The 72089-nt window shown below is 47.3% G+C and overlaps 1 pseudogene; it reads left to right on the top strand.

Moving 5' to 3' along the window:
- Window positions 1-17153: 17153 nt before the first annotated feature.
- LOC119168693 (uncharacterized) lies at window positions 17154-20223 on the top strand (annotated as a pseudogene).
- The last annotated feature ends 51866 nt before the right edge of the window (window positions 20224-72089 follow it).

Here is a 72089-nt window from a genome sequence, read left to right on the forward strand (position 1 = left end):
ATTTGTGTTGACAAGACGTGGACATCATGGCCGTCAATTACAAAGATAGGTTCAGTTCTTCGCCACTCCTTCTCTTGCCGTTTTCGTTTCCAACGTGACCAGTTTTTTACGTGAATTTTGGTGCTGAAGTGAACATTTTAATTGCCGGGAGTACCTGTGTGTGTTTGAGCTTCGACGGATCTCCAATCCTTTTAATTAGCCTCGCTGAGTGAAGAGCGGGTGCCGGCCTCATTAACCCTAACGATGACAGCGTTGAGGACAAGAACGCGCGTTCCGCCACAGTCTACTGCCACCATGGAGTACACAGTCACAGGCACAGAGCTTCAGCCCTCTGCGTTTATTCCAGATGAGTGGAAAGAAGTACTCAATGCACGACAGAAGCGCCATACCCAGAAATCCAAGACCAACGCGCTTTCCAAATCGGAAAACGCCAGCGTTGCTGCCCAGCCATAACTCGTCCATCAAGACTCCGTCAAGACGCCAGCGGAGAAAACAGGCACCAAAGCGTTCGCGGCACGCCTCAGACATGGCGCGATACCACAGTTACCGACGGATGATTTCAAGGTTGTTTATCGGCCAAACGCTGGCATCAACATGGCAGCGTTCACAGAGCGAGAATTGCGGGCCGCGTTTCGGGACAGTAGCAGCCTTGTGGAGTCCAGCGCCCAGGGTGCCCTCACACGCATCAATATGGTGAAAAATGTTTTCACAATGACAATGGCGCGCCGCAAGAGAGCGGCCAAGTACGCACAGATAAGGCAGAACACTCTCCGTGGCAAACGATTGCAGTCAATGCCTACATCGCACCCCCGGATCGATCCATCCAAGGTATTATCTATCGAGCATATAATGTAGAATCGCCTCAGGAGATCCTGCAGAAACTACGGTGATCTAATCCACTGCTCCCCATTGTGCAGGCTCGGGACATGGGCCGCACATCAAAGTAAGTGCTGATCAACTTCATGTCCTAGACTCTGCCAGAGTCAGTCAAGTTTTTCGGCTAAGCCTTTGGAGTCTACTCCTTCCGGCCCAAAGTGAAGGTTTGTACGAAAGAGACCTCTGCCCAGAATCCACGCGCTCCCATTGCCTGGACTGAGGAAAGCAACACCCGGCCGACCAGCAGTGCTCCGCCGCTTGCATTGCCTGCAGTGTAGCTCACAAGACCGGTGACATACTTTGCCACCATCAATACCAGCGTGGCAAGACCCAATGGGGAAGAAATTCCACATGACAGCAGCCCCAGGAGACGCCGGACATTCACTTCGACCAGACTTCATTTGCTGCTTTGAATTCGGCAACTGATGGACAACCAGGAAGTAGGAGTCTGAAACATAACACCCCGAGCGACGCCAACGGTGAACCAAGACCCGCAAAAGGTGAGCAGTGTAAGGTGGCGTCTCCCATGGCTCCAGTAGTCGCTCAAATTCGATAGATCTCCACTATCAGTCCACTATAGACCATCTCACTAAAGAAAAGCAGGACCTGAATCAACAAATCTCATTAATCCTCGAACGTTTAAATGAACTCACACACGCCAAATTTGCCCAACCTACTCAGTGCCATGAAGCAGTCGAAATTCGGGACTCTCTTCCGGCAGACGTAGGCGATCATTGAGACCAAAATCAATCCTTAGCTGACGACCATCTACCCAAGAAAAAGCGTCTTCTAGAAATCACCCACGATTTGTCTGACGCATCTGCTCGAGCCCTTGAGAAGCATAATAATAAAGTAGAAGAAAGAGTGGATCTCAGCTTCACACAAATGGCGGAACAATTTGCTCTTCTGAAAAAGGTTATTACAGACCTAACGACTAAACTTATCATCCCCCGAGCCCCCTCCATTAGCTTATCTCGCCTACTGATGGCTTCTCGCCCCTCCGATAAGCCCTCGTTCCGCAAACCATTCAGCATGTGGCAATGGAATTTTAGAGGCCTACAGCGCAAAAAAGGTAACTTATTCCTTCACCTGCAGCAGGCGACGCCACCGCCAGGTGTCATCGCCGTACAGGAACCAAACAAACAGTGCAATTTAACAGGCTATTGTGCTATACAGCCGCAAACTTCTCCCCCCCCCCTTTGGGTCACCTCTTATGTTCATCATAACATTACACATGTTACCCATGACCTCTCCAATGTATATTACGACTGCGTCTTCCTTGAGCTCCTGCCACGCAATTCTCGATCTTCCACCTTATTTATATTGAATATCTACAGCCATCCCCGCGGAAAAGCAGCTGACCTGTTGCGCTCGCTCACACGAGTCCTCTCTATCGCAGGCGCCATGCCTATAGTCATAGTAGGGAATTTTAATGCCTCACATGTTGAATGGGGATATAGGGCCTCTTTCTTGAAAGGACGACAACTCTGCAACTTCATAAAACAACAGCGGCTGTCCTTTGTGACGGATACCATGTAAGCTACCTACATAGGAAACAGTGTGAGCAGCGACACGCGCCCAGAATTAACGCTTGTTAAGGACATCACTCAGTTACAATGGGAGAACACTGGCCTCACCTTAGGCAGTGATCACTACATAATTGACGTCATGCTTCAGGCCAGTAACCTTAGACCGCGGTATCAGCTCAAAGCTATTGTAGACTGGGATGAATTTAGAAAACAGCGTGCGCTGAAACAGGCCACCTCTATTTCAGACTATATGATACATGGGTCGCTGAGCTACAAAAAGATCTGGAATTATCGACTAAACAAGCACCAACTGACCATGCAAACGATAGAGTGCATAGCTGTTTGATGCACTTATGGGAGGCTTACCAGAATATGGAAAGACGCTGGCTCAGGCAAAAGTACAACCGCACATTGTGGCATGGCATGAAGACGACTCTCGACCTCATCACAGAGCACGCCAATAATCTTGTCTCTCAACAATGGTCGCAATTATGTAATCGGCTCGATGGAAGCCTTGACTTTAAGAAAACTTGGTCTTTTCTACATAACTTATCAGAACCATCAAAATCGAAGGCTGAAACTGACAAACTTATAACACGACTAATTCACTTAACGAAGGAGCGCGGACAAAACATAGTGCAAACTCTAATTCAAACCTACTTTCTGCAGCATGCGACCGAGTCCATGTCGGAATTTGGGGGCCTTTCCAACCAAGATTGAAACCATCCCATAACGGAGGCAGAAGTTAGCGCTGCATTGCATCAGCTGCGCCCCACCTCAGCTCCAGGACCTAATCACGTCACCAATAAATCGCAACACAACCTGGACGCAGGCTCAGTTAAGGTTCTAACTGAGTATTTTAACCACCACTGGAAACAAGGCACACTGCCTCCCCAGTGGAAACATGCCAGGGTGACATTCATCACAAAGCCTGGCAAACCACTCGACCTAGCTAACATGCACTCTATGCCCCTCACGTCATGTGCAGGCATACTTATGGAGCACGTCATCCTCAATCGCCTTAACAGATTCATGGATACAAATCACCTCTTCCCTCCTTCTATGTTTGCATTCAGGGCAGGATTCTCCACCCAAGATGTGATGCTCCAGCTCAAAAAGGAGGTACTAAATCGCGACTTCCCACATCTTACAAAAGCAGTATGGGCACTTGACTAAAGCATTCGACAATGTCCGGCATGCGGCCATTCCGAAGAACCCCAGTGCACTCAACGTGGGGTTCCACATTTACAAATATGTTGCGGCCTTTTTAACGAACGAACCATCGAGATACACCTAAGATCGGTTAAATATCCGACCTCTACCCTCGGAAGTAGGGGCACTCCGTAAGGAGCCGTCCTCTCTAATTTTTTTTATATAACTGTGATTCCTCTCGCGCCCTACAACACTCACTGTACGCCGATGATATCACACTTTGGACCACCACGGGCAACTGTGACACAATCGAATACAACCTCCAGAGAGCAGCACTAACGGTACGAAAATACACGTGGAGCATTGGCCTCAGCTGCTCAGCTCTTAAATCTGAACTCCTTCTTATTCGTCTCAGGGACCCTTTCCCTCTAGAAATATCCGTATGTTTGGATGATCAACTCATCCCTCAGGGAAACAACATCAAAGTTCTAGGCCTCCACAGTTCCAATTATGGCTCCGATTCCATTGCCATGAGTACTATACGGCGCGCGGTGCAGATAATATCCGCCCTCATAAAGAGAATTTCTAATCGCCACAGAGGCATGCGCGAAGCGGACACCCCCTCCCCCCATGTCCAAGCATTCTGCTTGTGTAAAGTTACGTATTCCCTCCCTTATCTGTCCCTTTCACTTCAAGAGAGGGTTCAGATAGATCGCCCCATTCGCGCAACATATAAGCCTTGCACCTGCCTAAGAGTACCCCAACGAGCAATCTTCTACAGTTGGGGGTGCGTAACACTAATGATGAACTAATCGAAACGCACCTCATCAGCCACTATGCCCGACTTTTGCAATCTGAAACAGGAAGCCTGCTCCTTCAGCGCCTCAAGGTCAACCTCACAAAATGCACCACCTCCACGAAATCCCCCCAGAACACATTAGCGACTGTCTCTTGATACTACCATTGCCTACATATACCAACCCCATCCATTATAACGACCGGTGGATAGCCAGAGCAAAATCGCTTCATAAGCGCCGCGAATCTTCGACTCCGGTCGCTCATGTCGATGCCGCAGAATACTCCTATCGTCCTGCCTTCGCGGTGGCAGTATTAGGTGACGCCAACAAATTACCTTGTAGTGCCACCTTCGACCGAGTAGCTCAACCTATTGAGGCGGACGAAGCAGCGATTACGTAAGCAATTGCTCACACCCGGGCGAAGTATATCTTCTCAGACTCACAAACGACCATTTGTAATTTTGCTGTGCATCGAATTTATGCACCTGTACCCCATATCATACAATTCCTTCCTTCCCTTCAACAAATATTCACCATTTCGTGAGTTCCCGCGCATTGTGGTCATCTCGGGGATACTGCAGCCGTTCATGAGCAAGCACGAGCCCTCGTCAACCAGACAGTGGATGGCCTGCCTTGCTTACGCAGTGCGCGAGAGTGCCTATTCACCTACCCTGACATTACTTTACATTACCGCAATTCTGCGTGATCTATCCACCAGCCCGTAAATCACTGTCTCAGACTGAGCAAGTCGTTTGGCGCCGACTCTAAACGGGCACCTTGATTTCCCCCTTCATACATTCCAGAATTCATCCACATGACACCTTACCTCATTGTCGCCTCTGCTCGAGTTCATGAGCCAACTTTCATCATACATATAGAAGTTGTCCAAACAAGCTGAATCCCCCCCCCTAGGGGGAGCTGAGTGACAGGAGCGATGGGAGGCTGCTCTGCGCAGCTCACGACCGAATGACCGATTCCGGATCGTACGCTGGGCTATAGGAGTCGCCGAAGCGCGTGGACTTTCGGCCACCTAGAGTGGCCTGAGGGCTCATCGAATTCTTCTTCCCTGACCTCATCCCCCTCCTTCACCTGACCTAGTTTCTGCGTCGTTATTAAAGATTTTTACTCCTCCTCGTTGCTAACGTGTATTGGAACCTCATATCGCATGCCGTTGCCACCTCGCCCATTCGAGACACGTCTCCGTACAGACTTGTACACCCTTTCCTACACCGGAGACAGAGTCTTTGTGGTGACCATGTACCTCGCACCCAACCTCACTTGTGACGCCGTTGCTGCGCAAATGGACGCGGCAACACACACACAAAGTGGTTCTAAGAGAGAAAGGAAGAGAAACGTGAGCCCCGTAACTGTCTGCTTCAGGGAGCGACGCCTCAACAGTAGCTCACAAGAGATGGGGGTGAGGAGGGATTAAAAGGATAGGAATAAAGGTGTACAGAGGGAAAGAGAAATGAGGTAAGCCAGAGAGCAACGAGACATCGAGGGTATAGGAGAGATAGGAAAGATGGAAACATGGTCCCAGGAGTCCGAGGACGGGGCACCACTTGCGAGAGCTCTTGTCGGCGTCATGAGATGGCGTAGGGCAAGTCCGGTAGGTCATAGCTGCGCTGTCGTCGAAGGTCGGCGTCAGGAGATGACGTAGGGCCAGCCCAGTCGGCCAGAGCTACGCTGACGTCGGAGATCGCGAGGGCACAACTGGTCGGCACGGAATCCAGTGAGCGAGTCCGACGCGGCAATAGTAAGTGTGTGTGTGTGTGTGTCTGTGTGTGTGTGTGTTTGCGCTTTAAAGTATCTGACCCCGTCATCTTGGTTGGTTACTTTAAAGTGAATGAGAGAAAGAAGAGCAGCGAGTAATTGGTGGAGTACATGGAGATAAAGTACTCTATGCAGTGTCCGGCTACCATTCATGGAAGTTGCATTGATCTCGCCTTTACCCAAGACTGTGACGTGGGCATGCTTCTCAAAGACCCTTTGACTGTACACTCTAGCGACCAGGCTGAGATTATGGCCGTCAGGTACAATGACAACACTAACAGGTGCTGATGAATGTGTAAATTAATTGTAACGGTACAAATTCTCGTCTCGTCATTATTTATGCTATTAAAATTACTACGCCGCGTACTCTCGGTGGCAGAAATGCATTCGCATTTCCTCACGATCTCCTTCGGGGAGATGGGGGCATTTTTTATAATATATAATCTTAACTTCCGTGATCAGACTCGACAATAGGTTCGGACTGCCCAAAGATATATTCTTGAAATCTGGTCCAGCCGCGAACAATGGCGAGCATTTCTTTTTCTATCTGTGCGTGTTGCTGTTGTCTTTTTGTTAGCGAACGTGATCAATGGGCAATCGGTTGCCCATCCTGAAGAAGAACAGCTCCTAGACCACGCTGCCTGGCGTCTACGAACAGCGTCACAGACAACTTCTTAGTTAAAGTCAGCAAGGATAGGGGCCCAGGTGAGTGTTTCTAGGAAGTGGTGAAAACTAACGTCTTTCTGGTCGGTCTAGGCCAATACAACGTCTTCTTTCGAAAAATCGCGAAGCGATGCAAATAAGGTGGACATGTTCCGGACGAAGCGAGCCACGAAGTTTATTATGTCGAGAAAAATTGAAGAGTTCCTTAAGGTTTTGCAGAGGCCCCACTTCCATGATGTCTCCCACTCTGCTGAGGTCCAGGCACACTTCTCCTTTCGTGAGAACTTGACCCATGTATTGGACCAAGGGCTGCAGAAAGTTGCACTTTTTCTTATTCAGTTTCAAATTGTGTATTCTGCATTTCTCTAGCAAGGTGATGAAATTGTTGTCGTGCTGCTCTCGCGATTCTCCCCACACCAGGGTGTCACCAATTGCGACAACTACGCCCCTCAGCTACTCCAAAATTGCTTGCATAACACACTCAGTAATATCTGGGGCGGGAGATATGCAGAAAGGCATGCGCAGAAAGCTATAACGATAGGGCGCGCCGTCTTGACTTTCTTCGGGGACGTTCTTCCGAGATATGTTTACTAGAAAGGAGGTGAGAAGGAGTGTATTCCTTTCAGTGACACTGTTTTATTCTGTTGAGCTTGTGGGGATGTTGGCCACTGCACCAACGTGTACCCGCCGCCAGACTCACCCGTGTGCCGTATACCTGCGGACTCAGAAGTAAACCACAACTGCACTCCGACATGTGCCATTGGCTCGGGTAACCGTGTCACTGGCGACAGCAGTTGCCTGAAACACCTCAAGTGTGTTCGCAACCAAGCAGCAAAACAACCTAAGAAACCACACAAACCAGCCCCTTGCTGTTTAAAGTCAGAGGGCGAGGAATCGCAGTGTGACTGCGGATGAGAAGCGACCCGAAAGAGCCGTTTTAGAACACGCGCGCCGTCGAAAATCCATGCCGTGGAAACACGACAACAAGGACAGTGGCATCTAAGGTCGACATTGATGCTGAAAGCAATTTCCCAGGACAATGCGAACGCACAACCCCTTCCGAGAACCAAGCTCCAAGAAGCCTGCTTTGCGCATTGCAACCCACTGGCGGACACGGAAAGCTTTGCGCAAGCCTTCTCTCCCTCTGCCGAATATAAAGTCGTCACACCTCCTATCACATGTAATGATGAATGTAGTGGGTCATGCATAGCACGGCAAACACTTCGTCAATGCTAAGCATGAGACGCTCGGCCCGGACGTTTTCACCGCTTTCGCTGGCTAGGCCTACGCTCCTACCTGGTCTCGAATAACAGTTCTGACTGTCTCAGTTCTTTATTATATTTGCTGGAGGTGCCCATGAATCTGGATGATAGGCCAAAAACTGCCTTTTTTACACCAGATGGCGTATACGAATTTAACGTGATGACATTCAGCCTATGCAATGCGCCAACCACATTTGAGCGCATGATGGGCACTATCCTACGAGACCTCAAGTGGAACACGCGTTTGTGCTACTTAAATGATGTGGGGGTGTTCTCGTCCAATTTTCCCACGCACCATCGTCGCTTGGAACAAGTTCTACACTGCCTTTTTGCAGCTGGCCTTCAACTAAACTTGAAGAAGTGTCACTTTGGAGCACACAAGCTGACCATTCTCAGACACGTCGTGTCGAAGGATGGCGTTCTCCCTAACCCCGCGAAACTACGTGCTGTTAGCGAGTTCCCGAGGCCCGCGTCTCTGAAGGAGCTGCGTAGTTTCAATGGGCTTTGCTCATACTTCCGCCGCTTCGTCCGGAATTTCGCCTTGATCATGGCCCATCACAGCCCTACTTCAGGGAGACCGCAATCTATCTGCGTGGTCTCCAGTCTGTGACAGTGCTTTTGCGAAGTTCCATGAACTGCTTACAACAACACCCATACTGCGTCATTTCAATTCAAGTGCTCCCACAGAGTTCACATGGATGCTAGCGGTGTCGGTCTTGGCGCTGTATTCGCCCAATGAAAGCGTAGTTACCAAGAGTATGTTGTTGCGTACGCGAGCCGCACTCTTACAAGAACAGAAGTAAATTATTCAGCAACTGAGAAAGAATGTCTAGCGATCATCTGGGCCATTACAAAATTCCGGCCTTATCTCTACGGCCATCCTTTCGATGTTGTTACCGATCACCACGCGCTCTGCTAGTTATCCTCCCTCAAGGATCCCTCCGGACGCTTGGCACGATTGGCTTTACGGCTCCAAGAGTACGACATCCGTGTCATTTATCGCTCAGGCCAAAAGCATGCCGATGCCGATGCTCTTTCACGTTCACCTATTTCTACTGCGATGATGTTTATTCAAACAGAGGAGTCGCAGCGAGGTCGTGACGGAAAATAAGCGTACGGCAAGTCTGGCGAAGGCGGCACAGGTTCTCGCGCAATCAGAGCACGGGGTTTTTCGTTCTTTTTGGAAGGCGCATACGCGTTAGTGCGTATGATCCACTACAATACCCCCGGGGTGAAGAGTAGCCATCCTGGCGACTCAGGCAGTAGGCGGAATGAAAGGGTCGTAGTAGGGCTTCAGACGGTTGACGTGCACGGTCTCGCATCCTCGACGGCGCAAATTTGGCGATTGTGTTAAAGGCTCGATGATTTAATTCACCGGCGAAGTTGCGTCAATGACACGGTATATATATAAACCATGGTACCGGGCCAGAAGCTTCAAAGAAAGGCCAAGAACGTGCGGGGGCACCCAAAGCCACACAAGGGAGCCAGTACGAAACGTAGGCGCTATGTGATGAACGTCGTCATGTCGGGTTTTTTGTAGACCTTGAGCCTCACTCTTCATAGACCAAGCCAACTGACGGCAGTCTTCAGCATATCTGGCGGCTTCCGAAAGCGGGGAGCACTCCGATGCATCAGGGCGGTACGGGAGTAAAGTGTCGAGTAGGTGGGATGGTTCGCGGCCGTACAACAGAAAGAATCGAGAAACCCTGGTAGTCGCTTGCGTCGCGGTGTTGTAAGCGAAGGTAACAAAAGGTAATACAGCATCCCAGTTAGTGTGGTCGGAGGAGGTGTACATCCTGAGCATGTCGCCGAGTGTGCGGTTGAACCGTTCAGTGAGACCGTTCGTCTGTGGATGGTATGCGGTAGATTTCCGGTGGATGATGTTGCATTCAGCGAGAATAGCTTGGATGACCTCCGACAAGAACACTCGACCCCTATGACTGAGTAATTCCCGTGGAGCCCCATGGCGGAGAATGAAGCTGCGCAGAATGAAGAGTGCAACTTCGTGGGCGATCGCTGCTGGTAGAGCTGCAATCTCAGCGTAGCGTGTCAGATGATCGACGCCGACAATAATCCACCGGTTTCCAGAGCGACTATATGGGAGGGGGCCATAGAGGTCGATACCCACGCGGTCGAATGGGCGAGCCGGGCATGGGAGCGGCTGTAACATACCAGTAAGGTGCCACGGAGGTGCCTTGTTCTGTTGGAAAGTGGTGCAAGACTGAACGTGTTTCTGCACAAAGCGATACATTCCTCGCCAGTAATATCGTTGGCGCAGTCTTTCGTAGGTTTTCAGGACACCTGCGTGAGCACTTTGGGGATCTGCATGAAAATTCATGCGGATGTCAGAGCGCATATGAGTTGGGACAGCAAGGAGCCACTTCCGACCACTAGGCATATAGTTGCGGCGGTACAAAGTGTTGTCTCGCACGGAAAAGTGGGCTGCTTGTCGGCGTAGCGCTCTTGTGGAAGGGACAGCAGACGGATCGGTAAGGTAGTCGAGTAACAATGCAAGGTATAGGTCTTTACGCTGCTCCGAAAGCATGTCAGTGGTGTCGATTGGTGACAAGGTGGTAAAAAGGGGTGACAGAGAAGCCACATTTGGTGTTAATGACGATCGCGAAAGTGCATCGGCATCCGCATGCTTGCGACCGGAACGATATACGACACGGATGTCGTATTCTTGCAATCGAAGTGCCCAATGTCCCGGGCGTCCGGGCGGGTCTTTTAAGGTGGACAGCCAACATAGAGCTCGGTGGTACCCGAGCTCTATGTTGGCTGTCCCGGTAACATAGAGCTGTTGGTACCCGGTGTGATCACGTCGAAAGGACGGCCGTAAAGGTACGGGCGAAACTTCGTCAACGCCCAGATTTTGGCCAACACTCCTTCTCTGTCACGGAGTAATTCAATTCAGCCTTCTTGAGAGCGCGACTTGCATAGGCGACTACGTATTCGGCTTGGGTGCCTTTCCGTTGTGCCAAAACTGCACCAAGACCGATGCCACTTGGATCTGTGTGAATTTCTGTGGCAGCAGCGGGGTCATAGTGACGAAGAATGGGTGGTGAGGTCAGCAGGCGGCGCAGCTGGCGAAATGCGTCATCACATGCAGGTGCCCATGCAGATATACCTTTGCTATTGGAAAGCAGACTAGTGAGAGGTGCGATGATGAACGCGAACTTGCGCGCGAAGCAACGAAAGTAGGAGCAGAGACCAACGAAACTTCGTAGGGCTTTTAGTGATGTGGGCAACGGGAAGTCAGCGACAGCTCAAAGCTTATCGGGATCCGAAAGAACACCGTCTCTTGTGATGACATGTCCCAAGATGGTTAGTTTTCGTGCTGCGAAGTGGCACTTCTTAGAGTTAAGTGCAGGCCTTCAGAAGTTAGACACGTCAGAATCACGTGGAGGCGAAGAAGATGTGTCGGGAAATCAGATGAAGAGACTACGATGTCGTCCAGGTAACACAAGCAAGTTTCCCACTTATGGGCACGCAAGATGGTATCGATCATGCGCTCAAATGTGGCAGGTGCGTTGCAGAGCCCAAATCGCATGGCTTTGAACTCATATAGGCCATCCGGCATTACAAAGGCTGTTTTAGGGCGATCACATTCAGCCATTGGCACCTGCCAATACCCAGAACGCAGCTCCAAGGATGTAAAGTACTCGGCGCCTTGTAAACAGTCAAGAGCGTCGTCTATTTGTGGTAGCGGGTAGACATCTTTCTTCGTAATTTTGTTTAAGCGGCGATCTTCCACGCAAAATCGAACGGTGCCATCTTTTTTCTTTACCAGAACCACAGGTGATGACCAAGCGCTTTGAGAAGGCTGTATGACTCCGCGTTTAAGCATGCGTCTACTTGCTCCGTAATGACGCGGCGCTCTTCGGCGGGAACGCGGTAAGAACGCCGTCGCAGAGGCGAATGTGAGCCGGTGTCAATAGTATGAGTGATAGCAGTGGTGCGGCCCAAAGCAGGTTCTTGAAAGTCGAAAGAAGAGCGAAACTTGTTAAGGAGAGCAACAAGTTGGCGGCGATGCGAGAGGGGAAGGTCTGCGTCAATAGCATTGTCGAAGGCTGACGAACTTGATGGCTCAGACGCATTAGTGATTGCGGCAATGTGACATGGCGTTTCGTTGCGAAGAATAATATCATCGATATGGTCGACAGGTTGCACATATCCTAACGTTTCACCACGAAGTAAGCCAATGGGGTAGTTGCAGTGGTTGGTAACCAGCATTACGGTTAAACCAGACGCAATTGTAGAATGGCAAATGGAAGAACGATGCCCTTGCGTTCAGTAAAAACCGGAGATGGCGTAAACACCACCGTGGCGTCCGGTTGCACCACACATTACAGGCTTATAGGGACCGAAGCTTCCGCAGGCAAGGTGATGTCGTCGTCAGCGATGAGTTTGCAGAGCAGAGGAGAACAGTCGGGTGGCGGAAATTCAAATGTTGGCACAAGGGACACTTCGGCACGGGAACAATCGATGATCGCTTCATGACGTGATAAGAAATTCCAACCGAGGATAAGGTCATGAGAGCAAGATGGTAGAACAAAAAACTGTACGATGTACAAAACGTCTTAGATGACAACGCGCGCCGTACACACAGCTGAGGGATGAATGCGTTGCGCGCTAGCCGTTGACAGCACCATGCCACAGAGAGATGTGGTCACTTTCTTCAGTTTCCGACAAAAATTTGCGTCCATCACAGAAATGGTGGTTCCGGTATCAAATAACGCTAATATGGCGACTCCCTCAACATCGACATCAGCAATATTTTGCGGCGAAAACGGAGGCCTTGGGAATTGCGCACAAGTTGCAGTTCTTGCCTCCGGAACTGCACTGATTAGTTTCGCTCCTATAGAGGTGGTCGACGACGCATAGGCGATGGCGATCGGTGACGAGAGGATGGGAAACGAGCAGTCGATGGGCGGCGATCCGAATCTGAGTGCCTCTGTTCATATGCAGACGTGGTGGCCTGCTGCGGCGCGTAGACAGAAGTTCCGCAGTATGCGTGCGCAGGTGTGGGACGGCGGTGGCAGAAGCGTGCAACGTTGCCAGCGATGCCACGCGCGAAGCAGATAGGACGATTGTCTCGGGTGCGCCATTTATTAGATGGATGGAAAAAGCGAGGTGGTGGCCTGTAAACTGGCGGCGAGGCCGGAGGAGGTGGAGCCGATATGGTGACTGGATGCGGTGGGGGCCGCGCGACCACAGCTGCGTAGCTGAGAGGTGAAGGCGGCGCAGTTGGTGCGTAGCCGGCAGTTGAGAGATCAGATGGCACCAAAGTGCATGGGTAAGAAGCCGGAACTGTAGGGAGGGCATCGCAAATTTCAGTGCGTATGGCCTGCTGCAGTGTCAAAGGGAGGCTTGTGGTGGACGCGTCACTATGCGGCAGCAGGGAGAGCTGTCGAGCGACTTCCTCCCTCATGAAGTCTTTAATCTGGTTCGACAGAGTTCCTTGGCGTACGTTGCCGTTTGCGAGTGCGACGGCCGAGATTGAATCTGGTGATGGGACACTCTGTCGGGCGATGGAACGCTGACGATGCAATTCATCGAAGCTCTGGCACAGGCTTACGAGGACTGCCACCGTGGTCGGGCTTTTCACCAGCAACAACTGGAATGCGCCATCCTCGATGCCCTTGAGAATCTGTCGAATTTTCTCTTCTTCAGGCATAGATGGGTTAACACGCCTGCAGAGGTCGAGCACATCCTCAATATAACTAGTAAAAGTCTCACCAGGCTGGTGGGCTCGGTGGCGTAGACGCTGGTCAGCGCGGAGCTTGCGCACCTCTGGTCGGCCGAACGCTTCGGTCACGAGGGTCCTAAAGTAGACCAGTTGGCGATGGCGGTTTCGCGGTTGGTGAACCATAGCTTAGCGACGTCAGCCGAGTAAAAGATTAAACAGGCGAGCTTAGAGTCGTTGTCCCACTTGCTGGCACTTACGTGTTCGTACAAAGACAGCCAGTCTTCGACGTCTTGCTCACCACTGCCGCTGAAGATTGGTGGGTCCCACTGACGGGTAGCGCCGGGGCAAGTCGACGGGGCAGCCGATGGTGCTGGCTGCGCTGGGATGGGCTGGTTGACGACTGCGTCAGTCATGTTGTACGGTGGTCTTTCGGCCAACTTGCGAGAGCGGAGCTCCAGGTCTGCTTAGGGATCTCAGCAGCCTCCACCAAATGCGATGATGTTTATTCAAACAGAGGAGTCGCAGCGAGATCACGACGAAAAATGAGCGTACGGCAAGTCTGGCGAAGGCGGCACAGGTTCTCGCGCAATCAGAGCCCGGGGTTTTTCGTTCTGTTTGGAAGGCGCATGCGCGTTAGTGCGTATGCTCCACTACACTACTGATATTGCGAGTGTCTCCATCCAAGACAACTTACTTCCACTATCAGGACCCACCGACAGGGCTGCGGAGCAGCGCAAAGGTTCGTGGATTGCGTCTCTGATCGATTACCAATCTGAAACACTTGCCCACCCACCATCTCGAGCGCTACACCGACAAGCCTCTCATTTCGCCATCCGTGATGGAATACTTTATCGCCGCAACAACCACCGTGCCGGCCGCAAATGGCTACTCGTCATACCTAGGCATCTCCGTGCCGGCATATGTGCTGCTTTCCATGCCGATCCGCAGTGTGAACACGCCATTTTGTTTAAAACCTATGCGAGGCTACGTTTTCGGTTTTAATGGCGTGGAATGTACACATTCGTTCAAAGGTACATTTGATCTTGCACAGAGTGCCAACGCCGCAAGCACGATCCTAGTCGGCCTACTGCACCAATACAGCCACTACCGTGCCCAGTGCGACCATTAGACCTGGTTGTAATAGGCCTTTATGGTCCTCTGCCATATACATTAGCTGGTAATCGCTGCATTATTGTAGCGACCGACCATCTCACGAGATATGCAGAAACGGCCACTCTACCCGCTGCGGTGGCACGTGACGTTGCGTCTTTCCTGCTGCAACGTTTTTTTCTGCGTCACGGTGCTCCAGGCGAACATTTGAGTAACCGATGCCACGTCTTTCTCGTGGATGCGATTCAGCAACTTCTTGCTGAATGCCATGTGATTCACCGCTGTACTACCGCATATCGCCCACAAACAAACGGCTTGACCGAACGTTTCAACCGCACTCTTGGCGACATGCTTCCTATGTATGTCGCCTCCAACCACACCAACTGGGATCTTATCCTTGCCTACGTAACGTACCCTTACAACACGGCACATCAAGCGACGACAGGCTTTTCTCCCTTCTTTTTATTCTATGGTCGAGAGCCATCATCTCCAATTGACACCATTCTTCCCTACCGACCCGACTCATCCGAAGGCACACCAGTTTCCGAAGCCGCTCGGTACGCGGAAGAATGTGGGCAATTAGCTCGATCCGTTACAACACAAGAACAAGGGCTACATAAATTTCATCATGACGATGCACGGTCCCACTGCTAGTTTTCGCCCAACTCTCTTGTTTGGCTGTGGGTGCCTCTCACCGCTGCTCCTGGTACCTCCACAAAGCTCGTCAGCAGGTACGATGGGCCTTATCACGTCATAGAACAAACTTCCGCTGTCAACTACCTCATCGAACCACTCGCGCCCACTCTAGACCTGAGCCACCGAGGCCACGAAATCGTACACGTGGATCATCTCAAACCGTATCACGAACCACTTGTCCTCACGACACCTTAGAACACCAAGTACTCAGCTCCGTCTTCAGCGAGGGGGAAATATGTAATGATGAGTGTGGGTCATGCATAGCTTGGCAAACATATCGTCAGTGCTAAGCACGAGCCGCTCGGCCCGGACGTTGTCACTGCTTTCGCTGGCTAGGCCTACGCTCCTACCTGGTCTCGAATAACAGTTCTGACTGTCTCAGTTCTTTATTACACACAGAACACCTAGAATACAAAAGAGTGGTAGCTGAGAACGGAGAACTCAGAACAAAACTACAGAAGGTAAAGTCTGAAATGGCACGCCTGGAATCGCTACTAAAGCAGTCGAGTAACACAAAAAGCCCACCATCTGTATTTCGTGCCGCCCTGTTATGTCCCCGCGATCTCCGACGACAGCTCTAACCGACTGGCTCGCCCTACGCCATCTCCTGCCACCGACAATAGCTCTCACTGAGTGGTGCCCCGTCCTCGTACTCCTGCGACCGTGTCCATCTTTCCTATCTTCTCCTTACTCCCGCCACTCGCTGTCCCTGCGCCTCGCTCCCTCCTTCCTCTCTCCATATATACCTTTTAATCCCGTAATGTTTATGCCTCTATGCCCCCTCCCTCGTGAGCTACTGTTGAAGTATCACACTCTGTTGGAGAGTTACAAGGCTCACTTTTATCGTTTTTTTTATTTTAAGAATCACATAAAAACACACCTGTTGTCTCGCAGCCCACTGCTCAGCCCGTGGCAACGCAACAACCAGAACCACTGTCAATAGCGTTTTTAGTTCAACAAATCCAACTTGTTGCCAAGCAAGGCCACATTGAACGTACAATAAGCGACATGAGCCAACACCCTCTAGAATAGCTAAGGCCTCTCCACTTCCTCCTCTCCTTAGCGCCTACGTCACCACACTACGACGGAGCTGCTTCGCTGTCTCTCAACCCGCTTTCCGGAAGCTCCCCTTCCGAAGCAACCCGTCTCCATCGCTCCGCCCCGCTCCGACCGGTTTTGTGGTATTTGCGCTACTGCACACGCACGGAATAAAACAAGCCGGAGTGCCGAATTTTGGGAAATCCTCTGTAGCGTTTTTCTCTAAAATTTGACCTCAAAATTGATTCATTATTGCGTGAAACACGTGCGTATCAGTAAACGTAGTCTTTTGGAACGTTAAAATTGGGTTTTACGCCACGTTTTGTTTCCATTTTTGATATTTCAGCGCAATGCTGAAGGGGGTGAAGGCATCCGCAGGACCATAAACATAAGTGGACACGCGGTTCATGTGGCGTTTGGCTGATTTTTCGAGCTGTTGCGTTGTAAAACTGTGTTTGTGTGTTTTCGTGCTCTGTGCATCGGTGAGAGTGTTGGTATATTGCCTTATTAACGATGGCATGAGCGAGTCCAACCAAGAGTGTGTGCGTCGAGTGGGCAAGCTGTGGTAATGCCTGGGCATTGCTGTGTACCGCGGTGCCGCGGGAACTATGACGGTGGAGAATCTGTGCATGTGTTCCCGATCCCCTCGGACCCTACAAGAACAACTCAGTTGATTAAGGCTGTTCACCATGCGGACTTTACACCAGGAAAGCGATCAGTGGTAAGGCTAACTTTCCTATTAAGTGCCGTTTTCTACACTTCCTGTGCATTGAATAACACCACGGGGATTGATGTGAGAGATAACGAGGACGCCCACTCTAGATTAAAAAGAATGTTTGCGTGGCAAATATGAGGGAGTGAGCTTGTATAGATGACATTCGGCACCACGGGTTTCTTGAGAAATATTCAAAGTGTCTATTACTTTGCTGCCATGAAGATGAGATACTGCTTCTTAACTTAAAATACTACGTTATTCTGTCTTTTTTTATTATCCTAGGTCTGCGAGCGCCACTTCAGACCATCCAACATGGTAAACACAACAAACTATGTGGATAAAAAGACAGGCAGAGTAATTGAAGCAAAGCTGAGGATTACCCGTCTTCGACCTGACGCAGTTCCAAGCATATTGCCGAACTGTCCAGCTTATCTTTCCGCCACAGCCGCAACCACATCTCGAGAGGCCCCACATGAAAAGAAAGCTCATCGAGAGGCAGCTTTACTGCAAGAAGCCGCCAACCTGTCTATCGAGACGCATCTTGAGAAAGAGCAAAATAACAGAATGGGCACTTTTCAGGCACTCTTTAACTGCCTTCCGCATATCAAGGTTTCAAAATTCTGGACAGTTTTTACGCAGCATGACTGTGTACTCTTCCTCAACCTGACTGTTGATGGTGCCCCAGCTGTCAGAAAATCAGTGAAAATTACAGAGGACCTTTCTTTCACGCTGTTTTTTCAAGACGTCGAGGTCACCAAACTTGATGGCATCGACATTCCCAAAATTATGAATGACATTCGGTGCTTGACGCGTCTTCTGGAAGCTGTTGAGGGATTTGATGAGACACCTACCTTGAAGTCCGAGGACAAGACCAGTGGCATACTAAAGCTCGTGGTGTCGCTTCTTGAGGACGCAATGAATCAAGAAATGCAAGACGAGGAGCGACGCGATGCTTGTACATTCTTAAGGGAACAAGTCATGCTTTTTTTAAGGAACTCACCCCGCTACTCTTCAGACTTGCTAGTATTTTCGAGCCTCCTATTTACCATCTCTCCTCACGCCTATAGATACTTGAGTAACTACGGAGGTCTCAAACTGCCGCATGAGTCAACAATCAGACGTGTATGCAATTCTCATGTTGTGAATCCGGCAGCTGAACAACAGGATGTTTCATTCTTGCTGCATCCGAAGAAACTCGTGACTGCGTTGAAGGATCATGAAAAAACAGTGGTACTCATGATAGATGAAATCCATATACAACCGTATTTGGATTACAAAGGTGGCACAATCGTCGGCGTTGCCAGTAACACTTCGAATGCAGCCAAGACAGCACATGTATTTATGATGCAAAGCCTTCTTTCAGCTCAAAAAAGTGTTGTTCATATTTTGCCAGTTGATAAAATTAACGCTGAACAGCTTCACACTGTCCTCCGCAGCATCATAAGTGAGCTTGAAAAAGTTGGTCTTCGCATCATCGCTGTTATCATGGATAACAATTCTCTATATCGCAGAACAATGTCTCTTTTTGGAAATTCATCAAAAGTCAGCAGCTCCTACCCGCATCCATCAGATCCGACACGTCCTCTTTTTTTGTTGTTGATCCCGTTCACCTGTTAAAACGTGTTCGTAACAATTGGATTAATCAAAAGAACAGTGGCACATGCATGTTTTTTCCTTCTCTTCTGGATCTGGATGGCAGCCCGAAAATTCTCACAGCATCTTTCAAGACCCTCCGGAATCTTCACTCAAAGGAACAAGATCAGCTTGTGAAGGCTGCTCCAATGCCCTCAGTAAAAGCTCTCAATCCTTTCAGCATGGAGAGGCAGAATGTTAAACTTGCCCTGAAAGTGTTTAATCAATCCATGACAGCTGCTTTAGAAACATATGACCAGCGCTATGACTTGCAGCACGCACCTGGAACTGCAGAGTTCATAAGGATTGTAGAAACGTGGTGGAAGATTATTAATGTTAAGTCTCCCAACAAAGGACGACGGCTTCGCGATGGGCTGCAGACTCCCATCACGCAAACATTGTGCCCACAAGTGCAATTCCTTCGAAGCATCATGCAGTGGCTTGACGTGTGGGAACAATTGAAGTTCGATAACGGAATTCTCACTCGGGAGACCCACAGTGCTTTTCGACTCACTACAGAGACATTTATCAAGCTTGTCGCATATTGTCTCGAAGACCTTGAATTTGACTATGTACTCCTGGGCAAGTTCCAGACAGACTGTTTGGAGGAAAGATTTGGCAAGTATCGACAACTTTCCGGGTCTCAATACCATGTCTCCATTAGGCAGATATAGGAATCCGAACGCAAGCTTCGTCTACAGAGTGCCCTGAAGTTGCCAGAGATGGATGCGGAAGCGCCTCCAATCAAATTTGATGAGGCCATTTTGCAGAAATTCAAAATTGAAGTAAATGCTAAGGACATTGAAATGAAGGCTCCTAATCTTCATGCAATAACATACGTCACAGGCTATTGTGCCCATGCGGCACCTAAGAAGCTGTCATGCACTGCGTGCAGAACAAACTTAGTGGAAGAAGAGGAGATCGTGTTCGAAAACGCAGAAGTAATAGAGAGCATGAGTCGTGGAGGACTTAAGTTTTCCCAACCTGCAGTGGTGAATGCTGTTATGACCGCCGAAATAGTGTTGGACAAACTAAGAAGTCACAAGTATTCTACTGTCTTTCATGCACTCCCCAATCAAAAGCAAGTCCTTTTTTCGCTGACGTGCAACCTCTTGATGGAGGGCAGCCATTCTGAGGAATGTCATAGCGGTCACAGCCCAGGATTAGCGCTACAACACCTACTTAGTGCTGCAACCAACATTCTGCTGAAAAACTATTGTAAACTCAAAACGATCAACTTGTCCAAAAGAAAGTGGCCGAAAAGCGGAAGGTGAACACCTTGAAACATTGACGGTTCGGTACTTTCACTTGTCTGTAAAACGTCACGTGCACTTGACCATTTATATATTTTAATAAACATTTGTGTTACACCCAACATAGTTCATTTGTGTATTGTTGAGTGAAGCAAATATATATATATAGATTATGAAGAGTCTGGCTTCGGTTGCCGTAAAACAAATAGAAAAGACGCATACGCTTCTAAAAGACTGTTGATTCTACAATGTATATATATTATGAAGTCTTGGTTTGGATTACCTTTTATTAGGCCCGAGGAACCGGCAGCCGACAACTACGATGAATGAGCCAAGATGATGATGCTACGCGACAACGATGAGGATGCATGAGCCACACATGATAATTATGATAATGTACTGGTGAAGAGAATGCGTATACTAAATGCCCACATCAATTCCCCCCACGTGAGAGCGGCCAGCCTGGCCGCGGCAAGTCAAGGGGACAAAGAACGTCGCATGAAGGGCTTCATACGGGAGACATGGACGACCTCTGTAGTTCGATAACGGCGATCTGCTGGGGCTACAAGTGGCGTCACGCGGTAATTCGCTGGTGAAGTCTCTTCAAGAACTGTGTACGGCCCAATAAACCGAGGCTGAAATTTGTCACACAAACCAGGTGTGCGAACAGGTGTCAAAAGGAGCACTTCGTCTCCAGGTTGGAAGGATACATCACGATGCGATTCATCGTAAACTAGCTTTCTGTCTTGCTGGCGGGCTTCAGTGTTTATACGAGCTCGTTGGTGGCACTGTGCGAGTCGTGAAACGTATTCCTCTGAAGAGGATGGAGATGAATTCGCTTGGCAGGTAAAGAAGGAGACGTCCAGGAAAGAAGTAGGGGAGCGTCCATAAACTAGGTAAAATGGCGAGTAGCCGGTTGTTCGCTGAATGGCCATATTGTAGGCGAAAGTGACGAATGGTAGAACAACGTCCCAGTTTTGTGGTCTGGTTGAATATAGGCGGCGATCATGTCAGCAAGAGTGCGGTGGAATCGCTCAGTGAGGCCGTTAGTCTGGAGATGATAACTAGAGGCAGTCTTGTGAGTTGTGCCGGAGGCCTGAAGAAGTTCGTTCACTAGTTGTGAAAGAAAGGCCCTTCCACGGTCACTGAGCAACACACGTGGAGCACCATGACGCAGTATAATGGCTCGGAGGATGAAATCGGCAATCTCAGAAGCTGAACCTGTAGTAACGGATGCCGTCTCGGCGTAGCGCGTCAAATGGTCAATGGCTGTTACTCTCCACCGGTTTCCAGCAGCACTGACTGAGAGGGGGCCATAAAGATCGACGCCTACAACTTCAAATGGTGTGGCTGGGCACGGAAGAGGCTGTAGTTTACCGGCGGGAGCAGATGTTGGTAGTTTTCTACATTGACAGGTAGTGCAGGACCCGACGTACCGAGCTACACTAGTGGTAATGCCTGGCCAATAAAACCGACTTCGAAGGCGATCGTAGGTTTTATGGTAACCAAGGTGACCAGCAGTCGGATGGTCATGAAGTGCCCTGAGGACTTCGGACCGAAGCGATCGGGGCAGAACGGGAACCCAGGACTGACCGTCAGGATGGTAAATTTTGCGGTACAGCACCGAGTTGTCCAGCTTAAATTGCGAGAGTTGGCGACGGAGCCTTGCATTAGGTGGACGGGAACTGCCAGTGAGGTAGTCTATAATACGTCGACAGTATGGGTCAGCCAACTGTCGAGAAGGAAAATCGTGCGGGTCGTCCGAAGGCAGCTGGTCCATAAAGGCGAGAGAGGAAACCGCCGTAGACGTGGACTCCGAGGGCGTGTTGTGCAAATTTATGGTGGAAACCCCGAGTGGAGTCGCTGGCAGTGGGCAGTGAGAAAGAGCATCGGCGTCACTATGCTTCCTGCCACACTTGTATACGATCTCAAAATCATATTCTTGGAGGCGTAGAATCCAGCGTCCGAGGCGTCCCGACAAGTTCTTGAGTGTCGAAAGCCAACATAAAGCATGGTGGTCGGGCACAATGGTGAAATGGCGGCCATGCAGATATGGACGAAATTTCTGTATTGACCAAACGATGGCGAGGCACTCCTGCTCGGTGATCGTGTAGTTCCTCTCGGCTGCGGAGAGGACGCGGCTGGCGTATGCAACGACTCGCTCTCGCGAAGAGTTGTCGCGTTGCAGGAGCACGGCTCCTAAACCGCGGCCGCTAGCGTCTGTGAGCAGGAAGGTCGGTGCATCATCGTGAAAATGAGCAAGTACAGGGTCGGTCGTAAGGGCACTCTTCAACCTGTCGAAAGCCGATTCACATTCCTGAGACCACTGAAAGGGCATACCGGAAGCAAGTAGCTTATGAAGTAGTGCGGCTATGGAGGCAAAGTTTTGTATGAATCGCCGAAAGTAAGAGGCGAGACCAAGGAAACTTCGCAAATCTTTGGTTTGTCAGGGCGAGAGAAGCGAAGCACTGCAGCAGTTTTATCAGGGTCTGGGCGAATTCCGTCCTTGCTCACAACATGACCGAGTACCTTGATAGATCTGCTGGCGAAATGGCACTTTTTGGTGTTAATTTGAGGACCAGCGCCCGCAAGACAAGTCAGGACCTCGTCCAAGCGTTGCAGATGTTAAGGAAACGTCGATGAAAAGACAACAATGTCATCGAGGTAACATAGGCAAGTCTTCCATTTCAGGCCACGCAGCACGGTGTCAATCATGCGCTCAAAAGTTGCGGGCGCATTGCATAGACCGAACGGCATAACATTGAATTCGTATAGGCCGTCCGGGGTTGCAAACGCAGTTTTTTCTTTATCATCTTCGTGCATGGGGATTTGCCAATAGCCGGAACGCAAGTCGAGGCTCGAAAAGTATTCAGCACCCTGTAAGGAATCTAGGGCGTCGTCGATGCGTGGCATGGGGTATACGTCCTTTCTAGTGATCTTATTGAGTGCTCGGTAATCGACACAAAATCGTACGGAACCGTCTTTTTTACGTACCAGAACGATGGGCGACGACCAAGGACTGGTTGAGGGTCGGATTATCTCCCGTTGGAGCATATCGTCCACGTTTTCTTCAATGATTTTTCGTTCAGCTAGAGAGACGCGGTACGGACGGCGGTGCACAATGGATGTTCCGTCGGTCTGAATACGATGTGCTGTAGCAGTTGTCTGGCCCAAAGTGGATGAATGAACGTCAAAAGAGTTTGCATGCTTTTCCAACAAATCAAGCAGCTGCTGCTTCTGTGAGTCATTCAAGTCTTTGTTGATGGCTGCTGTAAAGGCCGAGGAAGCAGCATGATCTGCAGGATGGCCTTTAGAGGAGACAGGGGTAAGAGGCACAACACACACAGGCTGCAGATCGGCAACGCAGGCGACAGTAGTGCCCCGTGGCAGTAAAATTTTATCTTGTGTGGTGTTGGTAGCAGCGAGGACAGTTGATCCATTGTTGAAGCGAGCCACACCTGATGCCAGAGCTATGCCTTTATTAAGACAACATGGTGACGGAGTGACCAAAATGTCACCAGAGTCGACGTCGTTGGACAAAACTGTCACTAATTGATGTTCGTTTGGTGGTAACTCGATGTCTACTGCAGCGATGAGTCGAAGTGGCCTGTAGGTTTCGTCGTTGAGCAAGTGGTCCGTGTCAGTAAGATGAACGACACGTTGTGCACAGCAAATAGCCGCAGAAGCAGAGGAAAGAAAGTCCCAGCCTAAAATGAGTTCATGGGAGCACGGGGATAGCACAGCAAATTCTATATAATGAAGAATTTCGTCGATTAGTACACGGGCAGTACAGAGAGCGGAAGGGCGAATCATTGTTCCCTGCGCTGTAACCAGTGTCGGTCCATCATAAGGCGTCGTGACTTTTCGAAGACGGGCACACAAATCAGCACGAATAACAGAAAACGCAGCCCCAGTGTCCACCAAAGCATCAACGTCCACTCCCTCAACTGTGACCGCAATCATATTATAGGGGCGCGCTGGAGGAATTGGAGTCCTGTGTTGGAATGCAGTTTGTCCTCCAAAAACTGCATCGCTTAGTTTTCCGGACGCCGATCAGAAGTAAGGGAAGCAGGCTGAAGAGGAGAAGAAGAGCGCCGGTAAGGCGACGGTGAACGGCGTCGGGTTGATCGGTGACTACTGCGCAGTTCACCCGATGCTGGCGGAGATGGAGACCGACGCGGCGGTGACAAATAACGGCGACCCTGGTACAAGGCTCCTGTGGTATAGTCCCGTTCGCGTATGTCATACCCTCGGCGCTCGTCTTGCTGGCGCTTGCGGCAAAAGCGTGCAATGTGACCACGATAGCCGCAATAATAGCACGTAGGCCGAGTCGATCGATGAGGAGGGTAGTAGCTTGCGCTAACTGCACCAGGAGAGAGAGAAGTCAGAGGGATAGGTGACGGCTCACGCGGTGGTGATGAAAAGCTCGTGGGAAAGCTTGGGGGAGGTGCGGCAGCAACCGACGCGTACGTTCGTGGCGGGGACGTCGAGCTGACGGTGCCTGGTGGTGCGGCGGTGGTGTGCGGGAACGATGGTAGAGTACGAGAGACAATGGGCTACAGGTTGGCCATGTGGGTCATGGACGTGAGCTCTTCCCTGATGACATCCCGCAATGACGTTGAAGAGGACTGAACGGGACACACTGAAGGTAGTGTGAATCCCATTGATTCTAATTCTTCACGTATAATCGCCCTTATCGTGTCTCGCAGGTTTGGATCAGTCGTAATACGGGCCGCGTCACTGTCTCATTGTAGGCGCATAGACTCAAGTTCTTCGAGGCGCTGACAGGTTGTCGCAACGTCAGCAACGGTGGCCGGATTCTGGATTGCTAGGGCATTGAATGCGACGGGTGCAATCCCCTTAAGAAGCTGGCGCACCTTGTCTGATTCTGTCATTGGTGTGTCAACCCGGCGGCAAAGTGAAAGAACATCCTCGATGTAGGATGTGTACGACTCCCCGATGTGCTGTTTCCGAGTCGCGAGAGCTTTGTTTGCGAGAGCCGAACGAACAGCCGGTGTGCCAAAGACATGGCGAAGCTGATCTTTGAAGGCTGACTAGTCGGGGATGTCGATGAAGTGGTTGAGGAACCACGTCTTCGCGACACCCGTGAGGTAGAATGACACGTGAGCGAGTTTGTAGGTGTTATCCCACCGGTTAGCAGCGCCGACACGTTCGAAATCGTCCAGCCATTCTTCCACATCTTCCCCGCGCATACCAGCGAAGGGATGGGGCTCACGCTGGAGGCTGTTGATGACGTGAGAAGGCGCGGCGCGCGGTGGTTGAGTGGGAACGGCTGCAGCACCGGCCTCATCTTGGTGCGACATATTTCCGGACACCTGGCCCAAGCGGCGACCTGAACGTAGCTCCAGGGGGTAGAGTGGTCGAGAGGATGGCGGGGGATATAACAGCACTCTCGCACAATATATATATATATATATATATATATATATATATATATATATATATATATATATATATATATATATATATATATATATATATATATATATATATATATATATATATATATATTGTAGGGAACTATGCGAACAACGACGAAGCAGCACGAAACGGCAAGCCACAGCGTTGGTGCACGCGCGACCCGAGCTTGGGTGCCGCAGGTCGTCCAAAGACGTCCGTAATAGCCGTCTTGAATGCAGACCACGTGGTAATGTCAGCTGTGTGGTTATTAAACCACAGTTGTGCGGTGTCCGCAAAGTAGAATGTGACGTAGCCCAGCTTACTTGGGTCGTCCCATTTGCTACTTGCGCCGACTTTGTCGTACCTCGCCAACCAATCTTCGACGTCCGACTCAGTGGAGCCCGTGAAGATAGGAGGGTTTCGTTGAGGATACACGGCACCGCAAGTGACATGGACGGTCGAAGGTCCCACCTGGAGAGGCGTCTCGGTGGCCATGTTCATGTCACGTAGAGGGGGTAGCTTACGGGAGCGAAGTTCCAGGTTTGTACGGGAGTCCACACACCTCCACCAGATGTCACGCAGTTTATTTACGTACAGACCTACTTGAAGGCCGAGGAACGCCAGAAGAGCGAGGAACGCCAACAGGCCGAAAATACAAAACAAACGCAAGCTCGGGTCGCGCGTGCACCAACGCTGTGGCTTGCCGTTTCATGCTGCTTCGTCGTCGTTCGCATAGTTCCCTATTGTAGGGAACTATGCGACGAAGCAGCATGAAACGGCAAGCCACAGCGTTGGTGCACGCGCGACCCGAGCTTGCGTTTGTTTTGTATTTTCGGCCTGTTGGCGTTCCTCGCTCTTCTGGCGTTCCTCGGCCTTACAGTAGGTCTGTACGTAAATAAACTGCGTGACAATATATATATGTCATCATCATCATCATCATCAGCCTGACTACGTCCACTGCAGGACAAAGGCCTCTCCCATGTTCCGCCAGTTAACCCGGTCCTGTGCTTGCTGCTGCCAATTTATACCCGCAAACTTCTTAATCTCATCTGCCCACCTAACCTTCTGCCTCCCCCTAACCCGCTTCCCTTCTGTGGGAATCCAGTCAGTTACCCTTAATGACCAGCGGTTATCCTGTCTACGCGCTACATGCCCTGCCCATGTCCATTTCTTCTTCTTGATTTCAGCTATGATATCCTTAACCCCCGTTTGTTCCCTAATCCACTCTGCTCTCTTCTTGTCTCTTAAGGTTACACCTACCATTTTTCTTTCCATTGCTCGCTGCGTCGTCCTCAATTTAAGCTGAACCCTCTTTGTAAGTCTCCAGGTTTCTGCTCCGTAGCTAAGTACCGGCAAGATACAGCTGTTATATACCTTCCTCTTGAGGGATAGTGGCAAACTACCTGTCATAATTTGAGAGTGCTTGCCAAATGTGCTCCACCCCATTCTTATTCTTCTAGTTACTTCAATCTCGTGGTTCGGCTCTGCGGTTATTACCTGCCCTAAGTAGACATAATCTTTTACAACTTCAAGTGCACTATTACCTATCTCGAAGCGCTGCTCCTTGCCGAGGTTGTTGTACATTACTTTCGTTTTCTGCAGATTAATTTTAAGACCCACCTTTCTGCTTTCCTTGTCTAGCTCCGTAATCATGAGTTGCAATTCGTCCCCCGAGTTACTCAGCAATGCAATGTCATCGGCGAAGCGCAGGTTACTAAGGTATTCTCCATTGACTCTTATCCCCAACTGTTCCCATTCTAGGCTTCTGAAAACCTCCTGTAAGCACGCGGTAAATAGCATTGGGGAAATTGTGTCCCCCTGCCTTACACCCTTCTTGATTGGTATTCTGTTGCTTTCTTTATGAAGCACTATGGTAGCAGTTGATCCCCTGTAGATTTCTTCCAGAATGTTTATATATACTTCATCTACGCCCTGATTCCGCAGTGTTTGCATGACGGCTGATATTTCTACTGAATCAAACGCTTTCTCGTAATCTATGAAGGCTATGTATAGGGGTCGGTTATACTCTGAGCATTTCTCTATTACCTGATTGATAGTATGAATGTGGTCAATTGTTGAGTAGCCTGTTCGAAATCCTGCTTGTTCCTTTGGTTGATTGAATTCTAATGTTTTCTTTACTCTGTTAGCAATTACCTTTGTAAATAGCTTGTATACTACAGAGAGCAAGCTGATCGGCCTGTAATTCTTCAAGTCCTTGTCATCTCCTTTCTTATGTATTAAGATGATGTTAGCGTTCTTCCAAGACTCTGGTACTCTTCCCGTCAGGAGACACCTCGTAAACAAGGTGGCTAGTTTTTCTAACACAATCTGTCCTCCATCTTTCAGCAGATCTGATGTTACCTGATCCTCACCAGCAGCTTTGCCCCTTTGCATGCTCTCCAAAGCTTTCCTGACTTCTTCTATCATTACTGGTGGGGTGTAATCTGGGTTACTGCTTGTTCTTATAGTATTAAGGCCGTAGTTGTCACGGCTACTGTACAGATCTCTGTAAAACTCCTCTGCTATTTTAACTATCCTATCCATATTGGTAGTTATTTTGCCTTCTTTGTCCCTTAGTGCATACATCCGACTTTTGCCTATCCCAAGTTTCCTCTTCAATGCTTTGACACTTCCTCCGTTTTTCAGAGCGTGTTCAATTCTCTCCATGTTATACTTTCTTACATCGCATACCTTACGTCTATTAATCAACTTCGAAAGCTCTGCCAGTTCTATTTTGTCTGTTGTACTTGACACTTTCATGATTTGACGCTTCTTAATTAGGTTCTTCGTTTCCTGGGAAAGCTTGCCAGTGTCTTGTCTAACTACCCTGCCTCCAACTTCCACTGCACACTCCGTAATGATACTCGTTAGATTATCATTCATTGTATCTACGCTAAGGTTCGTTTCCTCACTAAGAGCCGAGTACCTGTTCTGCAGCGACACTCTGAATTCCTGTACTTTCCCTCTCAGTGCTAGCTGATTGATTGGCTTCTTGCGTATCAGTTTCTGTCGTTCCTTCTTCAAGTCTAGGCGAATTCGAGACCGTACTATTCTATGGTCACTGCATCGTACCTTGCCAATCACTTCCACATCCTGCACGATTCCAGGTTGTGCACTCATTATAAAGTCTATTTCGTTCTTATTTTCGCCATCAGGGCTCCTCCATGTCCACTTGCGGTTTTCTCGTTTTCGGTAGAAGGTATTCAAAATCCGTAAATTATTGCGTTCTGCGAATTCTACTAGTAGCTCTCCTCTGGCGTTTCTAGTACCGATGCCATAATCTCCTACTGCCTGGTCTCCAGCCTGCTTCTTCCCTACCTTTGCATTAAAGTCGCCCATCACTATAGTATACTGTGTTTTTACCTTACTCATTGCCGATTCCACGTCTTCATAGAAGCTTTCAACTGAAGCGTCATCATGGCTGGATGTAGGCGCGTAAGCCTGTACTACCTTCATCTTGTATCTTTTATTCAGTTTAATTACGATACTAACCACCCTTTCATTAATGCTATAGTATTCCTCTATGTTGCCAGCTATGTTTCTGTGAATTAGGAACCCCACTCCCAGTTCTCTTCTGTCTGCCAAGCCCCTGTAGCAAAGGACGTGCCCATTCTGTAGCACCGTATAGGCCTCATCTGTCCTCCTAACCTCACTGAGCCCTATTATATCCCATTTAACACCCTCTAGCTCCTCGAATAGTACAGCTAGACTTCCCTCACTAGATAAGGTTCTAGCATTAAACGTTGCCAAGTTCAGGTTCCAATGGCGGCCTGTCCGGATCCAGAGATTCTTAGCACCCTCTGCTGCGTTGCAGATCTGACCGCCGCCATGGTCAGTTGCTTCGCAGCTGCTGGGGACTGAGGGCCGTGAGTTATTTGACGTAAGCATGTGGGAGGTAGTGGCCAGATACTGCACCAGGGTGGCGAATCCTTCTCTGGTGAGGGAGTGCGTTCTCGGCGGTGTTTGCCGGTGAGGCCGCACCCCAGGCCTCTTAATGCAGTTCCATCAACACGCGGATTTTTTTTTAATCCGGTTGGGAACTGCGCGGTACCGGGATTTGAACCACGGACCTCTTGCATGCGAGGCGGATGCTCTAACCACTACGCCATCGCCGCAACTCCATATATATATGCATATATATATGTATGTATATGTATAAGCCACGGCACAAAAACGAGAACGAATGGAGAGCTTGCAACGCGCCATATGTATGCGAACAAGCCTGTCAAGCAATGTGTCTTTCTGAAAACGCGACCTCCACGCCCGTCGTGGTGTGGCGACGTCACCGAGGAGTGGAGAGGCCTTAGCTAGTCTAGAGGGTGTTGCATGAGCCAGGCACACAATGCTCGCAAGAGATCTTGTCAGAGCCCGGGTGCCCTCACAAGACAGCCTAAAGAAAATTGGAATACCAGATTCCGAGAATACCAACTGTGGTGAGACCCCGTAATAGTAAAAAAAAGACCAAGTAAATGAAAATATGGCAGGGGAGTTGCGGCTCAACGAAAACAAAAATTGAAAATTTCAAACAATTATTACTGCATCTCCGATCGCTCCTGATATAATATGCCTTCAAAAAGTAGGCAAACTTCAGATCAATTTTGGAGGGTACATAAGACATAATAACCCAAAGTGCCCACAAGTGGCGACATTTACCAAAAAAGATATAGTGGTGAGCGTCAGCTATGTGAGGAATGAGGCAGTGCAACACCAGATAATAACGGTGTGGCCCGAAAAACGTGGAGGTCTAAAAACAGTGGGGGTCAATATATATATATATATATATATATATATATATATATATATATATATATATATATATATATATATATATATATATATATATATATATATATATATATATATATATATATATATATATATATATATATATATCACCTAAAGAGAGACGAGCCACCGACTTTGAGAACATCAAAGAGCATGCGATGTATTGAAAAAGAAAGACAGGCTTGTCATTATGGGGGATTTTAATGAACCACGTTGAAATTGGGGATATAAGCAGGACAGCCCCAAGGGAACGCTTCTTGTAGACCTTGTTGAAATTTATGATCTCTGTCAACTGACACAACCAGACCTACCGACGCGGATTGGGAACAGTCTAACTGAAGACACGTCACCGAACTTAGCATTTACGAATTCTGAAGGGAACGCCATCTAGGCACACCTCAGGAAAAACTTAGAAAGCGACCACTACATTCTCGGAATACCACTTAATGCAACCACAACAAGACGAATCGGTAAAGTCACTATATTGATGGGAATAAATTTATGGAAAACATGGAGACCAAGGAGAAATAACAAATCTCGGTAACTGGGTAACACAGATAAGGAAGACAAACAGGAAAGTGACAAAGTAACTATAAACAAGCGCGGAAATTCCAGCAATAGACAAACACCTGCCACATTTGTGGGACGGGAGGAGAAAACTCATAAGAAATGAAGGAAGTAAAAGCTTGATCAGTGAAAGTGGAGGTAAGGATAGCTCAGTTGTCACAGGAAGCCGACCACTACCCATGTCATTAAATAGCAGTAACTGGAGGCAGTTTAGTGGCACACTCAGAGGGACGTTAGACACCCAAAAAACATGGCATATCCTCAGCAGTATGATTGATCCAGGGGAAACAAAACAATTTCGAACAAGGTTTTAAAGATTCTGGAGAATGAATTTGAAAGTAATAATAATAACTTTCTTTCATCATCAACATGAAAGAAAACAACACCGGTGAGCAGTAACTGGAGGTAATTATAGGCAAGTAACGATGACGTACTCTTCAACGAAGTCAAGAATATCGTGATGACAAGCGATCGACAATAAATGGAAGACGACCGACAAAGCGTCACACTCTTGTCTTGTCTTCAAGGAGATCTTGGCTCTTCAAAGAGGCAGCCACGTCTTCTTCATCCTTGTTCTGACTAAATGTTCATGCGCTGCTTCTTTGTCCTCGCCACTGGCACATACGCGCGCCATTCTCCCGCCTTGAAAAAAAACCATCGTCCCGATTGTGAGGCTGAAAAAGCAGAAAAAACAAAAACTATGGGAACTGAAGGTATGGCTTCATTTGAAGCACGTGAAGAATTTCTGGTGAATGTCTTCGGCGCTTTGAACTCTGAGGGCCATCGAGAAAAACCTCGTAATTCACCTCGCTAATTCGTCGGGGAACCTTGTAAGGTCCGAAGTATCTCCGCAACAGTTTTTCGAAAGGCCGCGACGGCGAATGGGTGCCCAGACCAACGCCTTGTCGCCCACGTTACATGTGACGGGTCTGTGCCGGAGATTGTAGTGCCTATAGTCCCTGTCCTGTTAATCGATTACCCGCCACCAGGCTAGTTGCCGAGCTTCTTCCGCTCGTTGCGTAAAAACTGTAGCTTGTGTCTTATGGGCCACGTTTTCATGGGGGAGCATTGCGTCTAACGTTGTTGTAACATCACGGCCGTAAACAAGACTAAACGGTCGCTTCTCAAAGGCGTATCAGTCAACAAAAGGGCAAGGGTAGGCGCGAGCCCTCCCCCCCATTGAGAAATGTTGTGGAGGCTGAGCCCCCTCCCCACACTTTTGACAGTGGTCATTGTCAGCTGCACTCTGGGAAACCAATAACTAAGGCGAAGTTTTCCTTCACCGCAGTAATTACTCGGTTATATCGTTACGAGGAAATCAAAATGTTATCAGGAAATGTTTTATTATAGTAAATTTTTTCGTAAATTTCTGCTTCGACGATTGCCCTTCAATTTTCCTTGCGGTGCGGGCCGCCTATGCGACTCTTTCGTACCTTGTAATGTATCATAAGAAATCGGGCTTGATTTGTTGTGCATGGGAACGGGCCAACTGTTTTATGGACCAGTCAGAGGATTTGTTGCTTCAAGAAAAGTGTATATCAAAATTGAATAGCGTCATGGCTGCTTTATCGAAGCAGCTGTGAGCCGACGATTATCACGAATCTTTTGAAATGCTTTAGTCCTGCCGTACTGGAAGCGCCACAAAATTTTGCGCTTTAGTCTTCGATAAACTTGATCAGCATTGCTTAAGGTAACTATAGGAGCGATGGCAGCAGTTTGGAAAGAGGCGAAGAATAAAACGGTAGACTCGAGTACAGTGGAAAGCTCAGCCTCAAAGCTTAACCCACAGCTTGACCCACCGGACCAGGGAGAAGATGAAAGGCAGTAGTTTATTGCACGATGAAGGCCTAATTAGGAGTTGGGCTAGTTAGTTTTCATTGAACTTGAATTGTTTTTAACAGCTCAAAATGCAACTCTGACAGAAAAGAAGCACACACGCACAGCGCTGCTTAGTTCTCTCTCTCTCTCTCTCTCAGCAAGGATGAGCTCAGAGATGTACACGCGCACAAACACTCTAAAAAGCTTTCCGGAGCAACTGCGCAGTTACCACGAAAAGGGCTCTTTGCTCCTCCGAAAGACAAAATGTGCGCAAAATATTGCCCACGGCACCACAAGGAAGGGCACTTTTCTCTTTGTGGAGTAAAGCACCCGTTCTTTGGGACAACTGCAGCAATGTTCGCGCCGTGTGCAAACTCATCGGTGCCTACCTAAGCCTCTTTCATTTCAGACAGTTGTGTAGCGTGGAGTGGGGTAGTGGTTAGTGTACGCGCATGGTGACTGAATGGTGGTGAGTTCATTGATGAATACGGGGGGTTTAACGTCCCAAAACCACCTTAATATTATAGGAGAAGCCGTAGTGAAATGCTCCAGAAATTTACACCACCTGGGTGGGGTTCTTTAACCTGCCCCCAAATCTGAGCACACGGGCCTACAGCACAGGCCTACAGCACACGGGCCTTCAGCATACGGGCCTACAGCGGAAATAAATTGCCGATAATAGGCACGTAGTCGCAAAAAAAAATGCGCTACTGTTTTTTTTACATGACGGGATCGGAAATTTGCCATTGTAGTCAGTTTATCTGGGACAAGTCAGATACCTCGGCTGCTGACGGCATGACCGCGGAATTGAGGTTCGTGGAAGCCAAAGTGACATTTTTTCAGGCTTCAGTGTAGGGCTGGCCAAACGTGTTGCGTTAAAACTGCTTCTAGCCTTTTGAAGTGTTTCTCGAACGTCACAGAAAAGATAATCACACCATCAAGGTAGACCAGGCTAGTGTGCCATTTGAGTCCCTATATCACTGTGTTCATTAGACGCTGAGATGTAGCTGGCGCCGAACACAAACCGAAGGCGAGCACCTGAAATTCGAAAAGACTGTCTGGCGTGAAAAAGTTGGTCTTTTCATGGTCTCTCTCACCCACTTCAATTTGTCAATAGCCGCATTTCAAGTTAATTGATGAAAAGTAGCGTGCGCTTCGCAACTGATCCAGGGCAGTGGATAACCGCGGCAGTGGATAAACGTACTTCATCGTAATCTAGTTGAGCTTCCGATAGTGGAAACAGAAACACAAGCTGCCATCCTTGTTTTTACCTAGTACTACGGGCGACGCCCAAGGGCTGTTGGATAGCCTAGTAGCGCCGCCTTAAAGCATCCTTTTCACTTGTTTTTGAATTGCTTCACGCTATTTTGGAGCAACGCGATAAGGATTTTGCCGGATGGGTCTGGCGTCAGAATATGTGATGATGCGGTGTTTCGTGAGTGGTGTCTGAGCAACTCTGGAAGTGGAAGAGAAGCAGCTGCCGAACATGTTGATCACCTCAATAAGGCGGTCTCGCTTGGTGGTTGATAGCGTCGGACTAACCTCAACACGTATCGTCGATGGGATAGCAGGTGGTGCCACCTCCTCCGCGAGATGAATATCTTATATTTGCGCAAGTTCGGCGAAATAAGCAATGGCAGTGCCCCTCCACCCAAAATGTGTCGGCGTTCCTTGTTGAAATTGGTCAACAATACTTCAGTGCCTCCATCGACGACACGCAAGGGGATGGAAGTGCTACAAGTGAATACTAGCTCGCTGAGGCGTTCAGTGACGCCAGTTGCACTCTGTGGGCTGTCGCAATGCACTGGTAGGAGAAAGCAACTCCGGGGCAGAAGTATGACGTCGTCGCCGGCAATACCGTAAACGAGGTCGCCGATTTTTCTCATGGTTAGACGTGTCCGAGTCGGTAGCAAACGTTATTCCTCGAACGGACGTTATCACTGCTCCGTATTCTCGCAAGAAATCCATTCCCAGAATGACCTCTTTACAGCATTCGCGGGGCTGGAAGGTCCAATCCCCACCCCCTCTCCACCATTTGTCCACCTTTTTTTTCTTCGCTTCGCGTTGACATAATTTAGAAACTAAATGGTGCTATAATCACAATATAGTTCCTGGGCACTTTTACACTGAATAATGTTCCACCACCAATGAGCGCCTGCTTTTCCTTCCTTCCTCGTCACATCGGCGGCTCCTCCTCACCCATGCTTTTCCCTCTCTCTGTCTGGCGCAGACAAGACAGCCTGGCAGCTGGCAGATGGGCGCGCGCCTCGATACGCAGGCGCTGCGCCGTGCTCCCTACCAGGCTGCAGATATTAGGCGCCTTCTTCCTCTTCTAATCACCACAACCAACACATGTCCATTCTTGTCTCACTTTTCTCGCCGCGCCACCAATGTGGACAGCTTGCCGCTGGCTGCTGAGTGGAGGCACCAACGGGCCGGACGAAGCCGGGGCATGCTTCCCGCCAGTGTGCACGTACCTTAACACCGGCGTACATGCCGGCTGCCGGATATCACGGCCTTACAATGCGCAATCATTAGAAGCTTGTTGAGCAAGCCCCTAAAAATGATGCTGCTGGGTAACGCTTTGTACATTCTTACTTCGTTGATAGACTACGGTAGGACGGCGTTGTTTCCTATGTCGATGCTCGGTTTCGCCCACTCTCATGTTTATTAAAGCGTCCTTGCTTTTTTGAAAAAATCGTTGGCTATACCAAAAACAACAATTCTTACCTAACGTAGCACAATTAGTTTTCTTACAATATGTTTATGCACTTGAATTGCTTGGAACCGAGCACAACCATATTTCTGTCGAAGTTCACTGCTTCCATTACTCGTAACTAGAAGTGAGTCGATCCAGCCAATAGCGTTTGCATCTTTGGTTACTCGCGCATCGATAGCACAGCTAGTATCGCGCCTCGTTTTTCTACGGTTGTATATTTAAAATAACGTTACTCTATCAAAATACGCTAACGAAATGCGCTAACGCAAGCATTTTACGCTGTACTAAAGTGTCTCGTAAGAATACATATATAGTCGCCGGTGCTTCTCCAAACGCTGGTCGGGGCTTCACGCTGTTGTGTTTGCAGTGGCTTGCTTGCTTGCTTGCTTGCTTGCTTGCTTGTTCCGATATGCTTCGGCTCGTACCAACTATGGGGGATCGGTCATCAAACCGGCAGTTATTGTAATGGGGAAAATGAATTGCTAAAGTTTGAAGAAGGAAAAATAAGTATTCAGTTATCTAGGGAATATAAGAGTGAATAATTATAAGGTAAATTACGAATAAAGGAGGTAAGTAAAACTCAACCTTCTGCCCACTCCCTCTGTTCCCTTGAGCAGAGCTCTCTCAGCTGCGTAGCGGCTGTTGCTATAGAAGGGAGTGGAAGGTTGGTTGATTGGTGTCCGTCTTGTCTTGCCGTAGCTGCTGCTGCTTATAAAGGATGGAGACCAGCGCTTTTAAGTACGTTGCAACAGCTGCACTTTATGTACAGAAACTTATGTACAAATTTACAAGACTCTTCACCACTGGAACCATCGCATGTTGCCGCGGCAGAGCCGATAGTGCAGAGTACTCTTTGCTGCGACCAGAATGACCGTGAGGAAACTGGAGCCAGGTTTTAACCCCTCGGTTGCCCCTCCTGATTCTCTTCACGGCCAACCAAAGCAATTCAGTCCATTTATTGGACAGACTAAACACTAGTTGCCTTCCTCTCCTTTCGCTCTCTTATTCAAGCACTCGACATCTCGGTCGGAGGGAGAGAGACGAAAGGACTGGCCTGCACTTTACGTTCCGCGAACTGTGCCAACGCACACAATGGTGGCGCCGTTCGGCTGCAGGCTCCCTGCCATTACTGCGAGATGACTACGCTGTCCAGCGTTACAGCCGTCCCGCGGACTCTAATCCAGATGGATGGGTGCCGATACACCGCATGTCCTCCCGTCACCCGCCGGCACTTCGCTGACCAGGGACCATCTAGCTGGTTGTCAAAAGCGGCGACCATCCACGATCTTCTTACCAGAACGGACATCCTTACACCGGGATTATTGTCCCCCGAGAATTGTCTCTTTGGAAAGCGCACCCTTATGCGACAAAGAAGACTCGGCCCCCTGGCCTGCGACGGCAGACATTACAAGGTATAATGTCACGGGCTAACTAGATGCCTGAGGATGACGATGACAAAGTGCTGAACGTGAACGTGCTCAGACTGCAGCAGCGTTGTACGCATTTGCTCGCCAGTATATTCGCCAGTACGCTTTTGCTCGCTAGTGTATACTTTATTTCCCGTAACATGATTCATTGGTGGAGGTGCGGGGTACCACTCGCTATACAGCCCAACGAGCTGGATCTTCGCAGCGGACGGCGCATTGCAACTACCACGATGACTGACCAGGCTACTCAATGTCAACAAGATCCGTCAGCCCCACGACCGATCGTTGTGGTGCAACCTCGTGACCCAGGCCCATTCAACGGCTAAGTGCCATAGACGTCAATGACTGGCTGGTTCAATATGAGCGCGTCAGCAGCAGCAACCATTGGGATCCGACGCTTATGTTGGCGAACATCATCTTCTACTTGCATGGCACGGCAAAACTCTGGTACGAGACACATCAAGAAGAGTTGACTAGCTGGGACGTCTGTAAGCAGAAATTGCGCTATCTATTTGGGAAACCCATCAGACGTCATCAGACCCATCAGTCATCAGGCAAAGAAAGCGCTTGCGACTCGTGCCCAGACATCCAAAGAGCCGTACATCGCGTACATCCAGGACGTGTTGGCTTTGTGCCGCAAGGTCGACAAGGACATGCTCGACGAGCACAAAGTCGGACACATCCTGAAAGGAATTGCCGATGACGCCTTCAATTTTCTCCTGTGCATGGATTGCTCGATGGTGGAGTATGTCACTGAAGCATGTCGTCGCTTCGAACAGGCAAAAAGTAGCCGCACATAGTTCACCGATTTGACCGCCTTCCCAACACGGCGGCTACGTCCTCTTGCGAAGATTCGCCCACACTACATCAACCACCAGCACCGGAAAACGTCACCAGAATAGTCCGTCGGGAACTCGAGGCTATGGCACCCGCTATGTCTAGTGTCAGCGCGCCAGGACACAACCTTGATGCTGTTTCAATGATACAGGCCGTGGTTCGCCAAGAGATCGCGAATATGGGCATTTCGCCACCTCATCAAAATGCCCCTGCTACTTCCAGCTTGACTGCAGTCGTTGCGGCTGCCACTCCGAACCGCACGTTCGCGCCACGACGAAACCCAGCTGAATGGCGCCCCTTATGATGATCGGCCCATATGTTTCACGTGCCATTGGATAGGACACATCGCTCGCCATTGCCGCAGCCGTTGGACCTCATCACCTCGACCGAGCTTCTATCATTGGGGGCCTCACTCCGAACGTGCACCTTATGCCCCGTCCTACCATGCTGAGACAGGTGCAGAGCATAATCCAGAACGTCGGACCAGCCGCTCGCCATCGCCCGTGCGTCGTCAGTCCCACTCGCCCCAACCCCACCGTTCTCGGTCTCCCTACGACCGTCACTCGGAAAATTAGCCGGTGCAGCCCCCGGAGGTGACGCTGCATACACGACTCGGACTGCAAATCCTCTGATTACTCCCGACCAGCGGTGCAACCTTCTTACAGTTCTCGTTGATGGTTTACCTGTAACTGCTCTTATTGATACTGGTGCACAAATATCTGTGATGAGCTCAGACCTCCGCCGCCGCCTCCAAAAAGTTCTGACACCTGCGATTGCACCTACCGTTCGTACAGCGGATGGGAGTACTCCTGCTGTGCTTGGAATGTGCATGCGCGATTAACGACTTCTGAGCATCAAACTTCAGTTCTGTTCGCTGTACTGAAAAATTGCCCTCATGACCTCATCCTTGGACTCGACTTTCTGACTTCACACGCTGCGCTCATTGACTGTTCCAAAGGTCTTCTTCGGCTCGAACTACCATCCTTCTCAGAGACCGTCTCTACCAGCCCACCTCATCTACGCTCTGTCGATTTCCTCAGACTTCCGCCGCAAGCCACAGTCCCAGTCCAACTCTCGCCATATCCTCCAGTACCCGATGGTGAATACGTTGCTGCCCTAATTTTTGACGTGGCTATGACAGGTAATGTTGCACTCCCCAACACGGTGGTTACCCTTAAGGACAACCGAACTTCATTTCCAGTCCTCAATTTTGGCTTCTCAGCGCAAGTTATTCCTCGCGGCATGTCACTTGCGCATCTGACACCACTGGTCGACCACACAGTTTCCGCCCTAACCACCGATTCGCCACCCGATTTTTCATCAACGTCGCTCTCGTCACGTTCCTGTTCCGACCTTTTCAAGCCAATGCTATCTGACAAGCTCACCTCTGAACAAGTCTCTGCTCTCTGCCGTGTGCCTGCTTCTTATCAGGACATGTTTGACTTCGGCGACCATAATTTGAGCCAGACATCCGTGGTAACTTATCGCATCGACACCGGTGACGCTCGTCCCATTCGCCGACGACCCTACCATGTGTCAGCCCCGGAGCGTGCTATTATACAGCGAGAAGTCGATAAAATGCTTCATAAGGGCATAATCGAACCCTCATCTAGTACCTGGTCCTCACCCGTTGTACTTGTTAAAAAGAAGGACAATAGCTGGAGATTCTGTGTTGATTACCGCCATCTCAACCATATTACCAAGAAAGATGTCTATCCCCTACCGCGCATAGAAGACGCACTCGATTGCTTGCACGGCAACAAATATTTCTCTTCAATAGACCTTCACTCAGGCTACTGGCAGATCGCTGTGGACGACAAAGACAGAGAGAAGACGGCCTTCGTGACTCCTGATGTACTTTATCAGTTCAAGATGATGCCTTTTGGATTATGCAATGCCCCCGCGACTTTTGAGCGCATGATGGACTCTCTCCTTCGAGGCATGGACTCTCTCCTTCGAGACTATCCGCCTCTGCTATCTTGACGACGTTATTGTTTTTTCGACTACTTTCGACGACCATCTTACCCGTCTGTCCACAGTGCTTGAAGTTTTCCGACGTGGCAACTTGCAACCTTATTCGTCCAAATGCCGCTTTGGTCAACGCCAAATCTGCGTACTCGGCCATCTTGTTAACGCTGCGGGCGTTCAACCAGACCCTGCGAAAGTCCGAGCAGTTCAGACTTCCCTACAGCCCGCTCAGCCAAGGACATCCGAAGTTTTCTGGGACTGTGCTCATATTTCCGTCATTTTGTCGAGAAGTTTGCTGAAGTAGCCCGTCCTCTACGCCACCTCCTCGAAAAGGATGTCGCATTCACCTGGGGCCAACAGCAAGCAAACGCCGTCTCAACGCTCGTTGACATTCTCACCAATCCACCAGTCCTAGCACACTTCGACCCATCTGCCGCCACGGAGCTTCGTACTGACGCCAGTGGCCACGGCATAGACGCAGTGCTGGCGCAGCGTCAACAAGGCATGCACCGCGCCGTCGCGTATGCAAGCCGACTGTTGTCGCGCTCGGAACAAAGTTATCCCATCACAGAATGCGAGTGCTTAACTCTCGTCTGGGCCATTGCGAAATTCCGACCGTACCAGTATGGCCGACCATTCTCAGTTATTACGAACCACCATGCGCTTTGCTGGCTCTCCTCACTCAAGGACCCTACGGGACGCCTTGGTCGCTCGGCGCTGCGCTTACAAGAGTACACTTTTTCCGTATCCTATAAATCCGGACAACTTCACAAGGATGCCGACTGCTTGTCCCGTTACCCAGTCGATCCCCCTGACACGATGGAAGATGGACAAGAGGCCCTCGTTCTTTCAATTACCGACTTCACCGACATAGCTGCTGAACAACGCCGCGACCCCTCTTTGCGTGCTATTATCAATGGTCTGCACTATCCCCACCCTGACCACTCCTTACAACTGTTCGTTCTTCACAACGACATCTTGCACCTCTACAACGCCCGCCCTGATGGTGCTGAGCTTTTACTCATTGCTCCTGTGCATCTTCGCTCAGACGTTTTGGCCCAGCTCTATGATGCCCCCTCCGCTGGACACCTAGGGGTGTCACGCACGTATGACCGCATTCGCCGCCGATTCTTTCGGCCTGGCCTCTACCGTTCTGTGCGACAGTACGTTGCGGAATGCGACCTCTGCCCGCACCGCAAGACATCTGCTCTGGGACCTGCTGGTACCCTTTAGCCCATTGAAGTACCAGATGAGCCATTTTTTCGAGTCGGCCTCGATCTTCTAGGACCTTTTCCCGTGTCGGCCACCGGTAATAAGTGGACTGCTATTGCTACCGACTACGCAACGCGGTATGCCGTTACACGCGCCCTCCCCACCAGCTGTGTTACTGATGTAGCCGATTTCCTTCTTCATGACATCATTCTGCGTCATGGTGCTCCTCGTCAGTTGATCACCGACCGCGGCAGCTGTTTTCTATCTAAAGTAGTCGACGAGCTCCTGCGATGCTGCTCTACCCACCACAAGTTCACTACAGCGTACCATCCGCAAACCAACGGCCTCACGGAGCGCCTCATCCGTACCCTGACGAATATGTTAGCGATGTACGTCTCCAAAGATCACAAAGATTGGGACATCCACTTACCTTTCGTTACCTTCGCATACAACAGTTCACGTCATGATACAGCTGGATTTTCTCCTTTTTACCTACTGTTTGGTTATGACCCGCCTTTGCCTATGGACACCATGCTCCAATCTGACGCTCCCTCGTCGACTGCTTATGCTCGTGATGCCCTGGCCCGAGCTGACATCGCCCGCCAAGTCGCCCGGGATCGTTTATGTGCCTCGCCGCTTAACCAAAAGAGTGCTTACGATCGCCGGCACCACGACGTACAGTACTCCCCGGGGTCACTCATCTTGCTGTGGTTACCATCACGTCGTGTTGGTCTCTGCGAAAAACTGATGTCCCGTTACGTTAGTCCCTACCACTTCATACGCAAGGTCACCAGCGTGACCTATGAGATAGCTCCACTTCATACCACGTCAGTACCAGCTTCAGTCCCGACCGATATAGTGCACGTCTCACGGCTTAAACCATACTACTCACGCCTCGAGAATTAATCGCTCTGGGACGGTGCTTCTGCCGCCGGCGGGTAATGTCACGGGCTAAGTAGATGCCTGAAGATGGCGACGACGAAGTGCTGAACATAAACGTGCTCGGACTGCAGCAGCGTTGTACGCATTTGCTCGCCAGTATATTCGCCAGTACGCATTTGCTCGCTAGTGTATACTTTATTTCCCGTAACAGCATAACTAATAATTGAAAAGTATAAATGGATGGTAATTTAACAGAAGTGGAATTTCATTAGATAAAAAAGAAAATTTAGCAAGCAAACCTTCTTGTGTCTCTGAGAAATTCACAAATCGCTACGCAGACGCTCCTGTTGCTCTGGCCCAGCTGAGGAGAAGCCTCAAGAGAAAAGGTATTTTCAGACTTAAGAGTAATGTTTAATTTTCTGAGTATAGTTTTTAAATGTTTCTTCCTATGGCTTAGGAAACGTCGGCAAAGAAGAAAGAAATGATTGAAGTTTTCTGGCTATTGACAGTACGAGCAAAGGGGAGATGGCACTTGACCAGACCTGTATAAATAGAAATTCTGAGGTGGAATTCAGCATCAAAATTTTGTGAAGCACGCTTACAGTTTGCGGGAGGGGCACCATTTATCATTGCAAGCAAGAGAAAGATGGCCGCATTCTCTAACTGGTTATTTAGTTTTCATGTAATCCTGGAGTAACGAATATTTACGGAATTGGGATTTGGTGAAAAAGCTGGTATCAGAAACAATGGACGTTACAGGACCATCTCGAGACCACCGCGCGAGAGTGTCAGCCATTTCATTTATATCTATGCCTCGGTGAACTGGCATCCACACAAATCGCATTGTACTTATGTGTGTTGGTATTGAAATAATGAAAGAATTCCAAGGGGGATACTCGAATTAAGAAGCTGCTGCTGTCGATCAGCATACGCAAGGTGAATCAGTAACAATAACAACTGCTGAATCATCGATTGAAAGTTTCTTAAGGGCCGAAATAATTGCTAAAATTTCTGCTTCAAATATAGGAGTGTTATCTGGGAGACGTACTGAGAATCACCAAGACAATGTCTGTGAGAAGATGCCTACCGCCGCTTTCTCTTCACACATGGATGCATCCGCAGCAATAACATTAACAATTCTCAATTGAAGTAGATAGCCTTCTGATAAGCCTTTTAGATATCTGTTCGATAGGAGTTTGGCATTGGAAGGCAATATATCATCAAATTCAATTTTGGTTTTTGCCAGTGAGTCATTTGAAACAATGCTGCTTATGTTAACGTGTAAATGTTCTAGCTGCTCTTTAACAAACAAAATGTGAGGTCTATGTACTCAAGACCATGGGTCATTAAAGATGTTCTCCGTTCAGAAGTGAATACGAACTGTGAACGTCTAAATGAAGACGGGTAAATTTTTTGATATGCTTTAATGGTGAGCATGCGGAATCTATATGTACACAGGCTAGGGAGGGAGGGAGGGTATTCAGGGTTCTTCATATAACACGCTGTTCGCAGTAAATTTCGGAACCCCCAGACAACTTCGAAGGGCCTCTCGTTCTAAGATAACGAGGTGACTAATTTTATATGCTGGTCCCTGAGAATATAAAACGCAACCAAATTCTTGAATTGGGCGAACATGCATACGGTGAACTATAATTAGACTGTCATTGCGTAAGCCACTAGGGTGTTGACGAAGTTACCGAGTTGTTCCAATAGCACGAGTTTCTTTAGATTTTATATGTTTAATGTGGTTTCGCCAAGTCAGTTTTTCATTATAGAACACTCCTAAATATTTAACACAATCATTTTAAGGTATCCCCTCGTGGCGATGCTAAAGGGAAATGCTAAATGGAGAATTGAAAGGAAAAACAGCCACTGAAATTTTTCTAACATTTAGAGTCATTTAAACTTGCTGAAACCAAACTTCTAGTGTTGCCAAATACGATGTATGTGATGTAGAGTGCAAAAAATGTATACCACATTCAGCAGCGAAAAACGCAATGTCATCTGCATATACATACACTTGGACGTTATTATGAAGTGGAATTGATCTTAATAAGATAATAAATAAAACGGGAGAGAGGACAGAACCTTGAGGGAACCCACTGTACTGACTATATTGAAAGCACTGCGTCGGGATTCAACAACCGTTTCAGTTTCAGCCATATTTGACAGAATAAATACCAGTTGTCTTTATATTGGTCATCTCAGAAATGCGCCGGATAAAACAAGCCTAGGCTCTTCCATACCCTCAATTTCTTTCGCTTTATTTCGATAACCCACCGCGTTCGGAACTTTACAATTTTTTCTTTAGAAAAGCGTGAAAGTTGGTTTCAGGCGCAACTTATGTTGGGGCAGCCTAGAGCCCCGCCTTTTGTAGTACCATGAAGGAAGGGAAGTACTACAAATAAATCGGCCCTTTTGAATTATCCGCTCGCGGAGGGGCGTCACGTAGAAAAGGAAAAACTATGGGCTGTGGTTGGCAGCAGGGAGTTCTGCTCATGAACGGCGGTGAAGCAGCGATTGCCGTCATTTCCGTTTGTGTCCAGTTTGCCCGGGCACACCGCTAGGGCTCCGTGCTGTCTGCTAGGTGACAATAAGAGCGCCAATTGTAAACGAAATACGCATTGGCAAGCTCTTTCACTTTTTTTCCATCATTTCTTACCGAACATATGATACGCATTCTGAGCCAATTCTTCCCGAGTCAAGTTTTGTTGCAGTTTAAATACCTTATAGGCAACGCTATAGTTACTAATGATTGGCAACAAGTATACCCCAGCATGCACGACTATCAAACAACGCAAGCATCTTAAGTTTCAAAATTTGGTGTCAAGTGTAAAATGAGATTTGCGTTGCAGAAGATGGGGAGCCGCGTCGCGATACTGGTGTACCTGTTGCCAGGACGACAACGCACAATATGTACCGCAACGTATTTAAACCCACCAATGTGCTAGAGCCGTAACGAAAGAGGCACTGGGTGCTTCTGGCATCAACACTAAGTTAATTGAACTGCCCATCAGCAGAGGGTCAATCGCCAAGTTCAGCATATCAGCAGAAAGTTCCACAGCTGAGTAAAAAAGAAGGTTCAAGTAGGCTCTCGCCTGTACTTTTTATAAAAACGTGATGAATCCACCGAATTTTCATGTTATACGCTAGTGTGACTGCTTTTAAGTGTTCTGCTTAGATTACCCATTTATCAGCTTGTTTTTTTTTACGATGGCACAACACCTAATTGTATTGTTAACTCTTTTTCATTTTTTTTTTGTTAAATGAGATTTCGGTATAGTATTCAAACGTTTCGCTGCAAAATATTTGATCGACGATCCACCAGTGTGGGTGCAAGCCATGTAGTAGGAGTATCACTATCATTACCACTATCGAGCGCTCGTGAGAACGTGGTACAAGATGCGCGCTGTGTTCGTTCGCTTCCCGGTGTTTAAGGTGTCCGGGCCACATTTTTTATTCTCTCGGTGATTATAGCACTGGTCGTACTCGACCAGTGCTAATATATAGTTCTGGCCGCTTTCCTATCGGCCAGTGACTTCGCCTCTGCAGCGCCGTCGAGACGCTACTTGCTCCTCCCTAAAGACGTTGTCAGCAGGCGGAAATGTCCACGACCAAAAGGCCGCGAGGCACCGCAAGTCGACGTACCGACAAGCGACGTGCCGAAGACTCGGCACCGTTGCTGGACAACAGCAATACTTCTATTGCGATACCCGTAGGTCACCCTGCCATCGACCCTGGCGGCAGCTCAGTGCCTGGACGTCGACGTGACAGCCCGGTACAGCGGACAAGAGTCTCGTCGAGCCCCGTAGCGTCTCCTAGGAAGAAAAGCGGGCTGCCCGCGGTCGCCGCTGACGGAGACCACCGCCATGGCATCGCCGCGGATGAACTGCCACGAAGAGTCGACCAGACAGAGACGACAGCGGGTGAGTGATAACTAACATAGCATTTAGGGAGCATAGCAGGAGCGCTTACCTGAAGGTAATGGTAGCAGGCTTCGTCCCTTGGTAGTACGCTAAACAGCGAAAACAGGACCACGGAAAGCAAATATATCATACAAACACGCAAACAATGCGACGTCTTACAGAGCATGAAAAAAAGTTCCGTTTAAGACTATTGAGAGATAAAGCAACTTCGACTGCGAGACTATTAACACCACAGTCGGGATCCATCGTCCGCACTTTCCAGCACAGTTGCAAGGGCCAAGACTGAAGAGAGAGAGGGTATGGGTAAAGAAGCTAAGTGGGGGAGAGGGAATCCTCGTGCATGTGTACCAACATGACCAACTTTCTCTCCTGTAGTACAGTGACTTAAGCATATATAGTGGCTTGAGAAGGGTTGATTGAAGAGGAGACCAAAGGAGCCGTGTTGGGAGTGGAGCAGGTGGTGCGTAGAAAGAGCTAGCTGACAACCATCCTGGAAAAACTGAGGATCTCGCATTTATTCTGGAATACTCTGCAATGAAGCAATAACTGATGCCACCTTCTTCAGCGTTTAATCATCCTTCACGACGTCAATAAAGCCTGCGCGTAACTTTACTGACGCTATGGTTCATTAACTAACTTTATTTATTGGTGCACTGAAGCTATATTAACATGGCAGGGGAGCGGTATATGTGAGAATACATGACATAGGAAATGAAAATTATATAAGAAAGTCACAGCTTTGCCGCCAAGGCGAACTAATGAACACTAAAGCACTGAAAATTTGAAGGTTACGCGAAGAATGGCGAGCAGATCAAAACTTGCCCCACGTTTATCAGGCACAAATGACGCATGAAACGACTCACATGTACAGATGAACTTGAATAAGCGTCTCTGTTGTTACTTCGCTGTGTCTGAAAAGTTCGCCCTTTTCGCAAGTGAAACTGTGCAGCGGGTGCAGTGACCTTTGTGCGCCCAGTAACTAGAATAGAATCGTTCTGGTGAAAACCCAAGGCGTAAATTTCTCCCCAAAGCGAGATAAGTGCCCACACGCATGAGTGTCCACCCCTCCCCCCTCTCTGCGGGGCAAAGTACGCGTCGGAGATGAGAGCGCGCGCCGCATCGTCGTGACGATCTGATGACGCGCGCTCATCGCACCATTTCGCTGGTAATGCTTATACACGATAATTCCCCCGAGATGGCCATCTCCAGTGGTTAGGGGTAGATGTAGACAGCTTGCTTTTTTAGCGTTTAGCAAGGTGTTCCTCCGTGGCCCAGTGGCTAACGCATCGCACTCAGAAGCAAGAGGCAGGATGTTCAAGTCCGCGTGCTGGTGTGTTTTTTCTGGGTATTTTTTTCTTGCGCTTTCCTATACATAGACACCTATACATATACGGTGGATGACACAGACGTCGACGCCGACGCCGGCGGCAAAATTAAGCTGAGAGTGCCCACATAATTGCTATCGCAATAAAAATAAGTTCCTTACAATGCAATAGTAAGTATGATGCGGCGACGACGGACTTGCGGGATTTGCGGCCGTGTACTCGATGTTAACGGTGGCTGTTTACCTTGTGTAGGTGGACCACGCAACTGCTGTACAACGCCGAGCCCAGCTATCGTTGAAAGACGCTTGATCTGCGCATGCTGCACCAGTTCTTCTGATTGCGAGCAAATAGCGGATCACCAATCTAGAGGCCTTGGATCTGGGCCTGTCATCTGAAAATATCGCGCGTGCGTTCTCCCCTTCGCACTGCGCTGTCAACGGCATCGACAAGTGCGGCACCCCGTGGTCCATGGTTACCTACAAGTAGCTGCGGCGACGACGGACTTGCGGGATTTGCGGCCGTGTACTCGATGTTAACGGTGGCTGTTTACCTTGTGTAGGTAAGTGTGTAGCACCTTTTTCACCTCGATTATTACCATTGTCACTGGCTGCAAATCCCAACTTTCTATTATTTCTTGTTTGCTATGGGTGTTGATGTGTGTACGTATCGCGCGCGCATAGGACGCTTCCTTGCGCGCCACATACAACTCAAACAGCAATTCGCTGTCTGGCTCCGTTCAACGGCGTTTTTTGGTTACTGGAGACCAGGATGCCGTCTACTTGTAGTTTTGTTCAGTGTTGCACACATACTGCTTTGCGCTGGTGACATCGAAACAAATCCAGGGCCTGACAAAGTAGAGCAGCTATTAGTTTTGGTGAAAGATATAGGACAGACAATTGACAAATTCCAGAAAGAAACTTCAAGCAAGTTGAAGGACCTTCAAACGACTATTACAGATACAAAACGGCGACTTTCGAAAATAGAAGAGCGACTTGACGTTATAGACGTCTTACGTAAAGACGTTACAAACGTGAACGAGGTCCTACAAGAATCACACGCCCAGCTGAAAAGCCTTGAAACGAAACAGACAGAGCAAGCAGATTTACTGGTCGACGATCTGAATAACAGAATGCGAAGGAATAACCTAGTCTTCAAAGGTATTCCGGAGCAGACAGCTGAAAAATGGAAGGACACAGAAAAAATAGTATCTGAATTTGTCACACAGCATCTTGGAATTCAATCGGGTGAAATAGAACGTGCCCACAGAGTAGGGCGAGTCACAGATGATCGAGTTCGGCCGATTGTAGTGAAATTTTTGAACTTCAAAGATAAGAGTAGCATTCTAAGAAACGCCTACAAGCTACAGAAATCTTCCCCTCGAGTCTGGGTAGAGGAGGATTTCTCGCCAAGGATACAGATGATAAGAAAGAAACTTCGCGATTTCGTAAAGGTAGAACGAAAGCCTGGCGAAAAGTATAAGCTGCTCTTTGATAAGGTTCTCCTGGGAAATAGATTGTACGGATTAGGGGATACTAATGACAGCACAATTGTTCAAATACCAAGGCACGAACCACGTGTAAACACGGCTTGACGCAGGAATCGTTGTGCGCATACCTTATCTCTCGTTGTATGTAATTTTCGCAGCATCTTGAACAAACAAGATCAACTTGCCACAATCGTTGAATGCTGCACTGCGGATCTAGTTCTCGGTACGGAGACGTGGTTAAATGCTGATGTATCGAACGGCGAACTCGCTCTGTCTGCTGATTTCAATATTTTCAGAAAGGACAGGTCATACCAGCGGGGTGGCGGCGTAATGATTGCCGTAAAAAGTCATTTTAAGGCGCAACTATTAGACACAGACGCACACTTAGAAATTTTGTGGATTGTACTGCAACTGTCAGCAGGTGAAACTTGTATTGTCGGGGTATGCTATCGTCCGCCAGACGCTTCTATCGAGTTTGTCGATAATTTGAATGACTCACTTAGTTTTGTTCAATGCAAACATCCAACATCACCAATAATATTAGCCGGTGATTTTAATTATCCGGGAATAGACTGGCGGACATGCACACCTACGGGTGGTACAAGAAGAAATGAATGTATTGATTTCCTTGATACACTTTCATTATTTAACATGACTCAAATGGTCTCTGTCCCTACACGCGGAAGTTCTGTTCTTGATTTAGTGCTCACTACTGAACCTGAGAATATGCGCGTCCACGTACTAGATTGTATTAGTGACCACAATGTTCTACACTGCGAGGCCATGATAAAAGTGGTAAAACCAGAAAAACAGATGAAAGTATTGTACGACTACAAACGAGCTGACGTACTGAACATTCTGTCCGACCTGTCGTCTTTCTCTGATCACTTTCTCACCAGCCTCCATTCTCGTGACACGAATGAAAACTGGCGAATCGTTCACGAGAAACTCATGCAACTAAAAAACCAATACATTCCTACAATTACAATCACATCTTCGACTCACAACTCATGGTTCACCTCGCATGTCAAGCGGTGCATCAACAAAAAAAAGCGCTTGTATTCTAAGGCAAGATTCTCGGGCACCGATGCTGCATGGGAAGAGTACAGAAACTATGCAAAGATATGCGACAGAGAAATAAAAACAGCTAAAGACAAATTTTTTAATGAGGATCTACCTGCGCTGCTAACAAACAATACTAAAAAATTTTGGAAAGTGGTAAATCCTAGGAAATGTTCGGGACAGCCAATTCATCTAACTAAAGACGATAAACTGTTGTCACCGTCAGAGGCTGCAGAAGAACTGAACTTATTCTTTGGATCTGTTTACACTGAAGAGGAGCCCATTTCGGCCGATTTAAAATTTGACTCCATTAACGCCACAATGAATGACATCGTGATCACTCCGGAAGGTATCGAATCGGCTATTGAACGTCTTGCAAACAATTCATCCCCTGGACCAGATGGTATATGCCCGAAGTTACTTAAAATTACTAAGCCAGTCATATCCCGTATTTTTGTAGCTTTATTTCAGCAGTCAATTGACACTGGATGTGTGCCTGACACATGGAAAATCGCTCGCGTGACGCCGATATTTAAATCCGGTGATTCATCGATGCCATCTAATTACAGGCCCATTTCACTCACCAGCATACCCTGCAAATTATTAGAACACATCATATCATCTGCAGTAATGACGTACTTAACCGAGCAAAATTACTTTATTCCTAACCAACATGGTTTCCAGCGCGGGCGTTCATGCGAAACACAATTATTCGAATTAGTTACTGACCTCCATTATGCCGTTCATGCGTCTACAATAATTGATGCCGTATTTATCGACCTTGCCAAAGCATTTGACAAAGTTCCCCACAGTCGTCTATTAATGAAGCTAGACTGCCTTAAGATAAACCGAAACGTTACCACTTGAATAAATAACTTTTTGTGTAATCGTTATCAATTCGTGACTGTAAATGATTGTTCATCTACATTGATTCAAGTTAAATCCGGGGTACCCCAAGGCTCTGTACTTGGACCGATACTGTTTCTCATCTACATTAACGACATTTCTAAAAATCTGGCATCTACTACTCGCTTATTTGCCGACGACTGTGTGATTTATAGAAAGATTACTAACCCAAACGACCACACTGCTTTACAAAAAGACCTTGATAGCATCGCTACTTGGTGCGATCAATGGCAAATGAAAATTAACGCTTCCAAAACAAAAGTAATAACTTTTACGAATACTACCCAGCCCCCGATCCATTCCTATCTCATTAATGCAATGCCAATAGAACACGTTTCATCAATAAAGTACTTAGGCGTCCATCTTTCCGCCGACCTGTCATGGAATGCCCACATTGACGCAATAACATCTAAAGCATCTAAAACACTTGGATTCATTAGACGCCACTTACATCAAGCTAACTGGAAGACAAAACTTACAGCATACACCTCACTTGTTCGGTCTAAAATAGAATATGCTTCATTCATTTGGAACCCACATCAAATTTACTTAATTAACAAACTTGAATCCATGCAAAATAAAGCTGCCCGATTCATAACCAGAAACTACTTGCGTCATTCGAGCATCACTAATATCAAAGCATCACTGAGCCTCCCATTACTAGAGAAAAGAAGAGTGCTGGCCCTGCTATCCCATTTTCACAAACTTTATCATAATCATTCGTCATTTGCTACCACTTACATATTGCCTGCCCATCACTATTTTCCGCGCCTAGATCACCCCTTCAAAGTTTTAGTTCCATATGAAACATCTTCTATAACTCGCCTCTGTTGTGCGCACTCCGTCTTTGGAATGACTTACCACATGATGTTGTGTCTGTAAGAAACTTCGACGCCTTTGTAGAAATGTTAAAAAGCTCACCTAATATTGTATGAAAAAAAAAAAAAAAAAAAAAGTGAATTATTTTTTTTGTACGATAGTGTTTCATTGTTATTTGCTGTGCTTTAGTGGTGTTACCAACTGTTTATTTGTTCAAATGTAACCTAACCCTCATCCCGTTTACTGTAACCCCCCCCCCCCCCCCTATGTAATGCCCGGCAAGGGCCTTTAGGGTATGTGAATAAAAAAAAAAAAAAATAAATAAAATGATCATTGGAGTACAGGATAGTAGCAATACGCTGAGTATGATCAAATTCAAGGATTCAACCCAAGGTGAAGAAGAACCAGGAAGACGGAAAGGAGCGCCTCTTGCAACTGCATTTATTTGAACCCAATGGGACGCGAAATGCCAGATGCCCGAGTACTGTCAGTGCACGTTAAACAACACCAGGTGGTCGACATTTTCGGAGCCCTCCACTACGGCATCTCTCATTTGGCGTGATCCATTGGCGGGTTAGGAGTGACCCACAAACGCTGCGCTGGGGCACTCCACTCTGATGAAGGACACTAGAAGAAAATTTATCAATGGAACACACGCTCTCCCTCTGGAGCAAATGGCAGTCAGAATTGAACGCAATGCGCGCGTCCCTCTTCTTGCCGGAGTGGGCACGCTGGGCCCAGCAAGGCTACGCCAGCAGAACGTGAGCTCCAACGCGAGGCGCAAGTAACGCGATCGGAGTCCATTGTTGGCACCGTTTGTTGGCACCAAAGTTGGCACCGTTTCAAGGCTTGGGGCGCTTGCGGCTTCCGGTCGAATCCACTGATTTACACCCGGAGTGGGAAAAGTTGCTCCGTGGAGCAGATATCGCGACGGAGCTGCTTCAGATCTGCCAAGAGAGCATACCGAGAGCGCTCTCAATCTGCCATTGGAATAGACATGCTCTATACGGAGCATAAGAAAGTATTGCCTAAAGTGTTCCGAATCTGCCAATGGATTGTATTAATAAACATATCGTGGTTTCGTTATACGTAAAACCTCAGATATTTTTATTATTCTTGTTATTATTATTCTCCTTACTATTAGTAATAATAATATTGTTATTGTGATAGCAACTGTAGGGATCCTCTCGGCAAATTTTTGCCGTAGGCGTTGCCGCCATGCCCTATATATGTATAGGGCATGGAGTCAGCTGGCGGCAAATTTCTGCAACAGATAGCGCTTCACCAAGCATGGGAATTTCGGTTTTGTACAAGGATTTGTGTAATCTTCGTACTTTCAGCTCCGTTTGGCTTCGCATGGCTTTGGGGTGATTTGTCACGAGACGACAATCGGCAAAGGTTTAACAGTTACGCTTCACCACCTTAATATGTTAGCTAACCGATTCAAATCAAGTCAGGAAATTCAAAAGGGTTTGCTTTTTCATTCGAAACAAAGCCAAAGCACTCCCAATAATCAAAGCCACAAGTGCGTTTGAAGCCCTCAATCACGACGTCTTGGCAAGCCCATATACATTTCCCATAGTCGCTGAACGATCGCAGAGCCAGGATCCCCTATAGTTATTTCAGGAAACTCTATGACCAGAACGACTGCGTTGTAGCACTGGTTGTATACAGGGTGCATGGAGGTCACTTCGCTCACTGCAGTCTGCGTTTGGGAAAAGAGTGTGCTTTTAAAACACCGCGAAGTAACACCTCTTAGTCCACACTCATCTATACCTGTAACGCGTACGCGTTTTCTGCGTTCTTTGAGCAGTGCATTGAGTGTTGAGCTGTGAACGTTATTAGCTCGCGCTTGTCTGGTGTGTAAAGTTTTTGTCCGTTCTTTCGTCTTGAGCAGCGCGCTGCACGTAGGGATCTGATTGCCATTCTTTGTGGGACATTCTGCTTTCAAATGCAAAGCATTTCTTAGTGAAATTCGGTGACATTGAGCGTATCTATCTATCTATCTATCTATCTATCTATCTATCTATCTATCTATCTATCTATCTATCTATCTATCTATATATATATATATATATATATATATATATATATATATATATATATATATATATATATATATAGTGGGAGTAATAATTCAATGGGCCAGTTAGTCTTCGTGAAGGTATGGGATATGGCACAACGGGAGCGTTGTCAACAAGGATAAATATATTTATTTCCCAACAGTTTCGGGAGGCGACCTCCCTTCATCAGGGGATGAGTTATACGAAACTGTTGGGAAATAAATATATTTATCCTTGTTGACAACGCTCCCGTTGTGCCATATATAGATAGATAGATAGATAGATAGATAGATAGATAGATAGATAGATAGATAGATAGATAGATAGATAGATAGATAGATAGATAGATAGATAGATAGATAGATAGATAGATAGATAGATAGATAGATAGATAGATAGATAGATAGATAGATAGATAGATAGATAGATAGATAGATAGATAGATAGATAGATAGATAGATAGATAGATAGATAGATAGATAGATAGATAGATAGATAGATAGATAGATAGATAGATAGATAGATAGATAGATAGATAGATAGATAGATAGATAGATAGATAGATAGATAGATAGATAGATAGATAGATAGATAGATCTAGCTAGCTAGATAGCTAGCTAGCCAGCCAGCCAGCCAGCCGCTTACGTTTGGGTACTCTCGTCGCCACCACCTTAACATGGCGTGAGCCAAAATTAGCATGGGAGGGTAAGATGGTTTAACAAATATGACGCGCTTGTTAAGACATGAATAATGTCCCAATCCCATCGCATACGTCGTCAAACACTTTCCGCCAGACAGTGGCACATACCAATGGGTGGGTATTTGCCGCTGGTATGCGGTTATGAGCCACAGGTGATTGACACTTATTAGTACCTACCCAGGGACGACGAGAACATACATAGGCAATTTTAAGGTGTGAGCGTTAAGAAATACCCGACATCGGTAGCGTCGACCCCAATAATGCAAAGAATAAATGTCAGGGTCATAGCTGGAATATAACCTAAGCATTCTGCGGGGCAATGAAGCGTTTTACCACACAGCTACGCCAGGTCTCGGAACTACTTTTCAAATAGACGCTATATCTTCGTGAAACATCAAAAGTAGTTGCAGCGCTGCCTACTCAATTTTATAAACATTACATATGTACTTCTGTGATACAGCTGTCACGTCGGGTTAACATCAACTGGGAATAGTTGCCACGCACTGAAATTTATGAGCGCTTCATATCAGCTTCTGGTGTTGCTAAAGCGCATGTTCCAGTTGCCACCGTTGCGCAAGTGCAAACAACTGGTATATAAACATCTGCAACTCTTCGACATATGCCTGTGCATGCAACATTTGCACATATATTTAGCGTCATCTTATGACGTGTCACTCAATAAAAATTTGCAACACAGTAACCTTCCACCCGAATGCTTCGCATAACGTCGATTCCCACGTACGTAGGATCTACCGATTTTAAAGACGATACTTTTTTTTGGGGGGGGGGGGGGGACCTTTGAGGCGAAAACTTTGGTCTATCTGTCTGTACATTTATCTGTTTGTCCACCGTTACTGCGATCCGGGTACTTAAACAGCACCAGCCGAACCCCCCCGCCCCCCAATGGCCGACCTCATGCGCAGCGCCCACCAATGTTTGCTCAAGAATCCGCGTTCATACATGTGCGATTGTCAATTAAAAAGCAAATAGTGTGCATATCTGAGGCACCATAAAACACGTATAAATTCTGCATGTTCATCTTTTACTGGAAAATGCATACATAAGTAATTCTGAGGACGGTAGCACTTATCACACTGCGCTGAACATGCAGCCCTTGCACGAAGAAGCGAGTGTTTTCGACGCTTTGCTAAGACACGGTGGTGGCACCTACCCGTCGCCTTGCGTTCTACACATTATCACCTCTGAGACGGGCGCACACGCTCGTCTCAGGGCCTTGCACTTTGTTTTTCAAAAAAATGGCCCGAATCTACATGTTGCACTGTAAATGTCGTCGAAAGACGATAGTCTTGCGTCTGGAGAGAGTGAAAAAACGTTTATTTGATTTTCTGCGCAAGAAAATCGGTGAATAATATTCTTAAGGCGCTGCGTTAGAGTGCCTCGGGCGTGTAGCGGAGGCGAACAAGCGCATTTAGGCACGTTAGACACGAGCGCCATCTGGCAGCTATCTTCGAAAACGAAGGCGTGCGCGACCGCGGAGAAAGATACGCGCCAGTCTCGGAGGTGATAAGGTGTAGAATGCAAAGCGACGGGCAGATGCCACCACCGTGTCGTCGTAGCAAAGCGTTGGAAACACCTTCTGGGGCATCGCGTTGCACTGTCAGCACAGCGCGATATACGCTACAGTCTTTAGACTTACTTGTGTGTGCCTCTTCTAGTATAAAGCAACACATACAAAACATAGACGTGTTTTTATGGCGCCTCAGATATGCGCATAATTTTCTTTTTCACTGACAATCGCACACCTATGAACGCTAAACCTTGAGCAGTATTGGTGGGCGCTGCAGATAGGGTTGGCCGTTTGGTGCCGTTTGAGGTATCGTTAGGGTGGACAGACAGACAAATGTACATACAGACAGACAGACCAAAATTTTTCCGTCGAAGGTCCCCAAGAAAGATTATCGTCTTTAGTAAAACTGCCAGATGGCGCTCATGTCTCACGTGTGACGTGACTTGATGTGCTCGTTCACCTGCGCTGCATGCTCGAGGCACTCTAACGAGCGTCTCCGGAATACCATTCACCGATTTTCTTGCGCAGAACATCAAATAAATGTTTTGTTCACTCTCTCCACACACAAGACTGTCGTGTTTCGACGACATTTGCAGATTACATGCAGATACGGGGCCAATTTTTTTTTCGCTATCACATTCATTGCTTCGCTCTTGTGGCGAAATTGATTATATAACTATAATACAGTAATAATAATAATAATGTAGTAATAATGTGGTTAGTAGTAGTAGTAGTGGTAGTAGTAGTAGTAGTAGTAGTAGTAGTAGTAGTAGTAGTAGTAGTAGTAGTAGTAGTAGTAGTAGTAGTAGTATATTTCAAAAAGGCATCACTCATTTTTTGTACAGACAGTTGCATTTGTGCATGCAGGACAGTTATGTACAATCGTACGTTGATAAACACACGCCTTGAAAAAATTGAACTTCTGCTCTACACAGGCTAACAAACTACCCCTTAGGCTACACAAGCGTTTCGTATCGCATTGATAAAGTAGGCCTCCAACAGTTCGCGTACTACAGCTAGTGTTCTTGCTTCTTCCGAGTACGCGAATATTTGTAAGATACGGCTGACGTATGCAAGATTGACAGTGCATGACTAAATGAGTTCTGATCGTATTCTCAATCGAAAGCTCACGGTTCCTTGTCCTGTCGGTAATGTAACGTCAAGTCTTGCTGACGCACATTTCGCTGCATGTATGTGTAATTTTGTAGACCATGCCAGCTTCCGTGGGGCCAACAACCCCAGGAGTATCCCGGCTGCGGCGGCTGCATTTCCGATGGAGGCGGAAATGTTGTAGGCCCGTGTGCTCAGATTTGGGTGCACGTTAAAGAACCCCAGGTGGTCTAAATTTCCGGAGCCCTCCCCTACGGCGTCTCTCATAATCATATAGTGGTTTTGGGACGTTAAACCCGACATATCTAACAACCCCAGGAGTGGAGGCAGAAATCTTTTTCGGTGTGGAAAGAAGGGGGCACCATATTTAAATGAAGCAGGGCTGAGCGTCGTTTAGTTCTAAAAAAAAAGAAGTCGGGGGGCACAGGCCTGGTGTGCCTGGCTATGCCACTGTCTTGTATCTATTGTAAGCTGTACTGCGTCCAGTATGGTACACGCTTTCCATTGTTTCGTATGTTACAGATAATGTTTAACTTGCCTCCTCGAGCTCAAGGCAACTCTTCGCCTTCGAATGACGACGCTTCTAATGGAATATTCGACAACTCTTGTAAGGCAGGATGTATATTGCTACAGCTCTCTTACCGTATTTATTTATTTATTTATTTATTTATTTATTTATTTATTCAGTACGTGCACCGCCTTTTCAAGCATTACAGCAGGAGAAAGGGGGTATATACGTCACTGGGTCAATTGAAATCAATTTCTACACACAAAGCGTGGTAAAAGTCATCATTAAATTGAATTTCTGCAATGTGTGACAGAAGAGCATTCCACTCGCTCACAGTCACTACAAAAGAATGGATAACGTAAAGTGTCACCTTTAAAAGAAAATTCAAGAACTTTATAAACTCGGTAGCAGACGCTAGAAAATGGGTACTTTTCAGTGACTCACAGGCCGCATTAAGATCACTCTCCAGTACAAACAGGACAGTAATAAGTGATAGTATGACATACGAAACGCTGAAGGAGCTCACTAAAGCAAAGAAGGCGCAACATGAGATCAAATTCCAGTGGATACCTGGCCACTGCAACATTCCTGGAAACACAGCTGCCGATGAAGCAGCACGACAAGCACATTGTAAAGACGTTACTGTTTCTTTACCGATTTCAAAAAATGAATTGCGTAGTATTATAAAGAATACAACTTTCAGAATGAGCAAAACTGCTTGGTTTGACCAAAGTACAAAGAGCTGCGATTTATATCACATCGATCCATTTATTGAATTCAAAATTACGCTGGCATTAGATAGAAGGATGGAAACTCTAATTCACCGATTGAGGCTAGGCACCGCATGCACAAAACATTTTTTGCACAGAATCGGCAGAGCTGAAACTCCCGAATGCGATTGTGGATTTATAGATGAAGACGTATGTCACCTTCTCATAGACTGTCCACATCATGACACGCCAAGACGCCGTCTTAAAAGCGAACTGTTCGCATTGGACCACAGACCATTTAGCATGAAAAAACTTCTGGGCCCGTGGCCAACTGGAGTTTTACAGTCCCACGCTTTAAAAGCATTAGCACGTTTTTTACAAGACAGCGGGATTGCTGACAAGTATTAACAAAGAACAAGCTTTCATTTGTAACACATGTACTCATTATATACAGTACGGTATCATGTGACACCCATCACGTGTGTTTTGTGAAATGAATGACGTGTCGACTATTATGTACATACGAGCGAATGCATCTTTATAAGGACCAGACGTGTGCTTTGTTGTTTTGTTGTTGTGTTTTGTGTTTGTTGTTTGTGTTTTGTTGTTTCCAGAGACTTCTTACAATGACTTTCAAACATTTACTTACCATTGTGATATGTACGTATAAGTGTGTCTTTGCATATCTGTGCCTGAGTTTTTTATTTTCCATGCACTGCTCTGTATGTTTTGCTTCAAGATACGTGTTCAAGTTTCAATCAACGGCTAAGGAGTAGCCGGCGCCATAATGGTGCGCCAACATCTCCTTATATATCATATCAATAAAAAAAAAACTTTCAAGGCATGGTCCCATCTTCGTGAAGTATATGATAGTAATGCAATATATTTGTTTCTGTCAATGCATGTTTTTGAATAAAAATGCTGTGAAAAAAATTGAATATCAGTGCTTTCCGCCTGTCCTTTAAGTCCTGCCGATAAAGTGCAAGCTTAGTTTCAGAAACACTGACGTATTTGTCGTAATTTCCCAAACCAAAGCGAACAGCGCTATTCTGAATTTTTTCTAGTAAGTTGACTAACTGTTGAGTATGAGTATCCCAGCTGACACATGCGTACTCAAGTATCGAACGTACGTGGGTGAAATACAGCCGTTCTTTCAAGTTTCTAGGTAATTGTCCTAAATTTCGACATAGGGTGCCTAATTTTCGTGCTGCCTTTCTTCTTATTTCCTGTACACGTCTATTTCCTCTTAAATCCGAAGTAAAAACAACCCCTTGATATTTTTATTCCGTAGCATCATTTAATTTGTACTCATATAACCCATGTGAGCGTTTTCTTGTGAATGTGCTGATTGAACATTTCAAAACATTTAGAGGCATATCCAATTTCGTGCACCGCTGACACTTTATCTAAATCACACTGAAGGTAGTAGAAATCAGAATCACAATCTGTAACTGGATGCACCACACAGTCGTCTGCCAACATCGAGAAATATGACGCGATTCTACTAGTGATGTCATTTATGTACAATAAAAATAATAAATGCCCCAAGACAGAACCTTGGGACACTCCAGTGGTGGCCGCGGCGACTTCAAGGAAATGCCGTTTAGAACCACGGATGGTTGTCTCAGCGACAGGTATTCGCGTATCTATGTAATTACATTTTTGTTCATCTTGTAGGCGTGTAGTTTGCTAATATGAGAGTCATGAGCCAAAACGTCTAACGCTTTGTGAAAACCTAGAAAGACGCAATCGATTGCCTGCCTTTTATCTATTGCTAGGGCCTAGTCGTGAGTGAATTCTACTAGCTGTGTACTACAAAAAAAAGAACTTTGTTTAAATCCGTGTTGGTTTGCATTTAATTAGTTATATTTAGCAAGATGCGACATAATACAACTATATATAACGTGTTCCATTACTTTGCATGTAATACTAATTGTTGTTCTCAACGCACTTTTTAGGTCCACTTTTGTATACAAGCACAACAATAGCTGATTTTCAGGCTCTGAGAACAGAACTTGTCTCTCAACTGTTTCGGAAAAGGCGGCAAAAATACAGGCATTCAGAACAACTACTATTCATTGCTGCTGCTTTATCATCCAGTCCAGTTGCCTTCCCAGGAGAAATAATTGCTAAGAGCTTACGTACACCTTCCAAGGCAAACTCAACTTTGGGCATTGCTTCATCACATAACGAAATATCCGCGCTTACAACCCGATATTGGTGATTACTCACTACGGAATAAACTTACCAAATACTTCAATTTTTCACTTGTCATCACCGATAACGGTTTTTATGTATTCAAGAGGTGGCAGTGAATTATTGTTGGGTCCATTAAGCCGCATATACTTCCAAAATTCTTTGGCGTCTTTTAGGAAACGTTTCCCAAGCTGAGCGAAATAAGTTTTTTTAGCCAATTTGATCAAATTCTAACAAGAAGCCGAGTGCCTGGCAATACTAATAATGCAGAGCGCGAATTAGGTACGGGGCGTAGAAGACACTCAGAACAAGACCAGCACAAACTCGGACATATCTTCATTAAGATAAACTTCCCTTGATATATATATATATTGAGTGCAGCTAGCCAGCATGCACTCCCAGACACCCCGCCAAATGAAAACATATCGTAGAATGCAGATTAGAACACCAATCTAGAAATGGTTTCTTTACTCCTTAATACCAGAGAGGTATATCACTGACGCAGTCGCAGAAAACATATCGTAGAATGCAGACACCCCGCCAAATGAAAACATATTGTCCCCCCACCCCGCCAAATGAAAACATATCGTAGAATGCAGATTAGAACACCAATCTAGAAATTGTTTCTTTACTCCTTAATACCAGAGAGGTATATCACTGACGCAGTCGCCTCCTTTCCTCCTGGTGTGGTACGCTTCCCTGACCAGCGAATTTCCTGTCTTGCACAGAATCGAGATTATATTAAGCATTGTCTTACAGACAGAGGACCTGTATACAGTGAATTGGTAATAGAGATGACGCATCATAAAACAAAACATTCATGTTCCCGTGATCTATAACTAGCTAGTTTTACAGTAACGTATAGAAATTAAACGATACCTCTTACGTAATCTGTTTCCCTCACTTGACGTGCCCACCCAAATTGGTGTCGTAAGAGGCATGCGAAGTGGCGACTGATGCTCAAAATCTCGTGTACCTTATTCTAAACATTGTTATTCGCACATCGACGGGCTTTTTCACACCCGGTAACTAATGTTCACTCCGCAGTTTACTAGTGTAAACCAACAAGCCCACCAAGTAGTTATGTATCTTAGGATAAAATTATACCTGGTCCAGGTAATGTGCCAGCGGAGGACGCTTATTCCCACCGAGGTCCAGCTACGACTGGCGACCGACACCAATGCGTCGTGTCTGCTGATGCTGTGGCTCGGCCTGTAGCAGCGAGCAGGCGGACACTGGCTGAAACGTCAACCAGCATCGATCAGAGATCGAGAAAGGCTGGATGCGCACAAGTAAGCGAAAGAAGGACGCAGACACCGCGACATTTAAAATATAATAATGATGTACTGGTGCCTTTTTTCAAGTCCCTCTTAAAACGAAGGCTATAGCTATACCTCAGCGACTCCCGCTCAAACTACAAGAGCCAGTACGCCAATAAAACTTCATTTGGGCCTAAGTGGTACATATTACTGAAGTAAACGTAGCGCCGCAAACACGTGAGGCTCCCCGCACAAGCACCGATGCGTGTCATGTCTTCTCAATGTGGGGCGCCTTGTGTGTCAGCACTGTTACTTTTGCAGCAGTACATGAATGCGACTCTGCAGGTGTCGATTCGTACTTTTGCAGTGGTGTCTCGGTAAATGTTCTTAAACATTGCTCATCTCACAGTTTAGATTCTTTAAAATGCAGCGTATCTTTAATTACGGATAACATATAAACCATGCTCGAAGGATACAACGAAAACGTGTGAAATTACTGTCCTAGATTTTGAGGCCGTAGTTATACACACGTTGGCAGTGTGCCTAATTTATTGCTCGCCTAATAATAACGCGGCAAATAACGCTTGTATTTTACTCTTATACTCTTAAAAATTACTATACTCTTAAAAATTCAGGAAGTGTTAATAATTGCTGGTTACTTTCTTAGAACGTTACTAACATTTCGCTACCTGTTTACCTAAGTTTGTAAACCATTAGTAACTGGGAGCGAGTAACTAGTAACTACGGCTGTTGCTAACTCGAACCGTTACCACAATTTTCAGTGAAAGCTGTTATGAGATCACAAGACGGGCCACGCGCGGCGCCGTATAGCCACCGGTATCCGCAACCACTATCACACGAAATAAGAAAAAAAAATCGAATAATGGACACCAAGATCATAGTCTAATTCGAACCAGCGTCCACTGCATGCCAGCCCAGTATCCTACCGCTGAGCCACTCTGGCGCTGGGGACTCGTTCGCAAACTTGCCTTAGGCAGGCTTGATGTTGGTAAAGAAATCGCGTTAATACGAATAATAAAGTGTTCTAGAACAGCAAAAGAACAACCAGCCATCACATAATGCGAATCGCATAACAAGTGGGTCGTCCATGCTTAAACCCATGACAAAAGCTTGTTCTTCATCACCTACTTACTGCCCCGCCGCGGGGGTCTAGTGGCCAAAGTACTCGGCTGTTGACTCGCAGGTCGCAGAATTGAACTCCGGCTGCGGCGGCTGCACTTTCGATGGAGGCGAAAAGCCTGTAGGCTCGTGTGCTCAGATTTCGGTGCATGTAGAAGGACACCATGCAGGTGGTCAAAATTTCCTTAGCCCTCCAGTAAACAGCGTCTCTCATAATCATATCGTGGTATTAGGACGTTAAACACAACAAATAAATAAACTGGGGCACATATATCCACTTCAGCCGTAATTCGTCATCGTCAGTCACTACACGAAACACAAAACTTGCACAAAATTGGTTGCAAGTGTTAAGAGGATACCACGCTTCTCCAAAGAATGACATAGGGTAGGATAGTGAATGCTGGCCTAATACACAGAAATTATAAATATTTATGGTGTAGTGGGTACCCAGCAAGTCTGCTTCAAGCATTTACCCAAAGAGTGTTTAGAAAACGCTCTGAAGGCCACTCTTCGAGCTTTCGCTGTGACCGTGCTGCGCGTTCCGCGCAGGCTGGGTGATTTCTTACTACGCAGTTGTTATCAACATAAAGTAAAATTGTAGTCAATGCATGTCATACTATTCTATAGCTGGAATTATCTGCAATTATAAGTTGTGATTGTACACTGGCGAAAAACTTTTCATGAATTGAGATGAAGTAACACATTTTTTTTTAATTAAGCAACCACGATTTCTAAGCGTTGTTTCGCCGATGTGAAAATGAAGGAGAAAAACGCTAATAGAGCAAGTGCTATATATCCTTTAGCACACAATATAAATTCCAACAACCTAAGATGAAGTCATTATCATCAGCCTGACTACGCCAACTGCAGGGCAAATGCCTCTTTCATGATCCACCAATCAGCCCGGTCTTGTGCTTTCTGTTGCCACGTTGTACCTGCGAACTTTTTAATCTCATTGGCCCACCTAACTTTCTGTCTCCCATTCGTCGATGCTTTTCTAGAAATCGAGTCAGTTACTCTTAATGACCAGCGGTTATCCTCCCTACGTGCTACGTGCACAGCCCATGTCCATTTCTTCTTCTTGATTTCAACTATGATATCCTTAACCCCGCGGTTTGTTCCCTAACCCACTCTGCTCTCTTCTTGTCTTTTATGGTTACTCCTATCATTTTTCCTTTTGATCGCTCGCTGCGTCTTCCTCAATTTAAGCTGAATCCTCTTCGTAAGCCTTCAGGTTTCAGCTTCATACTGGCAAAATGCAGCTGTTATATTTATTTTGCAATACTGCCAGTCTCATGTTAAGGCCCTAACAGGTGGGTGTATCGTTACACAAATACAAGTTTCATTAGAAAGGGTATGAAAAAATACAGCACTTTTTCTTTGTGAAGGTACAATAAACAAAAGCAATAAACTGATATACAATGAAACTGAAATCTGGCACACTAATATACGAATAAAATATGCAACAGAACTCTGCAACAAAGCGAAATATACGACTAAAAACACATAGAAAATCAGCATTAAGTTTGGTTAAAAGGAGTGGAAGTTGAACAAATATCAGTACAAAGTTGCTTCGAATAATGTATATTGAAAAGCGTTGTTACACAGACTGTTTACTAATTGCTTATAACTTCTAATAACTTACCACAAATCGACTGTGATATGGTGTTAGTTATGGATCAATCTAGGCTATTCTACTTATGGGCAACCTGTGTAAAAATGAAAACAGAAAAGTAGCATTATAGCAAAAAAAAACTCCTTTAGTTCGAGTGATTATGGTGGGCAATGCGTGACTGATGAAAGATAATGTATTTTGAAGCATCCAGGTTTAGGTGTTTGCGTATTATCTTATGCTGCCCCGCTATTGGGGTCTAGTGGCTAAGGTACTCGGCTGCTGACCCACAGGTAGCGGGATAGGATCCCGGTTCCTGTGGCTTCATTTCCTATGGAGGCGGAAGTGTTGCAGGCCCGTGTGCTCAAATTTAAGTGCACATTAAAGAACCCCAGGTGATCGAAATTTCCGGAGCCCTTCACGACGGCGTCTCTCATAATCATATGGTGGTTTTGGGACGTTAAACCCGACATGTCAATCAAATTATTATCTAATGGAGAAATTTCAGGTGAGGTACCTTTGCTCAAATAGCTAAGGTGGAAATCCCTGACTGTGTTAGTAAAGAAGTAGGCGATTCACTGGTCTGGTATTTCTTATGAATTAAGCTAATTGCCTTTCTCTGACTGCCTTCGAATTTTCATGTATGAATTTTAGTGCGCGGAAACCATACGACGATAGCATAATCACGAACAGGTGTTATATATTTCGTATAAGCCAAAAATTGCACGTTAGTTGGTGCCAGTCGCAAACACCTTTTAAGAAAAAAGAGTTTTTTTTTAATTCTTTAGAACTGACATTGTTAATGTGTAATGTCCATTTAAGGTCTGATGTTATTGCAATACCGCGGTACTTGTGCTGTTCTACCCTTGTTACGAGGTGACTGTTAAGTTTGTATGGAAAGAGTCACGGGCACTTTTTCTGCGTTACTGTCATGCAGACTGTTTTGTTTGTATTGAGGGTCATTTGCCACGCATCACACCATTAAGTTATTTTCGTTAGTGTGTTATTGTGCAGAACGTGATCTTCCCTATTGTGTGTTTCTCTATATAATTTACAGTCGTCTGCAAAGAGTTTAATTTTGCAATCAATGTTACTTGCTATGTCATTGATAAAGATAAAAAAAATTTGCCTCTTGAGGTTTAGTGGCAGATTACCATTCATAATTTGAGAATGCTTGCCTGTAGTGATCCACCACACTCTTATTTTCCTAGTTATTTCTCTCCCATGGTTCGGCTCCACGCTTACTACCTGTCCTAATTAGACTTACTTCTTTACAATTTCCGGCATCTCTCCACCTACTGCAAAGTGCTGTTTTCTGTAGAGAATGTTGAACGTCACTTTATTTTTTTTTAATTATTAGTATTGAGATTTTATTAAACTTCCCGACTTCATTTATTTTGAAGCCTACTCTTCTCCTTTCCGTGTTTAGTTCAGTAATCACGAGCTGTAATTTGTCCCTTAGGTAATGCCATCAGCGAACCGCAGGCTACTAAAACGCTCTCCATTAAGTCTTACCATAACTATCCCCATTCTAGGGCCCTGAAAACCTCCTGTAAACAAGCGGTGAATAACATGGGAGAGATCGTGTCTGCCTACCTTACACTCTTCTTTATTGGGTTTCTGTTGCTTTGTTTGTGAATAACTATATAGTGGCTGTTGATCCGTTGTAGGTTTCTTCCAGTATGTTTATGTAGGGCTCGTCGATGCCCTGATTCTGTAGTGCCTGCATTACTCCTGTGTCGGCTGAGTCAAACGCCTTCTCGTAATTTATGAAAGCTACGCATAGGGGTTGGTTTTATTCCGCGCATTTCTCTATCACCAACCTCTCATATGAAAGTAGTAATTAACATTTTAACAGTAATGAAAAGAAAATTTCAAGGGCCTCACTCAGCAGGTACGGACGGATGGACAGACAGGCGGATGGATAGATGGACGCACCGACGAACGCACGGACGGACGGAAGCAACGACGTACGCACGGATGCATTGACGGACGGAAGCAAGAACAAACAGACGGATGGAAGCATGGAAGCAAGGACAGATGGAGAGATGGACGGGCGGATGTGTGGCGACACACTGCGCACAAACCGGCGCAGCCAGCGCGACTCGGCCGCATGCTGCAACGCGCGTCCTATAACGGACAGTGCCACTGCTCTTTCACCGGACGCTGACGTCACCACAGGTGGCTATATAACCCAAGCTACCAAGCTTCGTTTCTTGTTTGTTTTTTTTTAACCATCTGAAGCGCAGCATTGGCATGCTTGCCCTGTTGTTGCTTTTGCGTTAATAAACATCGTTACGTTTTATGTTGAGATCCGCGCTTCACCGACTCCGCATCCCACATCTGGTGACCCGCAAATTGAACTAACCGCACCACCATGGCCGAGCAAGAAGCCCTCGCCGCTCTTCGCCCACAAGTACAACTATTCCAAGAGCTACTTCAGGCCCAACAACACTCGCGCTTGGTCCACGCCCGCCAAAGGTCTGTACTAGTGAGCGCCATCACTCCTGCGGCCACGGCGCCCTGCATCCTCATACCACTGGAGTTTCCCAAATTCTGGCCACGAAGTACATCTGCCTGGCTCCTCAAGGTAGAGTCTGCCTTCAGCCTGCGCAACATCACCTCGCCGCAGGAAAGGTATGCCATGACGGTAGACATGCTTCCTCCTGCTCTGCGATGCATTCTGCCTCCTCCGGGACCACTGGCATACGTTGGGCTTCGAGGTTACGTGCTAGCTCTTCCTCAATCAGCAGTGCCACGGCACTCACTACCGAAACAATACCATCGAGCCTCGGGCTGTCACTACCCTTGTGCCAATCCCGATAGCTGATTCTACCACGTCGGCCTTGCCGACCATCACGCCGTCTACACTTCCCACATCGGCAGCCGCTACTCCTACGACCGTTGCTGCTTCCATCACGCAGTCCCAACAAGACAAGTCAAGCCCGATCCCTCCGGGTTTGGGTGACACAGCATAAACCGATTTACAGATAGCCATGCAGTCGTCGCAAGACACCGTTTTCGAGGCGGCTCAGAGGATGACGCCATGCACATCACTTGACACGAATGAGCCTCATCTTGTGCCAACAGCTTTGTCTACTACACCTGCTAACGCCGTTGCAAGCATCCTGTGCAACTCGGCGAAGTAGCACCAACATCATTATGTGAAGGGCCAATACCAGCGGCCGTTCGAGAATTCGCTGAAGCTATTGATCACTCTCAGTCATGTGATGATACAGCTCTGTCCTCGGATGACGCCACGCCACTGGAGCGTTCTCAATGCTCACAGCGTGCACGTTCCTGCCAGCGGGGGATGCCTCCTGTAGCGCGTCTTTCACATTCCCATTCGGTTTTCCGGTCCCAGCGCCGACGCTGCCGTACTTCGCAGTTCGTACGCCTCAGTGGGAAACGCCAGCTGAACCGCTGCTTGCGTCGCCACATTTCTGTCCGCCTCCCACAGACGGAAGCAAGAACAGATGGACGGAAGCTTCGGCTCACTCATCATCATTCACTCTAAGGCTATGCTGTGATTTGTATTCCTTATTAGATAAATTAATAATGAGAACCAACAAGCAGACAACCATGAAAAAGGAAGTACACTGTAAGCAAAAACTATCTGAGTTTGGGGTTTTTCCGGCTCATGACCTCTGAAAACTCTCTCGCGTTTAAAATTACTACCTCGCGTTGGAGTAAAAGATGGTACATGACATAGTTTTACCACCACCTCTCAGGCAAGTAGTAAAAGGATGTCAAAATCCAGTTTTACCACTTAGGGAGTTTTCTATCACGTGATTTTTAACCTGCGTTTCAGAGTTTATTACCACGTGACTGCAAGGTGCAGCTGCTTCGGCGGCTCTTGCCCCATACCCCCCTTGTGACGCTCTCAGTGAATACTGAACGTACGCGAAGCCCACAGATGTTTTCTTTTTGTTTTTGTTTTTTTGCATCGCCGTGCCTCTGGACTGACCTCGAGTCAGCGCACTTTTACTGGAACTGGGGGCAGCATAAGCACAACAAGCGAGAACAGCATTCTTTGAAAGAAAAAAGAAAAAGACGGAGGGAGGGGGGGCTCTCAAAAGAGAAAAAAAAAAAGAAAGAAAACCTGCTGTGAAAAGTTGTCCTGCATATTTTCGCAAATTGTTGCTTTTGCTCGGCGGTGGCTCTGGAGACAGACAGTGCAAGAAGCTCGGTATCTGTGTGTCTGGTTGGGCTGATGGATCTCACGTGTTTCCTAGATCATCGAGCGACCGCGCTCTTCCGAGCGCCTCCGAACCTGCACGTCGCAGATATCTCCAGTTCGCGGATATCTCCAGATCTGCCAGTGGTAACAAAATCAATCTGGTGCCATCGTCTGTGCTTGCCTGCTGGAGAAGCAATAAGCAAAATGCTTCACTCTGTCGTCGGCACCGAGCCGCGGCCACCAGTGACCAGTGGGAGTGTGTCGCCGGGGCAGGTGAAAGAAGCATCGCATATATTTTGTTCCACAGTAGGCGATGTCTGCACGAGTAAAGTGCTGCCCGAATTGCCCACCTCATGCACCAACTGTTCTCAAACATGTAACACGAATCCGATTAGAGGCAGACGGAACCAACAAGTGGCGGCCGGTGAGCACGAAGAAAACCCGGACCTGCCCGGATGGTGGTCTTTCGTTGGAAGTATGCATACACTGCCCCGTCCGCGCAAGATAGCGGTCACGTGTTCATTTGTGTCTGAAATGACGACGAAATTCACACAGGATATGTGTTCTGTGATCGCCAGCTGTGTTTCATCGGATAGACGTGCTCCTCGAATAGGCCTAGAACGCCGTCGGTAAGCAGCTTGTATGCAGGCGTGGACCGCTCTTCTACGCCCGTTGTGATGAATACGTGCTGCTACTGTGTTTGTGCACCGTCGCTCAATGAAAATCATTGAGCTACCATGCTTTGTGCGTACTTAGGTATATTTTATGAACTTGTGCATCAGCAGTGCTAACACAAGTGGGGCAAAGAGCCCGGTGTGCCAAGCAATTATTGGATAATCAAAAAGGTGAGATCGTGTAGATTTATAATAAAAGGTCGGTGTGACATTTAGTGCCCTCCAGCCCACCTGAAGCTTACGCTTGCACCTTCAAGCGTTGTTGTTAATCGATGCAAAAAAAGAGCTCTCCTACCGGTACTACATGGCCGGTCAAAAAGTCGTGCCTATATATATACCGGATTGTCGAAGTGTAGTAGAGCAACGCGTGCGGTCTGTTCTAGTGGTGTATTATTCTGCATTTGTTGTGTATGCGTGTTTGTTTCTATGTGAATCTATGTGACACCAATTCTGCCGTTCAATAAATTCAATCAATTCTGCTATTCAATAAATTGGTCGTCTGTGGTTGAATGCACCCGTCAATTTTTATTTTTTTTACCACCAGAAATAACTCCCAGTAATCACCTCAAAAACCTTGTGAAGGTAGTAAAAATTTACTCTCTCTATACTCGCTGAAAACCTCACTGGGGTAAATATTTACTACTCTCCCTACGTTCAAAAACTCAGTTAGCACGAGAGTAAATTTTTACCTCGGTAGTAGGTGGTAAAAAAAACCCAGGAAAGGTAGTGCGCTAGAGGACAAATGGTTTACCCAGTTTTTGAGGTTATTTCAGGTCATTTTTGTTTAGTGTGTATAGAGGATGCCTTTCGATGAAATAATAATGAGAACCAACAAGCAGACGACAAGGAAAAAGAAAGTATAGAGGATGCCATCAGTACTAAATGTAAGCGTGTAGGAAGAAAAGTGGAACGAAAAAAATAGCTTGCCAGAATCAGGGAGCAAACCTGTCACCTTCGAATAACGCCTTTGACGCGTTTTTCAAAGTGCAATTTGAATAACAAAGTTCACTATAGTGAACTTGTTACGTCAGTGTATTCTTCTCACTCATGAAAGGCCACGCAAGATTACCCGAAGTTGTGTGGTAATATGAAATTATAAGCTTCACCACTAATAATAAGGGCAAGTACAAAACGAACTCTTTGTATGGGTTGCTACGTTTTTAACGCGAAATCGTTTTATGCCAGGGACCACCACGGCTCCACTGATGTACTTCCATCATGGATAGGACGGTGTAAAATATACACTAACAGAGTGCAAAGAAAAAAAAAACGAGGAGATAGTCCGTCTCGCGACGTTGAACCAGCAACCTCTCGATTCGCACTCCACGGCGGTAACCCTTACGCCTCGGCGCGTACGTTGTCGAGGGTGGTAATGGCAAGCCATCTATACACGCCATATATCGTTTGACGGTCCTGAGAGCTCCGAAATTTTTGCGAGTTTTTATTGCGATAGCGATTATATGGACGCTCTCCGCTAGGTTCGCCGCCGGTGTAAGCGTGGGCATCGATGACTTGCCCCGTATATGTATACGTATCTATATGTTTATGAAAACGCCACAAAGGAAAAAAAACAGAAAGAAATACCTCAGCGCGCTGAATCAAACGTGGGACCTCCGCGTCGTGAATGCAGGCGTTAACCACTGAGCCACCGAGACGTAGCGCCTTCAACGTCCAAACGGCAAACTATTTATATCTGCCACTTCCCGCTGTTGGCAGGCATCTCGGGGGGGGGGGAGACTATCGTGTTTTCAGCATTATCGGCAAGATAGCGTAGTGAGCGTGCGGCGACTCTCATCGCTCACGCGTATTTTGGCCCGAGTAGAGAATAAGGGAGTGTACGATCGATTGCACGCCCTTATCTTGCAGTGGTGACAATCGTACGTCTTGGCGGGAGACACTGCCGGGCAACGCAACGCTGCGGACGCGCTTCACGTCAGCTCTGCCTTTTATGAATGTGTTCCGCAGTTTTATCAAGTCAAATACCTGGCAATCAACCACCACCGGATAGAGCGGGTCTATCCAAACGCTTTGACACCAATAACCTATGTGAGAGACTCTTTTTGAAGCTTTTTTCATGTGAAAAACCACCCGAGTTACAAGTCTGCCCAGCTAAGCCTACACCGACAAGGCCGACGCCGGCCTCGAGAAGGGTGACAAACGGTGCCGAGTTGTAAGCCAAGGGACCAGACGCACCTCCAAAATGGACGTAGATGATGCAGAAGTGAGGGAAACTCCAAGTAATGATACCAGAGAGGACGATAGCGATCCAACGAGACGAGACGCTGACGGCGACGCGGAGGGCTGGATCGAAGTCACGTATAAAAGGAAGGGTCGTGTGAGCTCTGGCGAAGAGACAGAACAGAAAGGCACCCGCTCGAGAAGTCCGACGCGCAGAGGTGGGAAGAGCATCGTGAGCAAGATTTTACAAGCAAGCAAGATGCCAAGGCTACCTGCAGATGACATCAAGATTATCGTCAGAACAAGAGACGGGCTGAGCATTAGACACACGTGCAGAGCTAGCCTTGACGAAGCGATACGGCAAGAAGCAGGGGTGAGCGACGACAAAATCTTCATGGTCTGCCCCAACCCTACACAAAATATCCTGGTGATCAGCACACTGGATGAGAAGACGGCGACAAAATTCGTCAAAATCAAGGATTTAAAAATCAACGGGGGGAAGTACGAGACCAACGCGTACGTCTCGGCACCGGAACACATGGCCAAGGAGATAATCTGCAACATTTTCCTGAAGTACACAAATGATCAGCTCATGCATGCCCTGGTGAATGCGAGGAACCCTTCATTGACGTACGCCAAGAGACTGGGGAGCACGACCACCATGATACTACTGTACGAAGGCAACAGGGTCCCCATGTGGGCTTACTTCAATAGCATCATGATGAAAGTTTCCCTCTACCGGAAGCAAATAGACTTTTGTAAAGAGTGCGGGAGGTTCGGGCACAGGCCTGATGCGTGCCCAAGACTGACAGACAAGTTGTGCCCGGCGTGTGGTGCCAAAAATTCTACCAGAGACCCTGAATGCACTCCCAAGTGCAAGCTCTGC

This window comes from Rhipicephalus microplus, chromosome 6, assembly GCF_043290135.1.
Source record: "Rhipicephalus microplus isolate Deutch F79 chromosome 6, USDA_Rmic, whole genome shotgun sequence".
Lineage (NCBI taxonomy): Eukaryota > Metazoa > Arthropoda > Arachnida > Ixodida > Ixodidae > Rhipicephalus > Rhipicephalus microplus.